Here is a 72,089-nt window from a genome sequence, read left to right as displayed (position 1 = left end):
TGTCCTTGACCTCTCTTCCTCGGTGCGCACTGTCACTGTGTCCGTTTCCATCTTGTCCAGCTGTGTATGTAACATTTCACGTAAACCCCGTTTCTTGTCTGCATCGAAGTAGCGGTCCTTGTATCTAGCATCGAGCATGGTGGCGACACAGTAAAGAGGCTCAGAGAGAAAACCACCTAATCGCTCGTTCACAGCTTCGAGTACTTTTGTAAGTTTTAACCCCACGTCTGTGTCGACAGTATTGTTGAGCAGGAGTTTCAATGCCATGACCGAGGGTATCACGTCTGCTTGATTAGCTTATTTCTCGAGTCAGTTGTTCCAATGGCGCTAAGAGTGTGTTTATGTTTCAAACATGTTCTCAAATGCCATTGAAATGGCAGCAGTGATATGAGAACCAGCATATTCTTGAGCATGCAATAAGGCTTTCCTCAGCATGCTCATGGGGCTGACATCGCTGGTTCAAATGTCAGGCTTGACACCTTAGCAAGTAGCATAACGAATCCCATTATCTTTGCCTTAATGGATTTCGCCTTTAGTTGTCTCACAGAATTTTTCTTACACTTTCAAATGACTGCTCAACTTGAACTTGTTTAGTTGTTGGAAGTGTGCGTCTGTTTTTCTGCGTTTGTTTTGTGTAGCGCTGTATTTTTCGTGGCGTCATTACGTCATCTACTTACGTATGCACGTCAGCTATGACATCGGTTTTGCACATCAGCTTTAAGCTAGACATCGAGCCAATATTGGCATTTTTAGCTAATATCTTCCAATTCCGATATATGCTCACCAATTATATTGTGCATCCCTACTTTATGAAAGACCATTTTCCACCCCCATGCTAGTGGCTAATGCTTAGAAATGATAATCCCAGATGTTGTGTATCGCTTTGAGCCAATCAGGTTGCAGTCTGTTGTTTACCCAAGACTGAACATAAGGTGCAACATCAGAAGGTAGCATTCCTAGACATTAGCCACTCTTGCACGGTGGTGAAAATGGTGTTTCATAAAGAAAGTATGCCAGTTTTTCTCTGCCTTCTCCCCGTTATAAAGCTAGTTAAGGAGGAATATGATGCCCCACTGGGGACACGAGTGTATTACTGGGAATGCACATTGAGCCTTGGCTTCCCAGGCTAACCCAGTTTGATTTTATTTGATTTGCTGATTGTGTATTCATTCATATATATCAGCTAAAAATAGAATGTTACCATGTTTTGGTCACAGTAAAAAAGCACATGGCTAGCTAGTTGTCTACAGTAGGTTCTACCATTTCACAATAGCCTATAATCACCTTTTTGGTGGATTCTTGTTGTTTGGTTTACTGTTTGAACAGTCGTTGAGATTATATTTGATTAGTAATGCAAAATAGGCTACTTTGATGACTAGCCTATAGATCAGATCAAGGAACCAAGCGACAACACTGCCCCCTCAGCTGCGGAAGGAATGTAGTAACATACTCAGGTAGTAAGAGTATGTTGAATGCCGAAGCATATGACCCTTTACTTGACCTCAGCCTAATTCTCCTAACCTGCTACGTAAATTATATTAACATGTTACGATAAAGTCACTTTCGGTCATAGCTGTATTGAAGTGGCATGTTTTAGGCTATTCCAGCTTGGGAACGGGACTTGGCGGTTAGTACTAATTACCACAGCCAAAAAAAAAAAATGGTCTATATTGTAAAAATGTATGAAAACAAACATGATTTTTGGTCTTAATTTAAAGTTAGGGTCAGGCATACAGTTAACAGTGTGGTTAAGGTCAGGCTTAAGATCAGATTTTATGAAGCAACATTTTTGAAATAGACAGGGTTTATGACTTTATGGCTGTGGTAACTAGTGACGACCAGATTTAGCCTAGATAGCGTACTAGCCTGGGCAGCTGGTAGTGTGCGCTATAGATAGTGGAGATCCATAGCGCCCATTAGCGGCTTTCCAGGCTATGAGCGGCTGGCCAGGCTATTATCTTGTTTTAAGATGGCGCCGAAGAACATGGCTGTTGTTTTACATTCTCCCAACCAGTTGTGCTATTTTGTTCGTTTTTTTTGCGTTTTGTGTAACTTATTTCTTAACTTATTGTGTACATAATGTTGCTGCTGGCAACATCCGCATGGAACTAAAGGCTGAACTAAAGAGCTGCCACTTTCAAGGAGCAGGAGCCTAATCCGGGCGCTAAGAAATCCCGCTATGCCCTCAGATGAACCATCAAACAAGCAAAGCGTCAATACAGGATTAAGATTGAATCCTACTACACCGGCTCTGACGCTCGTTGGATGTGGCAGAGAACGGCGCTCAGAACCCAAAACAGCCAGAGGAATATCCGCCATTTTGGAGTCAACAAAGTTAGAAACAACACCATAAATATTCACTTACCTTTGATGATTTTCATCAGAAGGCACTCTCAGGAATCCCAGTTCGACAATAAAGGACTGATTTGTTCCATAAAGTTCCATAATTTATGTCCAAATAGTCACTTGTTGTTAGCGTGTTCAGCCCAGTCATCAATCTTCATGAGGCGCAGGCACTTCGTCCAGACAAAAACTCAAAATGTTCCGTTTACAGTCCTTTAGAAACATGTCAAACGATGTACGGAATCAATCTTTAGGATGTGCTTAACATAAAACATCAATAATGTTCCAACCGGAGAATTCCTTCAGAAAAGCACTGGAACGAGAGGTAACTCTGTCGGGAGTGTGCGTCATGAGACCAAGGCACTCTGCCAGACCACTGACTCAGAGGTCTCATGAGCCCCTCCTTTATAGTAGAATCCTCCATTCAAGTTTCTAAAGACGATTGACATCTAGTGGAAGCCATAGGAAGTGCAACTTTATCCATATCGCAATGTGTATTCGGTAGGCCAAGCTTTGAAAAACTACAAACCTCAGATGTCCCACTTCCTGGTTGGATTTTTCTCAGGCTTTTGCCTGCCACATGAGTTCTGTTATACTCACATACATCATTCAAACAGTTTTAGAAACTTCAGAGTGTTTTCTATCCAATACTAATAATAATATGCATATGTTAGCATCTTGGACATAGTAGGAGGCAGTTCACTCTGGGCACACTATTCATCCAAAAGTGAAAATGCTGCCCCCTATCCCAAAAAGGTTAACATCAACGGGGCTGTAGTGGAGTGGGTTGAGCGTTTTCAAGTTCCTTGCTGTCCACATCACCAACGAACTATCATGGTCCAAACATACCAAGACAGTTGTGAAGAGGGCACGACAAAACCTTTTAAATCTCAGGAGACTAAAAAGATTTGGCATGGGTCCCCAGATCCTCAAAAAGTTTTACAGCTACACCATCGAGAGCATCCTGACCGGTTGCATCACCGCCTGGTATGGCAACTACTCGGCATCTGAACGTAAGGCGCTACAGATGGTAGTGCGAATGGCCCAGTACATTACTGGGGCCAAGCGTCCTGCCATCCAGGACCTATATAATAGGCGTGTCAGAGAAAAGCCCATAAAATTGTCAGGGACTCCTGTCACTCAAGTCATAGACCGTTTTCTTTGCTACCGCATGGCAAGCGGTACAGAAGCGCCAAGTCTAGGACCAAGAGGCTCCTCAACAGCATCTACCCCCAAGCCATAATAAGACTGCTGAACAATTAATAAAATCATCACTGGACAATTTACATTGACCCCCCCCCCTCCCACCCTCCCTCATTGTTCATTGTCTATGCATAGTCACTTCATCCCCACCTCCATGTACAAGTTACCTCAACTAACCTGATCCCCGCACACTGACTCAATACCGGTGCCCCCTGTATATAACGTCATTTAGTTATCCTTATTGTGTTACTTTTTTATTATTACTTTTTATTTTAGTCTACTTGGTAAATATTTTCTTAACTCTTCATGATCTGCACTGTTGGTTAACCTTTCTTGCACAGGCGTTCCACTAGCGACCCACCTCGACAACATCCTGTGAAATTGCAGAGCGCGAAATTCTAATTACAGAAATAGTTATATTTAACATTCATTAAAATATTCATGAATTTGTGAAAAAAGCTTAACTTCTTGTTAATCCAGCTGCCAGATTTCAAAAATGCTTTACAGCGAAAGCACACCATGTGATTATCTGAGAACAGCGCCCCGCACACAAAAGCATTTAAAAAACAATGTCAACCAGGCAGGTGCGCCACGAAAGTAAGAAATAGAGATTGAAATAAATGCCTTACCTTTGAAGGTCTTCTTCTGTTGGCACTCCAAAAGGTCCCAGTTACATCACAAATGGTCCTTTTCTTCGACAAAGTCCTTCTTTATATCCCCAAAACCCCAGTTTAGCTGGCAGACTTCATTCAATAATCCACCGGTTTCACTCCTTCAAAATGCATACAAAATTAATCCCAAATGTTACCAATCAACTCCTCCAAGCAAGTCAACAACGTTTATAATCAAACCTCAGGTACCCTAATATGTAAATAAATGATCAAATTTAAGACGTAGAATCGTTATTGTCTTTACCGGAGATAAACGACAAAGAACGCGCTCTCATCCACGAGCATGAAATCACTATAGCCAAAATGGGAGCCACTTTGAAAAACTAAATTCTAGCTCATATTTTCAAAAACAAATCTGAAACTCTTTCTAACTGTTGACATCTAGTGGAAGCCCTGGGAACTGCAATCTGGGACATTTACCCTTCATGTTAACCATGACAGCCATTGGAAACAGTGCTAGGCTGATTTTGTTTTTCTGGATGGTTTTGTCCTCGGGTTTTCACCTGCCACATCAGTTCTGTTATTTATTTTTTATTTTTTCACCTTTATTTAACCAGGTAGGCTAGTTGAGAACAAGTTCTCATTTGCAACTGCGACCTGGCCAAGATAAAGCATAGCAGTGAGAACAGACAACACAGAGTTACACATGGAGTAAACAATTAACAAGTCAATAACACAGTAGAAAAAAAGGGGAGTCTATATACAATGTGTGCAAAAGGCATGAGGAGGTAGGCGAATAATTACAATTTTGCAGATTAACACTGGAGTGATAAATGATCAGATGGTCATGTACAGGTAGAGATATTGGTGTGCAAAAGAGCAGAAAAGTAAATAAATAAAAACAGTGTGGGGATGAGGTAGGTGAAAATGGGTGGGCTATTTACCAATAGACTATGTACAGCTGCAGCGATCGGTTAGCTGCTCAGATAGCTGATGTTTGAAGTTGGTGAGGGAATATGTAGCGAGGGCCAGCCGACTAGAGCATACAAGTCGCAGTGGTGGGTGGTATAAGGTGCTTTAGTGACAAAACGGATGGCACTGTGATAAACTGCATCCAGTTTGCTGAGTAGAGTGTTGGAAGCAATTTTGTAGATGACATCGCCGAAGTCGAGGATCGGTAGGATAGTCAGTTTTACTAGGGTAAGCTTGGCGGCGTGAGTGAAGGAGGCTTTGTTGCGGAATAGAAAGCCGACTCTTGATTTGATTTTCGATTGGAGATGTTTGATATGAGTCTGGAAGGAGAGTTTGCAGTCTAGCCAGACACCTAGGTACTTATAGATGTCCACATATTCAAGGTTGGAACCATCCAGGGTGGTGATGCTAGTCGGGCATGCGGATGCAGGCAGCGATCGGTTGAAAAGCATGCATTTGGTTTTACTAGCGTTTAAGAGCAGTTGGAGGCCACGGAAGGAGTGTTGTATGGCATTGAAACTCGTTTGGAGGTTAGATAGCACAGTGTCCAATGACGGGCGAAAGTATATAGAATGGTGTCGTCTGCGTAGAGGTGGGTCAGGGAATCACCCGCAGCAAGAGCAACATCATTGATATATACAAAGAAAAGAGTCGGCCCGAGAATTGAGCCCTGTGGCACCCCCATAGAGACTGCCAGAGGACCGGACAGCATGCCCTCCGATTTGACACACTGAACTCTGTCTGCAAAGTAATTGGTGAACCAGGCAAGGCAGTCATCCGAAAAACCGACGCTACTGAGTCTGCCGATAAGAATATGGTGATTGACAGAGTCGAAAGCCTTGGCAAGGTCGATGAAGACTGCTGCACAGTACTGTCTTTTATCGATGGCGGTTATGATGTCGTTTAGTACCTTGAGTGTGGCTGAGGTGCACCCGTGACCGGCTCGGAAACCAGATTGCACAGCGGAGAAGGTACGGTGGGATTCGAGATGGTCAGTGACCTGTTTGTTGACTTGGCTTTCGAAGACCTTAGATAGGCAGGGCAGGATGGATATAGGTCTGTAACAGTTTGGGTCCAGGGTGTCTCCCCCTTTGAAGAGGGGGATGACTGCGGAAGCTTTCCAATCCTTGGGGATCTCAGACGATATGAAAGAGAGGTTGAACAGGCTGGTAATAGGGGTTGCGACAATGGCGGCGGATAGTTTCAGAAATAGAGGGTCCAGATTGTCAAGCCCAGCTGATTTATACGGGACCAGGTTTTGCAGCTCTTTCAGGACATCTGCTATCTGGATTTGGGTAAAGGAGAACCTGGAGAGGCTTGAGCGAGGAGCTGCGGGGGGGGCGGAGCTGTTGGCCGAGGTTGGAGTAGCCAGGCGGAAGGCATGGCCAGCCGTTGAGAAATGCTTGTTGAATTTTTCGCTAATCATGGATTTATCAGTGGTGACCATGTTACCTAGCCTCAGTGCAGTGGGCAGCTGGGAGGAGGTGCTCTTGTTCTCCATGGACTTCACAGTGTCCCAGAACTTTTTGGAGTTGGAGCTACAGGACGCAAACTTCTGCCTGAAGAAGCAGGCCTTAGCTTTCCTGACTGACTGCGTGTATTGGTTCCTGACTTCCCTGAACAGTTGCATATCGCGGGGACTATTCGATGCTATTGCAGTCCGCCACAGGATGTTTTTGTGCTGGTCGAGGGCAGTCAGGTCTGGAGTGAACCAAGGGCTGTATCTGTTCTTAGTTCTGCATTTTTTGAACGGAGCATGCTTATCTAAAATGGTGAGGAAGTTAGTTTTAAAGAATGACCAGGCATCCTCAACTGACGGGATGAGGTCAATGTCCTTCCAGGATACCCGGGCCAGGTCGATTAGAAAGGCCTGCTCACAGAAGTGTTTTAGGGAGCGTTTGACAGTGATGAGGGGTGGTCGTTTGACTGCGGCTCCGTAGCGGATACAGGCAATGAGGCAGTGATCGCTGAGATCCTGGTTGAAGACAGCGGAGGTGTATTTGGAGGGCCAGTTGGTCAGGATGACGTCTATGAGGGTGACCTTGTTTACAGATTTAGGGTTGTACCTGGTGGGTTCCTTGATGATTTGTGTGAGATTGAGGGCATCTAGCTTAGATTGTAGGACTGCCGGGGTGTTAAGCATATCCCAGTTTAGGTCACCTAACAGAATAAACTCTGAAGCTAGATGGGGGGCGATCAATTCACAAATGGTGTCCAGGGCACAGCTGGGAGCTGAGGGGGGTCGGTAGCAGGCGGCAACAGTGAGAGACTTATTTCTGGAGAGAGTAATTTTCAAAATTAGTAGTTCGAACTGTTTGGGTATGGACCTGGAAAGTATGACATTACTTTGCAGGCTATCTCTGCAGTAGACTGCAACTCCTCCCCCTTTAGCAGTTCTATCTTGACGGAAGATGTTATAGTTGGGTATGGAAATCTCTGGTGGCCTTCATGAGCCAGGATTCAGACACGGCAAGGACATCAGGGTTAGCAGAGTGTGCTAAAGCAGTGAGTAAAACAAACTTAGGGAGGAGGCTTCTGATGTTGACATAATAATAATAATAAATAAAATAATATGCCATTTAGCAGACGCTTTTATCCAAAGCGACTTACAGTCATGTGTGCATACATTCTACGTATGGGTGGTCCCGGGAATCGAACCCACTACCCTGGCGTTACAAGCGCCATGCTCTACCAACTGTGCTACATGCATGAAACCAAGGCTTTTTCGATCACAGAAGTCAACAAATGAGGGTGCCTGGGGACATGCAGGGCCTGGGTTTACCTCCACATCACCCGCGGAACAGAGAAGGAGTAGTATGAGGGTGCGGCTAAAGGCTATCAAAACTGGTCACCTAGAGCATTGGGGACAGAGAATAAGAGGAGCAGGTTTCTGGGCATAATGCGCAGACAGGGGTATGGTGGGGTTACGGGTACAGCGGAGGTAAGCCCAGGCACTGGGTGATGATGAGAGAGGTTGTATCTCTGGACATGCTGGTTGTAATGGGTGAGGTCACCGCATGTGTGGGAGGTGGGACAAAGGAGGTATCAGGGGTATGAAGAGTGGAACTTGGGGCTCCATTGTGAACTAAAACAATGATAACTAACCTGAGCAACAGTATACAAGGCATATTGACATTTGAGAGAGACATACAGCGAGGCATACAGTAATCACAGGTGTTGAATTGGGAAAGCTAGCTAAAACAGTAGGTGAGACAACAACAGCTAATCAGCTAGCACAACAACAGCAGGATGGTGTTGACTTGGCAACGGGGCCGACAGATAAAACAAACAAGCAGAATGGAGTACCGTGATTAAAGGACAGTCCAGCGTGCATCAGCGTCCAGGGGGCAGCGGTGGATGGGGCAGGGAAGCTGGACTGGCGAGTGTTATCCAGATTAAAAAACTAACAATGACTAAATAGCTTGTAGCTAGTTTGCTGGTTAGCTTCTGGAGGTTCTTGAGTGTGTTTTAAAAATAATAGCGATTCCGTATCACATTGGGTGCGGCAGGTTTCCGGAAGGTATAAACAAAGTAAAAATCGGAAAGAGATAGAAAGTACATATGGGTCCAGTGAGTGTTTGGGACGCGGCGATGCAGACGGTTAGCAGGCCTGTGCTAACAAGCTAACAGTTAGCAGGCCTGGGTAAACAAGGTAGCAGTTAGCGGACCGGGGCTAAACAAGCTAGCAGTTAGCAGGCCGAATTAGCAAGCAAGGAGATAGCAAGGGCTAGAGAGTTAGCCTTTGGGGGACGTCGCGATGGGGTGAGTCTGTTTATTCCTCTTCGTGCGGTGACATCGATAGACCGGTCGTGGGCCCGGGTATTGTAGCCCAGGAGTATGCTACGGTGGTAAGCACAGGTGCTCTGGCCGGGCTAGCTTCAAGCTAAGTGGGTGGAAACGCTAGCCAGGAGTAATCATCCGGGGTTGCGGTTTAGCTAGATAGCTAGTTGTGAAGATCCAGCTGAAAAATGTTCCGTTTGCGGTGTGCATCCGGGGATAAAAAATAAATAGGTCCGTTTTGCTCTGGTTAGCGTCGCGTTGTTCGGACTGGCGAGAGCTTTCCGAGCTAAAGGTTAGCTGAAGACCGCTAGCATAGGTGGTGAGGGTAGGCAACAACATCTCCTCCCCGCTGATCCTCAACACGGGGGCCCCACAAGGGTGCGTTCTGAGCCCTCTCCTGTACTCCCTGTTCACCCACGACTGCGTGGCCACGCACGCCTCCAACTCAATCATCAAGTTTGCGGACGACACAACAGTGGTAGGCTTGATTACCAACAACGACGAGACGGCCTACAGGGAGGAGGTGAGGGCCCTCGGAGTGTGGTGTCAGGAAAATAACCTCACACTCAACGTCAACAAAACTAAGGAGATGATTGTGGACTTCAGGAAACAGCAGAGGGAACACCCCCTATCCACATCGATGGAACAGTAGTGGAGAGGGTAGCTAGTTTTAAGTTCCTCGGCATACACATCACAGACAAACTGAATTGGTCCACTCACACTGACAGCGTCGTGAAGAAGCGCAGCAGCGCCTATTCAACCTCAGGAGGCTGAAGAAATTCGGCTTGTCACCAAAAGCACTCACAAACTTCTACAGATGCACAATCGAGAGCATCCTGGCGGGCTGTATCACCGCCTGGTACGGCAACTGCTCCGCCCTCAACCGTAAGGCTCTCCAGAGGGTAGTGAGGACTGCACAACGCATCACCGGGGGCAAACTACCTGCCCTCCAGGACACCTACACCACCCGTTGTTACAGGAAGGCCATAAAGATCATCAAGGACATCAACCACCCGAACCACTGCCTGTTCACCCCGCTATCATCCAGAAGGCGAGGTCAGTACACGTGCATCAAAGCTGGGACCGAGAGACTGAAAAACAGCTTCTATCTCAAGGCCATCAGACTGTTAAACAGCCACCACTAACATTGAGTGGCTGCTGCCAACACACTGTCATTGACACTGACCCTACTCCAGCCATTTTAATAATGGGAATTGATGGGAATTATGTAAATATATCACTAGCCACTTTAAACAATGCTACCTTATATAATGTTACTTACCCTACATTATTCATCTCATATGCATATGTATATACTGTACTCTACATCATCGACTGCATCCTTATGTAACACATGTATCTCTAGCCACTTTAACTATGCCACTTTGTTTACTTTGTCTACACACTCATCTCATATGTATATACTGTACTCGATACCATCTACTGTATGCTGCTCTGTACCATCACTCATTCATATATCCTTATGTACATGTTCCTTATCCCCTTACACTGTGTATAAGACAGTAGTTTTGGAATTGTTAGTTAGATTACTTGTTGGTTATCACTGCATTGTCGGAACTAGAAGCACAAGCATTTCGCTACACTCGCATTTAACATCTGCTAACCATGTGTATGTGACAAATAAATTTTGATTTGATTTGATTTGATAGCTGGTGGTTGTATATGTATATGTATGTATGTATATGCCATTTAGCAGACGCTTTTATCCAAAGCGACTTACAGTCATGTGTGCATACATTCTACGTATGGGTGGTCCCGGGGATCGAACCCACTACCCTGGCGTTACAAGCGCCATGCTCTACCAACTGAGCTACAGAAGGACCAGAAGGTTAGCTGGCTAGCTTCAGTTGAGGGGTTCCGGTTACGAAGTAAATATAAATACTTTAGGAAAAAGTAGCTACATTGGGTGAGGCGGGTTGCAGGAGAGTATTTGGAAGCTTAGGTTTAGCAAAATGTTTTTAATATGAAGAAAAATATGTAAAAACGAAAAAGAAACAATATATACAAGGGACACGATACGACAGGACGACTTACTGCTACGCCATCTTGGAATACTATGTTATACTCACAGACATTATTTTAACAGTTTTAGAAACTTTAGAGTGTATCCAAATCTACCAATTATATGCATATCCTAGCTTCTGGGCCTGAGTAACAGGAAGTTTACTTTGGGCATGCTTTTCATCGACATCAAAATACTGCCCCCTAGCCCAAAGAGGTTTTAAGGGCTTGTAAGTAAGCATTTCAGGGTAAAGTCTTCACTTGTTGTATTCGGCGCATGTGACAAAGTTTGATTTGTAGCCCATTAACTAACCCAAAGTTGCAGGCATAAAATAAACGCCTGAATCTAGATCTCCTTCATACTGGTCTTGACTAGTATGTTTTCTTCTGCACTGTTCAATCGAACCAGTTAATGTAGAGGAGGAATTAAGATGTGTCGCCTTGTTAATGTCCAAAAGCAGAAGTTGTGTCATAAGCTTGCTTTTCACTTCCCCTGAAAACCGGAGCATCCGATTGTTGGAGACGCGGCAGAGGCTTGTAGCCCATAAACCTAGCTAATTATTGTTGCTAATTGGGTTAAGGAAACAAAAATATAATTGCACCTTTTATACTTATATTCAATCTGGGGTTCATATTCAGTGATCTTTTAAATTCTTGATATGTAGTGCATTCAGAAAGTATTCGGTCCCCTTGATTTTTTTTCCACATTATCTCAAATGGATTAAATAGATGTTTTTCCTTCACCAATCATCAAACAATAACCCGTAATGACAAAGCAGAAACATGTTTTTAGAAACATTTATGCATTTATATAAAAAACATATCGCATTTGCATAAGTATTCAGGCCCTTTGCTCAGTACTTTGTTGAAACACCTTTGGCAGCGATTACAGCCTTGAATCTTCTTGGGTATGACTCTACAAGCTTGGCACACCTGTATATGGTGTGCCATTCTTCTCTGCAGATCCTCTCCAGCTCTGTCAGGTTGGATGGGATGCGTCGCTGCACAGCTATTCTCAGGTCTCTCCAAAGATGTTCGATCGGGTTCAAGTCCGGGCTCTGCCTGGGCCACTCAAGGACATTCAGAGACTTGTCCCAAAGCCACTCCTACGTGTTCTTGGCTTTGTGCTTAAGGTATTTATCCTGTCCTGAGGTCAAAACCTGCTCCAGAGCGCTCTTCATCAAGGATCTCTCTGTGCATTGCTCTGTTCATCTTTCCCTCGATCCTGACTAGTCTACCAATCCCTGCCGCTGAAATACATCCCCACAGCATGATGCTGCCACCACCATGCTTCACCGTAGGGATGGTGCCAGGTTTCCTCCAGATGTGTCTCTTGACATTCAGGCCAAAGAGTTCAATCTTGGTTTCATTTATCAGACCAGAGAATCTTGTTTCTCATGGTCTGAGATTCCTTTAGGTGCCTTTTGGCAAACTCCTAGCGGGCTCACTGCGGTGGCGATCTGCGTTCTCCTTTTGGCGCATCACAGCCTGCTGAAGGTGAACACGGACAGCTTCCCATGTCTCCTCTGCGCGCCTGAACCAGTCGTCCACTGCAGGAACCTCGGTCTGACTCTGATGTCAAGGCGTCAGAACCGGCTGGTACCCCAGTACGCACTGGAAGGGAGAGAAAGTGGCAAAGTGAGTTCTGTGCCATCTCAGCCCAGGGCACAAAGCCGCCCACTCCCGCGGCCGGTCCTGGCAATGGGACCGCAGATACCTGCCCACATCCTGGTTTACTCTCTCCACCTGCCCATTACGCTCGGGGTAAAACCCTCAAGTAAGGCTGATCGAGACCCCCAGACGTTCCATGAACGCCTTCCAGACCCTAGACGTGAACTGGGGACCTCGATCAGACACTATATCCTCAGGCACCCCGTAGTGCCGGAAGAGGTGCTTAAACAAGGCCTTCGCAGTCTGTAGGGCAGTAGGGAGACCGTGCAGAGGGATGAGACGACAGGACTTAGAGAAACAATCCACAATGACCAGGATCGCGGTGTTACCCTGTGAGAGTGGAAGATCGATCAGAAAATCCACCGACAGGTGCGACCAAGACCGTTGGGTAAGGGGTGTAGCTTACCTCTGGGCAGGTGCCTAGGAACCTTACACTGGGTGCACACTGAGCTGGAGGAAACATGAATCCTCACGTCCTTAGCCAAGGTAGACCACCAGTACCTCCCCCTCAAACAGCGCACTGTCCAACCGATCCCAGGATAATCAGAGGAGGGTGATGTGTGGGCCCAATAGATCAACCGGTCACAAACAGCAGACGATACATACAGACGCCCAGTGGGACACTGGCAGGGAGCGGGCTCTGCACGTAACACCTGCTCAATGTCCGTGTCCAACTCCCACACTACCGGCTCCACCAGGCAGGAGGCGTGGAGTATGAGAGTGGGATCCATGGGCCGCTCCTCTGTGTCATACAGCCGAGACAATACGTCTGCCTTCACGTTCTGGGAGCCTGGTCTGTAGTAAAGGGTCAACACAAAATGGGTGAAAAACATGGCCCACCTTGCCTGGCGAGGGATCAGTCTCCTCACCGCCCGGATGTACTCCAGATTACGGTGGTCAGTCCAGATGAGAAAAGGGTGTCTAGCCCCAACAAGCCAATGTCTCCACACCTTCAAGGCCTTGATGACATCCAACAGCTCCCGGTTCCCCGCGTCATAGTTTCGCTCTGCTGGGCTGAACTTCTTCGAGAAGAAGGCACAGGGGCGGCGCTTCGGTGGCTTACCTGAGCCCTGAGAGAGCACAACTCCTATCCCAGCCTCGGATGCGTCCATCTCCACTATGAACGCCAAAGAGGGATCTGGATGGGCCAGCACGGGAGCCGAGGTGAACAGAGCCCTCAGGTGACTAAAAGCCCTGTCCGCCTCAACTCACCTCTGCAAGCGTACCGAGCCCCCCTTCAGCAGTGAGGTAATGGGAGCCACTACCTGACCAAAACCCTGGATAAACCTCCGGTAGTAGTTGGCAAACGCTAAGAACCGCTGCACCTCCTTTACCGTGTTTGGAGTCGGCCAATTACACGCGGCTGAAATGCGGTTACTAGAGCGAGAGCCAAATCTGCATGTTCAGGGGGAATGCGCATGGTGTAGACCTGGTCTGGACTCTCCATCGTAGTAGCACCAACGGAAACCCCTAAACACCTCCCCGAGCACCACCCCGTGGGAGCCCTCTGTGGCCAAGAAACAGTGGGGTTATGACAAGCTAACCAGGGTAGGCCTAGCACCACGGGAAATGCAGGAGAGTCAATAAGGAAGAGACTAATTCTCTCCTTGTGACCCCCCTGCGTCACCATGCACAGAGGAGCGGTGACCTCCCTAATCAACCCTGACCCTAATGGTCGACTATCTAAGGAGTGAACGGGGAAGGGCACAGCCACGGGAACAATGGGGATCCCTAAACTATGGGCGAACGCTCTATCAAGAAAATTGCCAGCCGCGCCTGAATCGACGAGCGCCTCATGCTGGGAATGCGGGGAAAACTCAGGGAAAGTGACATACACAAACATATGTACAACAGAGGGCTCTGGGTCAGAATGGTGCCGGCTCACCTGGGGTAGCGCCAGAGCAAATATACTGGTCAACTATTATGTATATAGCAACAAAGGGAAAGGTGCCAATTCTACAGGACACTGAAGATTGTTTCAGAACTGCGGACAGTGACCATATCCAAAATAATATTTGATTTATTAGTGTAGCACTATTATTTTTACATAATACAACCATATACCACTTTGCCATCCCCGCAGCCTCCGCAATAGATTAGTCCATTGAGACAGGTGCGAATCAGACGGGTGTCTTGTGCACCATGAAAAAGTAATCAGAATTGCGACTGCTTGACTAAAGAAATCTGTTCGACCAACAGCCTATCAACCAATCAATTGACCAGTCAACTAAATGGGGTCAACCCTAAACACTGCACAGCTAGTCACATTACGTTGAACAGTCTAAGTGAGTCACCTAAAGGATTTAGCCTGTAGACATTGATCAGCTTTGTTGGGTGACTTTTGGATCGAGACAGTTCAAACAGCCACTCTAGGTCATAGAAACTTGGTCATCACAGATTTGCAGGAAGTGGCCTATAGTCAATAGTGTGTCCCAAATGGCATCCTATTGCCTGTATTGTACCCTATGGGCCCTGGTCAAAAGTAGTGCATGCAATATGGAAAAGGGTGCTATTTAAGACACGGTCCAGATCTATAAATCACAAAGTTGTCTTTACTTAGGCTGTAAATGAATGTGGAATGCTAATATCAGGCTTTATCAAACAGGTTGCTTCTCACTAGGGTGTCAAGAATAATGCTGACTGAAGATGGATGCTCCTGAGTACTTGGATTTGGATGAGATTGACTTCACTGATGATTCAGTGGTGAGTAAAAGTCCAAAACTCAGGTTGTTCTACAGTAAATAGTTACACACCATCTGGCTATGCCAGGGGATGTAATATAGTCTATGGGGCAGTTTCCTGGACACAGATTAAACCTAATCTCCATTGAGTTTGCTTTTTAGTCCAGGACTAGTCTTAATCTGTGTCGTCTGGGGAAACCACCTCTATATGGAGTACTTTCTAGGCTACAGTTGGCTAAATTAATATTTCAATGTAATAAGCACTTATAGACAAACATGTTGATGATCTCTTCCCTGTAAAAGTATTCTGTGACATCCTTGAAGAACATTCCAGAGCTGTCCAGAAGAAACGATGGTCAGGGAGAAGAAAGACAAGGTGTGGCCTGTAGGCTATTATTGCAAATGTATTTTTTTTTTTTTTATGAATGTCTTATTATTTTGTAGCACTACAGGTAGCCTAAATGACAGATAGAAACGTTTTTGTTTTATTTTACCATCTTTAGCCCCAGCCATCAACTGGAGCCGTGGTGTGTCGTCACATAGTGGCGGTGGAATCAAGCCGACCGGCATCGCCGACGTTCACAGCAAATTCCGTCCTGTGAAGAGGGTCTCGCCACTCAAACATCAACCGGAGACCTCTGACAACGAGAGTGACAACGAGGCTCAGGCTCACAATGGGGAAGGCGGTAGCAAAGAAGAAGCCTCAGACAAAACACCTGCAGCCTGTGAAGGCCAGGGATTTAAAGCCAAGAGCCTGGGAACCGGAGGAGCTCTTTTTGGGGAGCTGGAGCACTACGACCTGGACATGGATGAGATACTGGACGTGCCTTACATTAAATCCAGCCAACATGTCTCTACTCTTCCCAGAGTTCCCCATGACAAAAGGACGGTGGGTGGCGGTGGCAACGCCAGTGACAGGTGCCATGGCGTTAAGACCTCCACACTTACCCACCCTGAGAGCCTTGCAAGTGTCACCCAGTACTGTATGCTTTCGCCTGTCAAATGGTCTGATATGAGGAAGTTGAAATCTCTGGACCCGGACAATCACCGGCCACCCGCTGGGGGCTATGACCACTCCACACCAGGATCACTTAGCAGTTCCTCTGCCTCAGACATGGATAAACTTTTAGCCAACAGGGCCTACCCAGAGACACAGGCACACAAGACAGGGGCTGACACCCCTGGGAGCAGCCAGGCTATGATGTTCCCCCTCCAGGGCTGTTCTGGGTCTAGGCAGGACAGCAGTAAGACCTGGAACAGTACAAGACTGCACGGAGAGTGTGATGACGAGACCAAGAAATCCCAGAACATCATCAATATCATCCGAGAGGGGCAGATCTCTCTGTTGGTAAGTCAACAGTATGGGGAAAAGCCATAACAATATAGTTGTAGGCTATATGAACAATACCATTTTGTATCAGCAACTCACTGAGTGTTATTCCTGGTGTTCTCTGTCCATAGCCTCACCTGGCCGCTGATAACCTGGAGCTGATCCAGGACGAGGAGGGGAACAACCTGCTCCACATCTCTGCGTCCCAGGGCCACGCTGATTGCCTGCAGCACCTCACCTCCCTCATGGGAGAGGACTGCCTCAACGAGCGCAACAACCACCAGCTTACACCTGCTGGACTCGGGGTGAAGGTGAGTGAGGGGTTAGAGGACGGTGACAGATTGGGTCAGGGCCTCTAGAAAACTTAACTTGTGGACATTGCGAGTCAACCATGTCCAATGATGTCCATCTACCATGTCAACCAAGGCAGACGTCTAGGTTTCATTCTAAATGGCACCCTACGGGCCCTAGTCTAAAGTACTGCGCTATATAGGGAAAAGGGTGCTATTTGGAACAACTAGAGTTGGTTGTTAGTTAAGACCTTGATATTCCTGTGGGGGAAAATGACACCATGTCTCCGGCTGTGCAAGTCTGGGTTTTGGATACTTATCTGTATTTTTCTCATTTACCCTCTTTCATTCCTTGTCTTCAATAAAAGAGGACACTGTCTATATCAAACTGATCTACAGAATAACTTGTGCATGTTTGTGTGCGTGCAGAACGGCCATTTGGAGTGTGTGCGCTGGATGGTGAGTGAGACAGAGGCCATCGCCGAGCTAAGCTGTAGCCGAGAGCACCCCAGTCTCATCCACTACGCAGCCCGCTACGGACAGGTGAGGGAGACGCACACCATTTTATAACCCTATCATTGGGGAAATCTAACTATTAGAATTAGAACTATTAGAATTTTAGCAACCATGAAATGGCGGAGCGATTTCTGCGTAGTGCATCTTTTAAGTGTGGAAATTAGAGGTCGACCGATTATGACTTTTCAACGCCGATACCGATTATTGGAGGACCAAAGAAGTCGATGTCGATTTAAATAAAATATGTAAAAGTACAACGTTTGAGTTCCTTGCTCAGAACATGAGAACATATGAAAGTTGGTGGTTCCTTTTAACACGAGACTTCAATATTCCAAGGTAAGAGGTTTTAGGTTGTAGTTAATATCGTATTTATAGGACCATTTCTCTCTATACCATTTTGTATTTCATTAACCTTTGACTATGGGATGTTCTTATAGGCACTATAGTATTGCCAGTGTAACAGTATAGCTTCCGTCCCTCTCCTCACCCCTACCTGGGCTCGAACCAGGAACACATCGACACCAGCCACACTCGAAGCAGCGTTACCCATCGCTCCACAAAAGCCGCGAGGGAAATAACTACTCAGTCTGAGCGAGTGACGTTTGAAACGCTATTAGCGCACACCCAGCTAACTAGCTAGCCATTTCACATCGGTTACACCAGCCATTAGGCTGATATGCTTGAAGTCATAAACAGCGCTGTGCTTGCGAAGAGCTGCTGGCAAAACACACGACAGTGCTGTTTGAATGAATCTTATGAGCCTGCTGCTGCCTACCATCGCTCAGTCAGACTGCTTTATCAAATCATAGACTTAATTATAACATAATAACACACAGAAATACAAGCCTTTGGTCATTATTATGGTCAAATCCAGAAACAAAACGTTTATTATTTCAGTGAAATACTTAACCGTTCTGTATTTTATCTAATGGGTGGCATCCCTAAGTCTAAATATTCTGGTTACATTGCACAACCTTCAATGTTATGTCATAATTACGTAAAATTCTGGCAAATTAGTTCGCAATGAGCCAGGCTGCCCAAACTGTTGCATATACACTGACTCTGCGTGCAATGAACACAAGAGAAATGACACAATTTCAGCTGGTTAATATTGCCTGCTAACCTGGATTTCTTTTAGCTAAATATGCAGGTTTAAAAATATTTACTTCTTTGTATTGATTTTAAGAAAGGCATTGGTGTTTATGGTTAGATACAGTCGTCCAACGATTGTGCTTTTTTCACAAATGCGCTTTTGTTAAATCATCCCCCAGCGTTGCATCGATTATATGCAATGCAGGACACGCTAGATAAACTAGTAATATCATCAACCATGTGTAGTTATAACTAATGATTATGTTTGATTGATTTGTTTTTTATAAGATAAGTTTAATGCTAGCTAGCAACTTACCTTGGCTTCTACTGCATTCGCTTAACAGGCAGGCTCCCCGTGGAGTGCAATGAGAGGCAGGTGGTTAGAGCGTTGGACTAGTTAACTGTAAGGTTGCAAGATTGGATCCCCTGAGCTGACAATGTGAAAATCTGTCATTCTGCCCCTGAACAAGGCAGTTAACCCACCGTTCCTAGGCCATCATTGAAAATAAGAATGTGTTCTTAACTGACTTGCCTAGTTAAATAAAGGTATAAAATTAAATAATTAAAAACTGCAAAATCGGCGCCCAAAAATACAGATTTCCGATTGTTATGAAAACTTTAAATCAGCCCTAATTAATCGGCCATTCCGATTAATCGGTCGACCTCTAGTGTAAATATATACAGTATATTGCAGTGTAGTCACCACTGCAGCATTTCTGTTACCGCAATATCTATCCACACTTAGTATTATATAGTATGACTTTTGAATCACATTTTCTTTAATATTTTTTAGTGTATATTTGGTCCTTTTGGATGTTCATGATCTCTCTTTTAGGAAAAGGTTCTGCTGTGGCTGCTCCAATTCATGCAAGAGCAAGCCATTTCTCTGGACGAAGTGGACCAGTACGGAAACAGTGCAGTGCATGTAGCTGCTCAGTACGGCCATCTCACTTGCATTCAGGTATGTATCCTTCTGTGGCTGTTGGAAAAGCATGGCGCCTTCGAACAAGGTATGGTAGTAGGTGCACCGGTTTATGTCAAGAACTGAAATGCTGCTGGGTTTTTCACACAACTATTTGCTGTGTGCTTCAAGAATGTTATTTTTGAAGATATTGATTCTTTGGCTCCCCAAAGAATATATACATACAGTGGGGCAAAAAAGTATTTAGTCAGCCACCAATTGTGCAAGTTCTCCCACTTAAAAATATGTGAGAGGCCTGTAATTTTCATCATAGGCACACTTCAACTATGACAGGCAAAATGAGGAAAATAAATCCAGAAAATCACATTGTAGGATTTTTTATGAATTTATTTGCAAATTATGGTGGAATATAAGTATTTGGTCACCTACAAACAAGCAAGATTTCTGGCTCTCACAGACCTGAAACTTCTTCTTTAAGAGGATCCTCTGTCCTCCACTTGTTACCTGTATTAATGGCACCTGTTTGAACTTGTTATCAGTATAAAATACACCTGTCCACAACCTCAAACTGTCACACTCCAAACTCCACTATGGCCAAGACCAAAGAGCTGTCAAAGGACACCAGAAACAAAATTGTAGACCTGCACCAGGCTGGGAAGACTGAATCTGCAATAGGTAAGCAGCTTGGTTTGAAGAAATCAACTGTGGGAGCAATTATTAGGAAATGGAAGACATACAAGACCACTGATAATCTCCCTCGATGTGGGGCTCCACGCAAGATCTCACCCCGTGGGGTCAAAATGATCACAAGAACGGTGAGCAAAAATCCCAGAACCACACGAGGGGACCTAGTGAATGACCTGCAGAGAACTGAGACCAAAGTAACAAAGCCTACCATCAGTAACACACTACGCCGCTAGGGACTCAAATCCTGCAGTGCCAGACGTGTCCCCCTGCTTAAGCCAGTACATGTCCAGGCCCGTCTGAAGTTTGCTAGAGAGCATTTGGATGATCCAGAAGAAGATTGGGAGAATGTCATATGTTCAGATGAAACCAAAATAGAACTTTTTGAAAAAACTCGTTGTGTTTGGAGGACAAAGAATGCTGAGTTGCATCCAAAGAACACCATACCTACTGTGAAGCATGGGGGTGGAAACATCATGCTTTGGGGCTGTTTTTCTGCAAAGGGACCAGGACGACTGATCCGTGTAAAGGAAAGAATGAATGGGGCCATGTATCGTGAGATTTTGAGTGAAAACCTCCTTCCATCAGCAAGGGCATTGAAGATGAAACGTGGCTGGGTCTTTCAGCAATGATCCCAAACACACCGCCCGGGCAACGAAGGAGTGGCTTCGCAAGAAGCATTTCAAGGTCCTGGAGTGGCCTAGCCAGTCTCCAGATCTCAACCCCATAGAAAATCTTTGGAGGGAGTTGAAAATCCATGTTGCCCAGCAACAGCCCCAAAACATCACTGCTCTAGAGGAGATCTGCATGGAGGAATGGGCCAAAATACCAGCAACGGTGTGTGAACCTTGTGAAGACTTACAGAAAACATTTGACCTCTGTCATTGCCAACAAAGGGTATATAACAAAGTATTGAGATAAACTTTTGTTATTGACCAAATACTTATTTTCCACCATAATTTGCAAATAAATTCATTAAAAATCCTACAATGTGATTTTCTGGATTTTTTTTTCTCATTTTGTCTGTCATAGATGAAGTGTACCTATGATGAAAATTACAGGCCTCTTCTCATCTTTTTAAGTGGGAGAATTTGCACAATTGGTGACTGACTAAATACTTTTTTTGCCCCACTGTATACATACTGAACAGAAATATAAATGCAACATGCAACAATTTCAAAGATTTTACTGAGCAAGAAATGTATCCACTAGGCCATAGTCTATGGAGTTCACATGATTGGGCAGGGTAGCGCAGCCATTGGTGGGCCTGGGAGGGCATAGGCCAGGAGATGCTAAATATATTGATGTTAATTCATGTTCAATTACCGTGAGACCGGAAGTTATTTGCTTGACAATCACCGGCTGATAACATATTGTGACTGCCGTTATGTCGTTATTAAAGATTGAAAAAATTGTTTGAGAGGCTTCCATCAAATAACAACCTCTGTGTTTTGTTAGTCAAGTAACTCTTTATCCACATTATAGCAGGGGGTGTAAAGCAATAACACATACGTTTTTCCAGCAGCAGAATGATCGGTAATGTTAACAACATGTCAACACCTCTAACAAGACAGCACCCACAATAATTTTATCAATTTCTCTCAGACAATCATCAGTCATTTGTGTAAGTGCTGTGCTTGTTGCGTTGTCCTTCCCTATAAGTGTGCTGAAAGTCTGTTGTCAATTTGTGTACTGTGAAATAGCATTGTATCTGGTCAAACACAATTATTTTCAGAAGTTTACTAAGGGTTGGTAACAGGCTGATTGGTCAGCTATTTGAGCCAGTAAAGGGGGCTTTACTATTCTTGGGAAGCAGAATGACTTTAGCTTCCCTCCAGGCCTGAGGGAACACATTTTCTAGTAGTAAAGATTTGGCAATATCGTCAGCTATGATCCTCAGTAATTTACCATCCAGATTGTCAGACACCGGTGGCTTGTCATTGTTGATGGACAACAATACTTTTTTCACCTCTTCCACAATGACTTTATGGAGATCAAAAATACAATTCTTGTCTTTCATAATTTGGTCCGATATACTCGGATGTGTAGTGGTCAGCATTTGTTGCTGGTATGTCATCCCCAAGTTTGCTTATCTTGCCAATGGAAAAAGTAATTAAAGTAGTTGGTAATATCAGTGGTCTTTGTGATGAATGAGCCATCTGATTCAATGATGGTTCCGAATTGGCTTTTTAATATTTTTTTTTCATTTAAGGTGCCCCAAAACTTTTTACTATAATTTTTTTAATATAATTTTTCTTTGTTTCATAAGTTTATTTTTATTTACTTTAGTCACATGATTTCTTAATTTGTAGTACATTTGCCAACCAGAATTATTTGCCATACTTTTGCCTCATCCCTCTCACCCATACATTTTTTAAATTCCTCTTTGGTCCAAGAGGATTGAACAGTTTTTACAGTCATTTTATTACTGGATGCATGCTTATTAGTAACTGGAATAAGCAATGTTGTAAATGTGTCAAGTGCAGCGTCTGGTTGTTCCTGGCTTGCTGAATCAACAGCAGGAAACAAATCAGGAGTAATATATCCGCTCATTCTATTGTGCCCTTGTCTATAAAAGAGAGGATCTGGACTTTAGACTGTGCTTTTACAAAATAGAATGAGGATGCGGGTGGCTGTTGATTCAGCAAGCCAGACGTATCAAAGTACGGTCGGTGACCACATTAACTATGTTTCAGAGAGACAAGCTGGGCCTAGGAAACATTGAGAACACTGTTTTACTTTGTTTCTGCACTTCTATGTACGTTAGATAATACAGATTTCATTTGCATGTTTTGTTGTTAAACTAAGTTGTTTTAGAGGAAGAATACTGGACAAGAAGGACATTTGTAAATGTACTTTTTGGATGTTTGCCCATCCGTTTGCACTAAATGCTTTCTGTACCATTTTCATTCATTATTTTGGTAAGGCTTCAATGCCATTTCAGACACTTACTAACAGCCGATAGGTCTTTGTTTGGAGCTCCTACTACATGAACTGACAAAGCAGCATGTCTTTCTTTCCTCAGACCCTGGTGGAGTACGGCTCCAACGTCACCGTGCAGAACCAGGGCGGCGAGAGGCCTTCCCAGAGCGCCGAACGGCAGGGCCACACCACCTGCGCCCGCTACCTGGTGGTGGTGGAGACGTGCATGTCGCTGGCCTCCCAGGTGGTCAAGCTCACCAAGCAGCTCAACGAGTGAGTGGGAGGTTCCTGTCTGACTCTTTTGATCTGTCCCAAAAAGCATCCTATTGCATACATAGTGCACTACTTTTGACCAGAAGCCTATGGGTCCTGGTCACAAGGAGTTTCCTATATAGGGAGCAGGGTGTTATTCAGGTTGCGGCCTTTAACTCACCTCAGATTACTTGTGTTGTCTGAACTTACTCCCTATTCCCTATGTAGTACTATTAGCAGAGTTCTGGATTTGAGTCACATGACTTGGACTCGAGTCTCAAATTTGATGACTTGAGACTCAACTTAATAGAAAAGAAAATAACTTAATACTTGATTTGGACTCTCAAGACTTGAGACTGATGACTTGAAATTATCCGGCCAGGTTTTGTAAGATTTTGTCACTCATTGTGGCACAGAGTCTCCGTGGATCACTCTCCATGCAGTCAGAGACGGTAGCCACAGCATCGCCTTAGCAAAAAAGGCAACAGATTGGCTAGTGAAATGCACACTCGACCCTCACACCCTCAACACAGGTCGGGTGAGCTAGCGAACAGATTGCTGATTTGCTGTACAGGTGCAGCGCAAACATGAAATGGTAGTGAGAGAGGATTGCCATAATAAATAAATACGGATCTCCCCAAATAATTGGTGATCAAGAATATTAACTGCAGACAGCCTAGTGGTTAAGAACGTTGGGCCAGTAACAGAAAGGTTGTTGGTTTGAGTCCTCGAGCTGACTAGGTGAAAAATCTGTCTGCCCTTGAGCAAGGCACTTAACCCAAATTGCTCCTGTAAGTCGCTCTGGATAAGTGCATCTGTTAAGTAATTAAAATGTAAATGAAACTTCACCAGCAATGGGGCATCAAGGAACAATTAATAGCATAGGTTTACTGGTATTTTGGTATGTCAAAATTGCTTAAAATTTAAAGTTTACTTATGAATCTTGCATTTGGAATTTGATGTTAAAATTCATTATTACTGTGGCGCAATTCTCGCCAGTGTAGAGAGCTTTGTTTTCTTGTTGAAATGGTTTCTGTTACTTTCACATGTTTTAAATGCATACATGGTAAATCTATATTTAATCTAATCCGACAATAATTGCTAGTGTTTCATCATTCCATGCCTGTACTGTTTATTGCAACAGTTGGACTTTTCTGTTTGATACGATACATTTTAATTTAACATTTCTTACACTCTGAGGTTTATTGTTCACATGAGCGTTTGTGAGACTCATGTGGTGGAAGTTCTGTTTATTTAATTCAATGTATCGTTTCTCATATTTCCCTGTTTATGTCGGAGTTCCGTGTGTCTGTGTCCTATGTCTCTGTCATTCTGGTTGCGCCCACCTCAGTGCCTATTCTAGGCTACGTGGACTGTGTGCCACACTTTGGAGTCAGTACGTTGCACAAGAGAGAATTATTGTTCCATGTATGAATGTTGATGAAATATTATTAATAATCAATAAGTCTGATGAAGACGTATGTACCATTGTTACAACACTTGTTACTCGAATAATAGGGACTTGGTCTCACCTCTGGCTATCAGTGCACTTTGTCTCTGGTCGGAAGTAATGCACTACATGGGGAATAGGGTGCCATTTGGGATGCACATAAACCTAGTCTTTACACCAATGTGGATAAAAATAAATAATAATTTCTTTAAAAGGGTGTAATAACCACAGTATTTCAGAAAATGTAAATTTTTAGCATGCAAACTTCTTCTATACAGCGTTTTGGAAATGGAGATGCACTGAGGATTTTCTGGAGGTTAATTTTTATGAATCAATGTTTTAAAAATGAAGATTTCCTTAGCTGGTTAATTTACCTTGAATGCATGTCAGTGTTATCATATATTGTTCCAAAAAATTTCAGACAAGCAACAAAGACGAATGCTCTACAGAATCAAGTTCAGCTACACCTGGATCCCTTAAAAGCAGAGGGAACTTTGCCACGATCGCCCAGGTCTGATCTTCCACCACATACTGTACTGTACACCATTCACCGTCTACACATTGTTTACAAGCACGTACATGTAAATTAAATATATCCAAATCAGTCATTTCTGTCTTTTTGATGATCAGCTCCCATGTCCCGTCTGTGGAGGCGTGGCCTGAAATGACCCTGACCGCAGAGGGGACCCCCGGGGATGGCCACTGGATCCTGAGGCAGAGGAGCGTCGACTCAGACACTGTCCTGCGCCAACTACTGGGTAAAGACATCTCAGACAAGGTGTGCACCAAGGAGAAGCTGTCCCTGGAGTTCCAGGAGGGCTCCAAAGCGGGGCCTCCTAGTCTGAACGGGGCCAACCCTGGGCCCCTGCGCAGGATGGGGGTGGTGGAAAGACGGGAGCTGAAGCTGGCCAGACTCAAGCAGATCATGCAGCGCTCTCTCAGCGAGTCCGACTCGGACACCTACCCCCCTGAAGAGGCCAAACATGGGCCCCCCCCAGGGGTGCGCCTAGAGAGACCCAGCCACCTGCCCATTGCAGAGAGTGAGGAACCTGTCGGCAGCCTGCATCTGGGCATGAAGAAGCACACCTCGACCACCGAGCACAAGTCAGCTTTCGCCCTCAGCACCTCCAAGTCCATGGATGGATACCCCTCGCCCACATCGGAAAAAAGCGAGCTTGACGCTGACGGGAAACCGGAGGCCGGTGGAGATTTCCCCGACTACAACAATGGACAAAAGATCACGACGAGCCCCAAAAGTGCACTCAAATCGCCTACCTCTCGAAGGAAGACCTCCCAGAACCTGAAACTGAGGGTGACCTTTGATGAGCAGGTGGTTCACAAGACGGGGCCACCAGAGAGTGAGCCGCCCAAGGGTGCCCACAGTAAAGAAGGAGCCGGAGGTAGGACTCCCACAGGGTCTGAGACGGTGAAGCGCCCGTTCGGGACATTCCGCTCCCTAATGGAATCGCTGAGTGGAAATCAGAACAGCAACAATAATAATGTCCAAACGTCTCCCTCTGTCAAACAGTCAAGCTGTGGTGTGTCCCAGGGCTCGCCTGGCAGGAAAACTGAGGTTAAAACCAGTCCTTGTGGGCACTCCAAGGGCAAGAGCAAAGCTAGTGCTGTTTAGGGGCCTTTTTTTTTTATTTTTAAATTTAAGGACACAATAAAAAGCATTGTACTTTCTCTCACAGTATTTGATCAACTTGACAATTTATCTGTAACTGAAGTGTCCTCTGAAGTATCCAATACAATTGTATTACAGTATGTATACTTATGCACACACAGTTATACCATTGGTAAAACAATCTGTGGTTTTTCTCATGCACTTAATGTGCACTAGCACAAAGCGTATACACTGAATTAAAAATATAAACGCAACATGCAACAATTTCAAAGATTTTACTGAGTTACTGTTCTTATAAGGAAATCACTCAATTGAAATGAATTAATTTGGCACTAATCTATGAATTTCACATGACTGGGAATAGAGATATGCATCTGTTGGTCACGGATACCTTAAAAAAAAGGGCAGGGGCGTGCATCTGGTTTAACCACAATTTGCCTCATGCAGTGTGACATCTCCTAGTTAGACTGTACTGATGATCACTGTTTCATTTCTGAACAGGCATTGATTGCATAATCAGGCAGTTGATTGTAGCCTGTGGACTGTTGTCCAACTCCTCTTCAATGGCTGTGCGAAGTTGCTGGAAATTGGCGGGACATGGAACATGCTGTCGATCCAGTGCATCCGAAACATGCTAAATGGGTGACATGTCTGGTGAGTATGCAGACCATGGAAGAACTGGTACAGCTTCCGGGAATTGTGTACAGATTCTTGTGACATGGGGCTGTTCATTATCATGCTGAAACATGAGGTGATGGCAGTGGATGAATGGCACGACAATGGGCCTCAGAATCTCGTCACGGTATCTGCATTCAAATTGCCATCGATAAAATGCAGTTGAGTTTATTGTCCTTATCTTATGCCTGCCCATATAATAACCCCACCACAACCATGGTGCACTGTTCACAACGTTGACATCAGCAAAACGCTAGCACACACCATGCACGCTGTCTGCCATCTGCCCGGTACAGCTGAAACCGGGATTCATCTGTGAAGAGCACACATCTCCAGCTTTCCAGTGGCCATCGAAGTTGAGCATTTGCTCACTGAAGTCGGTTACGACACCAAACTGCAGTACGGTCAAGTCCCTAGTGAGGATGAGCATGCAGATGAGCTTCCCTGAGACGGTTTCTGACAGTTAGTGCTGAAACTCTTTAGTTGTGGGCTCCTGAGTGGCGCAGTGGTCTAAGGCACTGCATCTCAGTGCTAGAGGTGTCACTACAGACCCTGTTTCAATTCCACGCTGTATCAAAACTGGCCGTTTTTGGGAGTCCCATAGGGCGGAGCACAATTGTCCCAGCTCCGTTCTGGTTAGGGTTTGGCCAGGGTAGGTCGTCATTGTAAATAAGAATTTGTTCTTAACTGACTTGCCTAGTTAAGTAATGGTTAAATGAAAAACACTGTTTCATCTGCTGCCGGGGTGGCTGGTCTCAGATGATCCCACAGGTGAAGAAGCTGAACATGAAGGTCCTTGGCTGGCATGGTTACACATGGTCTGTGTTTGTGAGGCTGGTTGGGCGTACTGACAAATTCTCTAAAAGGACGTCAGAGGCGCCTTATGGAAAAGAAATTGACAGTAAATTGTCAGGGAACAGCTCTAGTGGACATTCCTGCAGTTAGCATGCCAATTGTACGCTCCCTCAGAACTTGAAACATCTGTGGCATTGTGTTGCGTGACAACTGTACATTTTAGTGAACTTTTGTCCCCAGCACAAGGTGCACTTGTGTAATGATCATGCTGTTTAATCAGCTTCTTGATATGCCTCCCCTGTAAGGTAGATGGATTATCTTGGCAAAGGGGAAATGCTCACTAACAAGGATGTTATGTTTTTTTTTTATTTAAATAAGCTTTTTGTGCATGTGGAACATTTCTGGGATCTTTTATTTCAGCTGATGAAACATGAGACCAACACTACATTTTGCGTTTATGTTTTAGTTCAGTGTATTTGCAACCACTGTATATATTTAAAGCTTCTTTCACATCACTTCTAGTCATTCGTAGTTTCATTATCTATGCAGTGGTTGGTTATTGCCAATATTTGAGTTCCTGTCTGTATCAGTGACATGTATTGATGAGAGGTTTGAATGCAGTGATTTAATATAACCACACTTTGAGAATGAGGACACGTGTCCTTTTCTAATTATGATAGCATTGTTAGGGCTCTGGTGGAATATAAATGGTTGATCATGTTTTTTGTTCTTTGGTGTAACACATTTGACAAAATGTCAAATGATGAATTTGACACTTCCTTCAGTACAAATGCAATAGTTGCTCTAGTCTATGTGTGGTGTTAAACCTAAAGTGTATTTTACATTTTGTAAAAGAGTTGTTAGGTTTTGTATGCACAAAGACGGAATTAACCAAATGTTGATGATGCTTTGCGCCCTCCCACTAGTTACGACAAACTCTGAGCTGAAATAAACCATTACTTGTCTTCTGTCTCCTGTTTGTCTGTATGATTCTGTGGATTCAAAACAAGTCTGAAATTGTTACGGTTTGAAACATTACCTGGGTTGTTCTCAGATGTTAGTCCAAATGCAGTCATGAGTCAGTATTGGCTCACCACAATCCATAATCAAGATAAAATGCCATCATGATGAGGTAATACAGAGTTATTACACATGTAATATACGTTGTGTCCCACCAAGTATTCAATTCAAGTAACTTTATTTTCCTGTGCAGGGAATGTCTTGTGGGGTGTGGTTCAATAAACAAAAATACAGTACATACAAATAATCAGAACAGGAAATAAAGGAGTCCATTCAATTGAGCCCATTCAATAATTTCTTAGCAAGCATAGTTAACGATGACTACTCTACGTTAAGGAGCCTGACAGGTTGGCAAAAACACATTGAGTTTATGCTGTCTTTTTAAACCCAATTCAACCAATAGATAGGCTGTATCAAAGTGTAATATGTCATTGGTTCGGTCTATTGAGATAGATCATTGAGACTGATGGGTTTAAATAAGATGATATATTTTTCATGGGGTGACACTTAAGACAATCTTTCAATATGGTTTGTTCAGACATCAAAATGTATGTTAAAAACAAGAATGTCAGCTTGTTGTTATAGCCATTATACATGTTGTGGCTTCATGCTATCAGAAACACATTACTGTGACGTTATACATAACAATATTTTGGTATTTTGCAGGAAATCAACCTATATTTATTACATGTAAGTATCCCAAAGGAATCTAATGGATCTTCACTAATTGTAGTTTTTAATCTTAGTCCACAATATGAAACATTTTCCATAGGTACACAATTAGCCTAACAATAATTCACAGATGTGAGTAGTGTCAATTGAATACATTCATAAAATGCATCAGTTTGGGAATCGGTTGAGAGACATTTTCATTTTATACCACAGGAGCAGATCGCAGTTCATGTTCCAAAAAACGAGCAATTTTTTGGTGAAGTTAAACTGACAAATTAGACCTCATTTATTGGACAACAGTTTGAGTCAATATCCCAGGGAGCCATTCCACACCTTTGAAGACCCAGGGAGTTTAATTGGGTGATGGTGTGAGAGGAAACGTTTAAGCATGGGGCGCCAGGCCTGGTGTGCAACATGAAAATGGAGGAGACAAGCACTTGATTTGACAAGGGGAGTCATATATAGATTTTTGTGTCCATTGTTTTGGCTTATTTGTGTGTGCTTTACTCAGTCAATCAAATATAATTGACACCACTGGGCTCTGTTGTTTCTGGGATGACAGCAGTAAATGCCAGTGGAAAAAAACGCTAGGAGGAAACTTCTCCCTGTGAAGGATGGGAAAAGGTTTCTGCCTGGCCTGTGACAATCTTTCACCCGTCAACAGCATTAATTGATGTAATGGCAGAGATGATGGATACTAATAAATGCAACCTTTGAAAAAAGGTAATTGTATTGCTCACATGCATGCTGGTTGAACCTGGGAGCCGGTAAACAATGATACATCACAAAAGCCTCACGTATTATTTTGTTCATGGCATAGGAACAACTTGAAAAGCACATTTTTTGTAAGACACAGTTATGTACATACACAAGCAAACAAATTTGCATGCAAAAAGATTGTAAAAAAAAAATAATGAAAGTATCCAGCATTCACTCGTTGTATTGCATGGAGTTTGTTATTTTATAGATTTGCTCACAATAAGACATTTGCAACTTAATATCGTATATGGTTAGTCATTGTTGAATTATAGCAAATGGCCATCTACTCATTCAGAAAAATGCTTGGTATCCAGTAGGGTAGATTGTTCCTTCCACAGTGTACCAGAAGAGGGAAGCATTGCTGTTCAAGTTGCACAACATGCAAAAAGACAAAATAACAGCAGCATTCATTCTCTTAGTACTGTTTTACATCTTGTAACTCACAAACCAAAGCCATTTGGTTTATCTCAACATTTATTTGCTGATATTATTTACCTGTGCTGTCAAAAGCTGCCATTTACCCAGCAATGAACAGGTAGTCTTTAAAAGCAATTTTATTTTTACTTAAAGACATTTTTAGAATGAAAAATTAGGTGGAACCTGAAAGTCCGGTGATTTTCAATCAGGCTCCAAAAGTCTTAGGTCACATGGACTAATTGTCTGTTGGTATATTGAAGTCATTAAGTAAGGGCTATCCACAAAGAAAAGGAGTTAGGTCTTGTCTCTGTGCCATATTAAACATATACCCGGTATATTGCTATAGTATGTTTAAAGTAATACTACACTCAAAACATTAATGCAATCCTCCCAAAAATGTGCATGCCAGCAGTCAAGTTTTCAATATAGAGCATGTTCATAACAGAGCAAAAACTCTTATGATGATGCAAACTCATTAAAACCTCCAAATGTATCATTTATGTATGCTAAAAACATTAAGTGATTGGTAATAATGTAATAATCATAACTATTTTAATATACATAACCAGAGAGTAGAAAACATTTGCAAATAAAAATATATTTTTTCCATATTCATGGAAGAAAGAATAATGGCTATTTTGTTTTTAAGCGAGTGCTATTTTGGAATTAGAAAGCAGCACCATTCACACTCCGTATTTGGACTGGAATGCTTGGGTTTTTAAGTTATTCCTGATGGACCCCTTATAAATATACCACACATTACATAGTGTATATTTGACTTATGTGGGCATGAGACTGGTATGCATCAAATGTGTTTTAGAAATATACTGCAAAACAGGGGTCATCTGGCAGTTGTATATTACAACTACTATTTAACTGTCTGAAAATACCTCATGAGCACATCATGAATTTGTAATGTCAACTTTTTGATTTGCATTAGTGAGGAGGAAATAGATAATAGAGAATGATATCTTTCCCTTTTTTACAGCATTAATAATGATGCTTGTTTGTAGAGCACCTTGTAAATCATAACAACATGAAGTCTGTCAACACAGCCACTAGAGTCAGGCAGCTCATTGTTAATCCCTAGTCCCCGGAGATGGCTCCAGACCAAACATGGGCCCTGTCCCAAATGGCACCCTAGGCTATTCCCTATATAGTGCAGTACTTTAGACTAGAGCTCTATGGGTCCTGGTCAAAATTAGTGCACTACACAGGGAATAGGGTGCCATTTAGGATACATAACATAATAGTAAAACACTCTATTTAACATCTCAAAGGGGCAATCCAGAATTTGAAAAACAACAAAGCGGTGACCTCACCCCTTGATTTGGTAAACAGCTGTGGGATGAGGCTGAAGAAATGTAACCACTCTCAAATGTTTAAACAGAGCTATTGAAGCAAGGACTAACCATCCATGAGAATTAGAGTTTTAGCCATGCTTTAAGTTTGTTTACAATCACATTGCTTACAAATGATGCAGTAAGACAATCTTATATTTTAGGTTCTGATGGCGAACGACAGTTGAACTGAGCTCATGAGGCGTTTATAAATGATATTCTTCAAGAATAAATGGCTATATATCATTAATTTATGCGTCCAAAAATGTATCTACCAATCCCAGATTGCTCCTTTAATAACAGTCACACATAAGAGGAGAAGAGGGCAAATAATGGTCACCCAACAAATTAAAGATTGAAATGTGAAAATAGCATCAGTGGAAGATCATGCTAAACAAATGGGTTTTTATTGCAGTTTACATATTTTGAAAGTTGCAACATATGGTACCCATTTCCCTTTGGAAGAGAGAGAGAGAGAGGAAAACATTTTATGTACGTACAAGTACAGTGTTGCAGCACAGTATGAAGTCAAGTATGTGTAGAAATATGTGTGTAGTGGGCATCTCTTGAATTATGTAATGATAATCTCTCATGGACATATCTACGTAAACGTAACTGGTACCGGTAGAATATGTGGGGAAGGAATGGGATGCGTGGGATAACGAGCAGCAGCAGTTCCGGTGTTTGAATTTTTCAGCACTGGTTATTTGGACAAATTACGGTTTTGCAGGTGTTAGCATCTTTCGAATTTCGGAAGCGGATGGGACATTCGGCCCATAAACAAAGAGATAGGGTGGAGCTCTTTGTTCTGGTTCCACTCCTTGTTCTAGCATCTCGTCTCTTAACATATGGACCCGTAACTTAATCGAGTAGCTGACCAATTACGGAGACTTTAGTTAATTAAGGGTTAACCGTGATTACTGTAATGATAACAATAGATTGGATTTATTTTGTGTATTTCCGTGTTTAACACTACTTTGTAATGGGGAATTTACCTCATCCACCACCAATGGTGCGCATACCTGGTTGATACAACTGTGCACAGCTGCCATTGGAGAGAATAGAGAAAACAATAGCTGCTGTCATATTCAGAGAGATTGTCAAATTATTCCTTATAGATGGTACCTATGCCTGTCAGTCCACTGAGTGTCCGTACAGAGTGGTGTTCTTGTACTGCTAGAAATTACCCTTGACCTGCTGTCAGGCTGCTTGCCTGCCTGAGAACTCCTTCTCAAACAAGTAGCTGACAGGTATTCTGGAAACAATACAACTCAATCATAAAAAATATATTTCCCAAAAACTTCTGTGGCTGTTTTTATCTCAACGTCCTTTCTTACTCTAATACTTTTCCATTCCAATTGTAAAAAATAAAAAGTTTTTCAGCAAAAGTCTATTTCTCAAGCAAGAATTTTGCTAGGACTGTCTGGGAGTGGTCTGAGTGAGGAGCCTAATTGGAGGGGCCAAATGGGAGGGATATGTAACTTGAAAACGATGGTGTTATTGGCAGAGGTTTCGAATTCTCTTTGTTATTGGTCTATGAACTTATACTGCCTGTGGATGTCACCCATCAAGCCAAAACTCCACACATGCCAAACCTACAGGATTAGAAGGTCCTGTGTAAATTATATTTTCAACCAGCAACTATCAGGAAATAACACTGATCACATTTTTCACACATTTAGTGTTAGTAACATGTATATGATGCAAATCACAGGAAAACCCAATTTGATTGCACTGGGCCTTTAAAGAGTACTTCTGTCATCTATCCTATGCTGTCTGTCTGTCTCACTTTGTGTTGCAAGCCACTTTATTCACCCAAATGCTTTTCTATGTTGTCATTTCATGAAAGCAGTTCCAGTTGGACAACTCTTCCCGCTGACTCAATCTGCAGTGTGTACAGATTCCTCACATTACCATTTCCTGAAAGACACACATTTCTTGAAATTTCTAATGTAAAAGTTATGAAAGAACAAATCATGACTAATTGTATACTTCCTGGGCTGTTTTCCCAGACACAGATTAAGACTAGTCCTGGAATGCACTTTCAATGAAGATTCTGAAAGAAACTGATTTTTATTTTTTTACCTTTATTTAACCAGGCAAGTCAGTTAAGAACACATTCTTATTTTCAATGATGGCCTGGGAACAGTGGGTTAACTGCCTGTTCAGGGGCAGAATACCTTGTCAGCTCGGGGGTTTGAACTCGCAACCTTCCGGTTACTAGTCCAACGCTCTAACCACTAGGCTACCCTGCCGTCAAGGACTATAGGCTTAACCTGGGTCTGGGACATCAGCTCCAGTAGTTTTACAAATGATATCCTTTGTAGTGGACTTCAAGTACAGTGCAGCCTTGAGGTCCTGCAATACTGAGTTTTATAAAACATTATCATGCTTACGAACAGGAAGAAAAAGCTTACTCCATTACTGGGAGTTATATTGACGGAGGAAAGGTGACGTTTCCACCACCTTCTATTTCTGAAAACTATTATGAAAGAGAGTTATTTGCTGCCTAAAGCCTACCAGTGTTTCCCAAATGGATCAGTCAGGAGCCAGCCAGCCAATTCCTCTTGGGTCCTCCTGGTTTGGGTGTGGCAAGAAATATGGTTAGAGAACCACTGACCTAGTCCCACTTTGACCTTCTATATACCGTTACCAAAGTTGATTGTGAAAATTGTGCCTTGGTTTATGATTAGAAATTATTCAATTTCTAGGACATAGGGTAATCTATAGCCTGGTCCCAGATATGTTTGTGCTCCATGACAACGAGTTGACATTATTGCACGAACAGATCTGGGATCAGATTAGGTAATCTAGTGTTAAAAAATAGTGATGAGTTCTTATTAAACAGAAGGGGAAATGTCTGCAAGTGCAACCAATGATCCAAGGAGAACCCTCTTTATTCTAACATCCAGTCATTATTCAACTTCTTTATCATGCCCTGGATTTATTATTTTCCTATTAGATTGTAGCCTAATATTTCCAGGGCTGCACTTTTCATTGCGTATGTCACACTGTGCTTCAACCCACTCCAATGCCATAGTCGGATGGGCCCAGCATACATTTATTGGAATGCAATGGCTCCTTTAACCTATTCCATTGATTGGTGAGTCTCCCATTAAAGCTCAGAAGTGTGTCCACGGAGAAAGGAATAAGAAGTCCCTCAATGCCGGCCTGCCTCCCTACCAGGCCCTTGGCCCTGCCCTCAGGGGAGTGGTGGCTTCACCAGCGCTTCATTTAGGCCTGTGTTCTCTTAGCCACCTTATTTGCTGTAAATAGCAGCTCATTATCGCGGGGCAGACAAGTGCACTGTTGTTACAGCTCGATGCCTGCGTTCAGCCCGTCTGCGATTCTGGACTGGGGGGGGGTCTAGGGGGTTGAGGGTGCAGGGAGTGGGGGATGGTGTCCCATGGGGCCCTATCTTGGGCTCTCAAACTGTCAGGGTTCAATGCGAGAGTTTAGTTTGAGGATTTAAAACATTTTGTCACCCTATCCTGTTGCATCCCGGCAAATGAGCTTTGCAGTTGTCATTTAGTTAGAGACAGATGTGGTCGCAGTTTCCTTAAGTCACCCATAGTCCTGTGTGATGCAATTCATCCAATACAGTTTTATACTTCTTTAACTAATAGCCTAGTCACCCTATTTTGTGACATCAATAAAATAATCTCCCCATCTCCCTTTCTCTCTTTGTATCCTGTTGGAACATGTCTCCCATACTGCTGATGTGATATGTGACACAATGGATTAGACAAGGTAATGGAAACCTCCCATGTTTCTAAGCATTCTCTGTAAAGTTATGTCAAGATGTCTTCACCAATACATTGTCTGATGATATATTCCAACTTCTTACACAGAGTAGCCTAGCTAGTATCTTCTACAAGTAATCCTATGCCTATCTTTATCATGAGTGGCAAAACCTTTAAAATATATAGCACAAACTAGCATAGAGGTAGGTGTACAGTAATGTGTATAAACTGTGATCAAACATCTACAGCAAGTCTTTGTGTCTGGGTATAACATCCCTTATTCATCAATGAGCCATTTCTGTGTAAAAAGTGGTAAATGTAAAATGTATTTACATTGCAATTATATTACAGCATAGGTACACAATTACAGTGCAGGTATACTGTAGGCCTATTTACATTGTTACTGTACACAGAGTAGATCTGCAGGCCTTTTAGAAGCCCCTTTTCCATAGGCAAGGTTCCAAAGAGTGTGCAAAATTACTGTGGAAATTAAATAGGTCCATTTTTTTAAATTGCTCTCCAGCTAGTGATACTGGAAATACATAAATATCATGTGAGCAGTGTTAGGGAAGGTACTCTGAAAATATACACTGAACAAAAATATAAACGCAACATGTAAAGTGTTGGTCCCATGTTTCAAAAGCTCCTTGAAATGTGCCATATGCACAAAAAGCGTATTTCTGAGGCCCATTGTGAGGCTTTTTTTTTAAAGGTATATGTGACCAACAGAAGCATTCATTGTTCTTCACCTTTATATAACTCTGTAAGCAAGTCAGTTATGAACAAATTCCTATTTACAATGACGACCTACACCAGCCAAACCCTCCCCTTACCCGGACGACGCTGCGCCTCCCGTTCAAGGCTGGTTGTGAAACAGCCTGGGATGAAACCAGGGTCTGTAGTGACACCTCTAGCACTGAGATGCAGTGCCTTAAACCACTGCGCCACTCGGGAGACCCTAGAATGTATTACCAGTTTTTTTCACCTTTATTTAACCAGGTAGGCTAGTTGAGAACAAGTTCTCATTTGCAACTGCGACCTGGCCAAGATAAAGCATAGCAGTGTGAACAGACAACACAGAGTTACACATGGAGAAACAATTAACAAGTCAATAACACAGTAGAAGAAAAAAAAGAGTCTATATACATTGTGTGCAAAAGGCATGAGGTAGGCAAATAATTACAATTTTGCAGATTAACACTGGAGTGATAAATTATCAGATAGTCATGTGCAGGTAGAGATACTGGTGTGCAAAAGAGCAGAAAAGTAAATAAATATAAACAGTATGGGGATGAGGTAGTTAAATTGGGTGGGCTATTTACCGATAGACTATGTACAGCTGCAGCGATCGGTTAGCTGCTCAGATAGCAGATGTTTGAAGTTGGTGAGGGAGATAAAAGTCTCCAACTTCAGCGATTTTTGCAATTCGTTCCAGTCACAGGCAGCAGAGAACTGGAACGAAAGGCGGCCAAATGAGGTGTTGGCGTTAGGGATGATCAGTGAAATACACCTGCTGGAGCGCGTGCTATGGGTTGGTGTTGCCATCGTGACCAGTGAACAGAAATAAGGCGGAGCTTTACGTAGCATGGACTTGTAGATGACCTGGAGCCAGTGGGTCTGGCGACGAATATGTAGCGAGTGCCAGCCGACTAGAGCATACAGGTCGCAGTGGTGGGGGGTATAAGGTGCTTTAGTAACAAAACAGATGGCACTGTGATAAACTGCATCCAGTTTGCTGAGTAGAGTATTGGAAGCTATTTTGTAGATGACATCGCTGAAGTCGAGGATCGGTAGGATAGTAAGTTTTACTAGGGCAAGTTTGGCAACGTGAGTGAAGGAGGCTTTGTTGCGGAATAGAAAGCCGATTCTAGATTTGATTTTAGAGATGTTTGATATGAGTCTGGAAGGAGAGTTTATAGTCTAGCCAGACACCTAGGTACTTATAGATGTCCATATATTCTAGGTCGGAACCATCCAGGGTGGTGATGCTAGTCGGGCGTGCGGGTGCAGGCAGTGAACGGTTGAAAAGCATGCACTTGGTTTTACTAGCGTTTAAGAGCAGTTGGAGGTCACGGAAGGAGTGTTGTATGGCATTGAAGCTCGTTTGGAGGTAAGATAGCACAGTGTCCAAGAACGGGCCGGAAGTATACAGAATGGTGTCGTCTGCATAGAGGTGGATCAGGGAATCACCCGCAGCAAGAGCAACATCATTGATATATACAGAGTAAAGAGTTGGCCCGAGAATTGAACCCTGTGGCACCCCCATAGAGACTGCCAGAGGACCGGACAGCATGCCCTCCAATTTGACACACTGAACTCTGTCTGCAAAGTAGTTGGTGAACTAGGCAAGGCAGTCATCAGAAAAACCGAGGCTACTGAGTCTGCCGATAAGAATATAGTGATTGACAGAGTCGAAAGCCTTGGCAAGGTCGATGAAGACGGCTGCACAGTACTGTCTTTTATTCGATGGTGGTTATGATATTGTTTAGTACCTTGAGCGTGGCTGAGGTGCACCCGTGACCGGCTCCGAAAACAGATTGCACAGCGGAGAAGGTACGGTGGGATTCGAGATGGTCAGTGACCTGTTTGTTGACTTGGCTTTCGAAGACCTTAGATAGGCAGGATGGATATAGGTCTGTAACAGTTTGTGTCCAGGGTGTCTCCCCCTTTGAAGAGGGGGATGACTGCGGCAGCTTTCCAATCCTTGGGGATCTCAAGACGATATGAAGGAGAGGTTGAACAGGCTGGTAATAGGGGTTGCGACAATGGCAGCGGATAGTTTCAGAAATAGAGGGTCCCAGATTGTCAAGCCCAGCTGATTTGTACGGGTCCAGGTTTTGCAGCTCTTTCAGAAATCTGCTATCTGTGAAATCCAGAGATTAGGGCCTAATCCTAATTTATTTATGTATTTCAATTGACTGATTTCTTCACATGAACTCAGTAATATCAATTAAATTGTTGCATGTTGCGTTTATATTTTTGTTCAGTATAGTTTACCAAGCTATCTATCAAATGTATTTATAAAGCCCTTTTTATATCAGCCGATGTCACAAAGTGCTATATAGAAACCCATCTTAAAACACCAAACAACAAGCAATGCAGATGTAGAAGCACAGTGACTAGGGAAAACTGCCTAGAAAGGCAGGAACCTAGGAAGAAACCTAGAGAGGAACCAGGCTCTGAGGTGTGGCCAGCCATCTTCTGGCTGTGCTGGGTGGAGATTATAACAGTACACGGCCAAGATGTTCAAACATTCATAGATGACCAGCAGGGTCAAATAATAATAATCACAGTGGTTGTAGAGGGTGCAGCAGGTCAGCACCTCAGGAGTAAATGTCAGTTGGCTTTTCATAGCCGATCATTCAGAGTTAGAGACAGCAGGTGTGGTAGAGTCGAAAACAGCATGTTCGGGACAAGGTAGCACATCTGGTGAACAGGTCGTGGTTCCATAGCCGCAGGCAGAACAGTTGAAACTGGAGCAGCAGCACGACCAGGTGGACTGGAGTCATCAAGCCAGGTAGTCCTGAGGCATGGTCCTAGGGTTCAGGTCCTCAGAGAAGAGAATTACCATCCACCAATTACTTTACACTGAAAGAAGTCTAGCTACACTAAATCTACCCTTAAGTGACAGTTCCAGATTTATCTACTTCCCCAGAGTTAGATGAACTCACAGATACCATGTTTATGTCTCTACATCCAGTAATAAGGAAGTTAGAAAGTTGTGTGAGCCAATGCTAACGAGAGTAAGCACAATGACTGGAATTCTGTTCTACTAGCATGCTAGCAATTACTATTAGAACCCTCAGTAATTGCGCGAACGCTAGTTAACAACTTCCTACAAACTGCAGGCAGTGACATAAACATGGTATCCAAGCATTCATCAGACTGAAGTACATACACAAAGGGCTTCATTGCCAAAATCCAAACGTATCAGTTTAAGAAAAAATATTATTTACTTCACCAAAGTTACTTTGAAAAAGGAAGTTCACTAGATTCAAACTACTTCGTGAAAAACTCATATGTAAATCTTAAATGTCATAGACTACAAATTGCAAGAACATGTCACTTTGGAGTCATATGTTAACAATGTATTAAACACTAAAACAATGTGTCAAGTGGGAATTAGGCAGGTCTGATGCCGAAAAAGAAAGGAAATGACTGCCTACTTAATCCATATTATCTTGCCTTTTAGCAAAATAACTAGTGTGTAGTTCCAGTAGTTATAGCTACACTGCAAAACAATTTGTATTAACTACTGAAACCAGATTTTAATTTAGTTCAACTACTGCAAAATGTAGTTGAATTACATGTAAATGTTACTTCACTTCACCCAAACACTGCACTTGGTCATCGTCCTTTTCGTCATCAGCATAAACTAAATGAGTTACTGCGACCAGAGCGAAATATGATCTCCATGAAAGCGCCAGCTGTCACAAGACTAAATCGAAGATTATATATTATATGGACAAGATAGCCAAGTGACCGCTCTAACAATGAACATACACACCCTCAATAATTGAAGAAGGGCGAGATCAGGGGTGACTAATTCTAGCCAATGAGAGGGCAGATACGCTTGTGAACAACAAGGTACAACTGTCGTGGTCGTTTTTCTCAAAGTTACCGTAATGCCACGTACAGTTCCTTATATCAGTACAAAGTATTATGTTACAAACGTATATTCGGTCAAATAAGCCTCACGTAATTCAACACTCACTCGTGTACCTCGATACAAACAGGGCATAGTTTACGCGGACAGATTTTTGGGCGGAGTAAATGCTCTCGCTTCGCCTCTTCCTCTCTGACTAAACTGTTCCTGTGAGTCACATGACAGCTTGCGAACCTCCTGACTCCTTTCTGTCGATTGTTTTCTTACTCGGATATTATTGCTAAAGGAAGATGGCTGCGGAGATGGAACCGCCACCACTGGGAGATGCAGGACAGACTGACTTCAGGGAAATAGAAGATGGAGAAGGCTTTTTTGTCAGTACTGTCACTACACTAGAGGTAAGAGTGATCCGAGACCGAGGATTGAAAGCAACTAGGGGCTTGATGCTCATTGATACAGTACTAGACGACAAGTAAAGTCAGGCGACCTTCCGTTGTTGTGAGCTAGATGCTGCTCGGCTTATGACACGGTTGTGCTTCGGGTGTTAGTTTCTTTAAATGAAAATCATGCAACAAAGTAGCCACTACAGTTTATTATCATGAATGATAATCTTTAGCCAGCTCACTATCCTGATGATGGCCAATAACGCATACTGGGAGGGGGTTTGTTCTTGAGATTCAGCCGTGCGTCAGAAAAACGCAGAACGTCTGCGCTGTTTACTGGTTTCCGGGTTTTCAATAGATCAGGGGATAATCACATGTGTGGTACAATTTTAATTTTATATTATTTGTTTAAAATGGGATAAACCAACAATGGGACACTAATTGGAGTTCTACAAACATTAGCTTGGTCTTTATCCGAATTTGTTGCTGTGCAATTTATATTTGATATTTTATTTATTTAACAGACGGTCTTATGCTCTTAGTTGTAAAATGCTAAAAGCCTAATATTCTACAAACGTTTAGAAATATCTCTTTGGAATATCACCAATTATGGGAGAGTGCACGAGCCCAATCCTAGAAGTTGACTCCCTCTCTGAAATGTAGACCATAATCTCCCCGTCAGTCATACATTTCCCTTGTGAGCTGTAAATTTACAGGTGTAAGTCAGGTGCGTGTTTATTGCATAGATGGTCCTTGGAAATTTCCAATAAACAAATGAAAAATTGATGAGCATACATGTTAACTAAGTGGACCTCTTTCTGCACTTTTAAGTGGAGTGGGACTAAGTTTAAGAGTAGTCTCCATTGACTGCTGCCTCACCCCCCACACAATTCTTCTTCTTATTATTATTATATATTTATTTTTTTATTATTAGTGTTCTGTCATATCTTTTCTACTATCAAGGAAGTGGTAGGGTTTTGCCCCAACTTAGTTTGGTAACTTATACTTTTCAAAAGCTAAAAATGTTGATTGAATGTGAAGCCTGAAGGCCCATCAGATAAGACACAGCTTCATTGTGCAACATGATCTGGATGTGTGCAGCAAAAGTTCAACATTCACCTTTTGCTACCCTTTCCATCAAGCCATCTATGCGTGCCATTTGATGCATACGTTTGATTAATCCAACCTATGCACTACACAGAATGCACCGCAACTGCCTCTGCAACACAATGCTGCAAGGCAAACGCAGCATTCCTTTGGAAATGAATGTACTTCTGGTGTACCAAAACGCAATGACACTGTAGGTGTGATCGAGGCCTTATTAACATGTTAAACCTACAGCGTCATTCCGTGAATGTCGAACTTTTGCTGCACACATCCAGATCATGCTGCATACCATTTTGCGCAAACACTGCTGTAAGTGTGATCGAGGCATACGGCTTTGCTGCTGCTGTTTTTTTTGCCTGTGGTGGACTTTAATTTTGAACTCAGCAGCAAACAAACATTGATGCCAAGGAGAGTTTCCTGGTTTCTCTTATCCTGTGCTGAGTAGTAGGTGGAGGAAACCTCCCATTATCAGTCCCACTTCCGCTTCTTTCTCCTTAGCTCAGCTTTTATTTACGTACACTCTAAAGTGTTCTTGAATTGTGACGGTGTCTTTTACTTTTAGTTTTGTACACCAACTGAAAATAACATTTTTGGTTATTGAAAATCAATTTCACAGCGGTTTCGATGGCACAATGATACTCTACATTATACATGGCTTTTTAATTTTTTTTTATCACAAACTGAAATTAGGCAAGCTATTAGAATTTTAGCAACCAGGAAATTGAGTGTTCTGCATATTGCACCTTTAAATTAATTTAAAACAATAGTTTCCTGCCCATTATGATTCCTCCTTTTTAAAGTAAGGCTGCTCATATCCTATTTCATTGGAACCTGACATGTGTTTTTTTTTGTGTTACTTTCCAATAAAATAATGTTGTCATCTGAGGACGTGATGATGCAACAGTTTCAGTTTTTGTACTTGGTTCCTGTAGGCCCATATGCTAGTTTGTTTCCAACATGTCACATAATAGGCCTACACTGAAATTAATTGGTTTTTAAGTTAACATTGGTTTAACCTTTTATCTAGGCCTATGTTCCCCTAATAAGATTAGTCTTAACATTTACATTTAAGTCATTTAGCAGACGCTCTTATCCAGAGCGACTTACAAATTGGTGCATTCACCTTATGACATCCAGTGGAACAGCCACTTTACAATAGTGCATCTAAATCTTTTAAGGGGGGTGAGAAGGATTACTTTATCCTATCCTAGGTATTCTTAACTGATCAGATTTCTTTCGGTCTTTGGGCTTCTGTTATTTTTATTACGTTTGTGCTTTTCTGCAGTCTCCAGAACCCTCATCTCCAGATCCACCCAGCATGCCTGCAGAAGGCATCAGCACAAATGGACCTAAGCAAGAAGACATTTCATTGGATGATGACCCAGAGGATCTGTTTGCAGGTATTCCCATCACCTCTGATTAAATGCCTCTCCTCGGTTAACTCTATTATTTAAGGGATAGTTAACCTAAATTACAAAATGTCCTATTGGTTTCCTTACCCTTTAAGCCGGGGGGGGTAGGCAACCCTGTTCCTGGAGTGCTGCAGGATTTTGTTCCAGCTTGGCACCACACCTGACCAACTGAGCTAATTGAGCAGTTCAGTGATTGCCTAAATTCAACACACCTGGTCTTCAAAAACTGTAGCACTCCAGGACCAGGGTTGCCTACCCCTGCTGAAAGCAGTCTATGGAAGATAAGACACCAATCTATTCTTTTTGGTTTTGTTTACCTGGCCACTGTCTTAAAATGCCAACTTCTTTTGCACTTATGGCGCAAAACCAATCCAAGTGGATATCCCCTAGAGGTCATTCCATTTGATTTTAATCACTTTTTGACCGTAGCCCTTTTGATTTGAATGAAACTTTTTATACATATTTGTCCATGGTATAAATGCAAATGCAAAATAGCTATGCACAAGGACTACTTTTAACAATTTACACAGAACATTTACAAAAACAGATTTACTTGAACAGTGCAGCTGCAAAGCATGGTAACAGAATGATGGCACCAACAGCACAAACTGTCATTCTGTTACCAAGCTTTGCATCTGCACTGTTCCTCAAGTGTTTTTTGTTAAATTTCCTGTGCGAGTTGTTAAAAGTAGTCTTTGTAAATTGCAGTGGTCTGAAGTAGAGGTCGACCGATTAATTGGTATGGACGATTGATTAGGGCCGATTTCAGGTTTTCATAACATTCGGAAATCGGTATTTTTGGGCACCGATTTGCCGATTTTTAAATAATATATATATATATTTTTTTTTAAGGTATGTTATATATATATATTTATTTATACCTATTATTTAACTAGGCAAGTCAGTTAAGAACACATTCTTATTTTCAAAGACTGCCTAGGAACTGTGGGTTAACTGCCTCGTTCAGGGGCAGAACGACAGATTTTCACCTTGTCAGCTCGGGGGATCTAATCTTGCTACCTTACCGTTAACTCGTCCAACGCAATAACGACCTGCCTCTCTCGTTGCTCTCCACAAGGAGACTGCCTGTTACGCGAATGCAGTAAGCTAAGGTAAGTTGCTTGTTAGCATTAAACTTATCTTATAAAAAACAATCAATCATAATCACTAGTTAACTACACATGGTTGATGATATTACTAGATATTATCTAGCGTGTCCTGCGTTGCATATAATCTGACTGAGCATACAAGTATCTAAGTATCTGGCTGAGCGGTGGTAGACAGAAGCAGGTGGATAAACATTCATTCAAACAGCACTTTCGTGCGTTTTGCCAGCAGCTCTTCGTTGTGCGTCAAGCATTGCGCTGTTTATGACTTCAAGTCCTGAGATGAGGCTGGTGTAACCGAAGTGAAATGGCTGGCTAGTTTTTATTTATTTATTTCACCTTTATTTAACCAGGTAGGCAAGTTGAGAACAAGTTCTCATTTACAATTGCGACCTGGCCAAGATCAAGCAAAGCAGTTCCACAGATACAACGACACAGAGTCACACATGGAGTAAAACAAACATACAGTCAATAATACAGTATAAACAAGTCTATATAAAATGTGAGCAAATTAAGTGAGAAGGCAAAAAAGGCCATGGTGGCAAAGTAAATACAATATAGCAAGTAAAACACTGGAATGGTAGTTTTGCAATGGAAGAATGTGCAAAGTATAAATAAAAATAATGGGGTGCAAAGGAGCAAAATAAATAAATAAATTAAATACAGTTGGGAAAGAGGTAGTTGTTTGGGCTAAATTATAGGTGGGCTATGTACAGGTGCAGTAATCTGTAAGATGCTCTGACAGTTGGTGCTTAAAGCTAGTGAGGGAGATAAGTGTTTCCAGTTTCAGAGATTTTTGTAGTTCGTTCCAGTCATTGGCAGCAGAGAACTGGAAGGAGAGGCGGCCAAAGAAAGAATTGGTTTTGGGGGTGACTAGAGAGATATACCTGCTGGAGCGTGTGCTACAGGTGGGAGATGCTATGGTGACCAGCGAGCTGAGATAAGGGGGGACTTTACCTAGCAGGGTCTTGTAGATGACAAGGAGCCAGTGGGTTTGGCGACGAGTATGAAGTGAGGGCCAGCCAACGAGAGCGTACAGGTCGCAATGGTGGGTAGTATATGGGGCTTTGGTGACAAAACGGATTGCACTGTGATAGACTGCATCCAATTTGTTGAGTAGGGTATTGGAGACTATTTTGTAAATGACATCGCCAAAGTCGAGGATTGGTAGGATGGTCAGTTTTACAAGGGTATGTTTGGCAGCATGAGTGAAGGATGCTTTGTTGCGAAATAGGAAGCAAATTCTAGATAGCGCGCTAATAGCGTTTCAATTGTCACTTGCTCTGAGTCTTCTAGTAGTTGTTCCCCTTGCTCTGCATGGTTAACGCTGCTTCGATGGTGGATGTTGTTGTTGTGTTGCTGGTTCGAGCCCAGGGAGGAGCGAGGAGAGGGACGTAAGCTATACTGTTACACTGGCAATACTAAAGTGCCTATAAGAACATCCAATAGTCAAAGGTTAATGAAATACAAATGGTATAGAGAGAAATAGTCCTATAATAACTACAACCTAAAACTTCTTACCTGGGAATATTGAAGACTCATGTTAAAAGGAACCACCAGCTTCCATATGTTGTCATGTTCTGAGCAAGGAACTGAAATGTTAGCTTTTTTACATAGCACATATTGCACTTTTACTTTCTTCTCCAACACTTTGTTTTTGCATTATTTAAACCAAATTGAACATGTTTCACTATTTACTTGAGGCTAAATTGATTTTATTGATGTATTATATTAAGTTGAAATAAGTGGTCATTCAGTATTGTCATTATTACAAATAAATAAATAAAAATTGTCCGATTAATCGGTATCGTTTTTTTGGGCCTCCAATAATCTATCGGTATCGGCGTTGAAAAAAAATCATAATCGGTCGACCTCTAGTTTGAAGTAGGGCTGTGGCATTCGTGACATTTTCTCAGCCGGTGATTGTCATGCAAATAACTGCCAGTCTCACGGTGATTGGCTGTTCATTAACATAAACACATTTAGCGTCTCCTGGCTTCCACACATAGCCTTACAAGCCTCTGATGCAGGCCTTTGGAACATCTACTTTTGAAAATGTCCAATTAATCCTTGTAATATAACCTACACCATCTCAATAAAGCCATTATTTATTTAAGACAGGTCCAAAGAATTAATATATGAAGAAAATGTATTCTATTTCAGATTAACAGAATAGCATACTCTGAATTGTCCTTATGTTAGGCCCTGATCTGGCTATGCTAGTTCATTTAGCAGACAAGATTTGCTTAGAATTCCATGGTGTTATTTTATAGTATGAAGAATACAATTAAACATTGCTGAATAACAGATGAGTAGGCTCTCTATTAGCAAAAGCACTAGGCTATGTCAATCTACTGTCCCCCATAGTACAAAAGTTGACCTATTCTGTGCTAGAAATAAATATTTCCAGCATAGTCTGGAACAGTTGTGGTATGCGATAGATCCCAAATTAATACAACCACTAGCATCAAAAAACATGTTTTAAGCAATGAGGCTGATGCAACAGATGAGAATGTTAAGCATAAAATGTTGATAAACTGTTAGGCTATTTGTTTACATAAGCACAGCAATGCGCACACAGCACATATGTTCCGTTAGCAGGAAAACACCATTCTCAAAAGTGACCACAAATGAGATTATGCATTTAATGCTTTTATTATAAAGGTGCATTTTTATGTGGAAAATTATCTTTCCCAAACTTGAAACTCACGCGCTGTGCATGAATGGCAGTTAGGCTCTACACCCATTGTAAAGCAAATTAATGTGCTTCATTTTAAGAAATTTGGCCACTTTAGTTGTGATACAAACCTTAGCAAGTTTGGTAGGTTACTAATGACAATCAGCAGCATCAGAGTTTGGAGAAGCATAATTACCGTGACTAAACGGTAATGTTGTATTTGACTGCCATCATGACTCGTGACCACCGGTGTGGCGGTAATACGGTCACCGTAACAGCCCTAGACTGAAGTAGGGCTGGGTGATATATCGAATAAATTTTATTCATTCAAATTTGTTTTTGCGCAATACTCCAAATGTCTGTATTGCAGAATCTAATTTTCTTTTGTATTTAATGTTTTTATGAGTTTCTGTCCTTGTTCTCATGTTGTCTTTTTGGTCTCGTTCGCTCCTTCTGTGCTGTACATCTTCCCATTTACACCAGAGATCAGAGATCTCTATATAATGACGAGATGCTCATGTCTCCGCCCTAACAATGGGAGTCGTTGTGAGAGAGAGCTTTCCACTTTGTGCAGATAAGGGGTATACAATTTAAAATAAAGTTGAAATATAGTTTATTTATTTATTCTCCTATCATGATGGAACGGTCTCCAACCCTATACCCTAGACACACAACTGAGCAACCCATACACTAAGGAGTAGTCCTTCTCTTTTATGTGCCTGAAATGTATTTTAGATTTTTTTATTTCACCTTTATTTTTGGTCCCATTTGAGACCAAGGCCTCTTTTTCAATGGATCCCTGAATTAACACAATTTATCAAATGTACATCATTCAAACATAGTGTAATAAAAGCATGCAGTGCTACAAGCAATTTAAGGTATTTTTCACACAGTTTTGAGGTACTGTTCAAATCCGAGTTTGACTATTTGTTGTTACATTTGTATTTTTCTTCAGGGGCGGCAGGGTAGCCTAGTGGTTAGAGTGTTGGACTAGTAACCGGAAGGTTGTTAGCTCGGGGGTTTGAACTTGCAAGGTACAAATCTGTCATTATGTCCCTGAACAGGCAGTTAACCCACTGTTCCTAGGCCGTCATTGAAAATAAGAATTTGTTCATAACTGACTTGGCTGGTTAAATTTAAAAAAATTGGTCTGGTTGGTTTCTCATTGCCAAATGTCAAATGAACAAAATCATGTGTCTATGCAGGTCATTTGTTTAATGGACAAAAATACTCAAGTTAAATCCATTTATGATTGATTGTCATGAAGCATCACTTGTCTTCCAACAACATGCAGGAGTAAATAGTTCAATAGCTGCTCTAACTGCGACGTGAATAGGACTTAAGCCTATATCAGTAGCCTGTATCCCCGGTATAGCCCCCGTCTCCTCTAATCTGCATCGGATGAGTTCATAAATGTGCTAGTACCTACAGAATATTTCAGAGATCTAAGGTTATAAAAAAGTTATAATGCTGCACAACCAATAATATTGTGCAACTCTGGTTCTTTTTCTGTGTTTGGTCCGGTCTGCGTTCGGGCCGAGACCACCCTTTTTGAACAAACCACAGTGCGTTGTTTAGTGTGCTCCCAAGTGCAAATGGTGTTCACACCAGTCCAAACGAAACAAACTAAGGGTGTGTAAAAGCCCCCTAAGAAAGAAACGCATTCCTCAACAATGACAACAATGAGGTCCTCCATTAACAACCTTAACTTTACTAGAGGCACCAGAGCATCAAGGTGCAGAGAGCTCTGCAGATCATTCCATACACGGGTTGCAAAAAACGAAATGCAGATTTACCTAATTCTGTAATAATCAATTATCTATATCCACAGTAAAACGAGTCCTATATTGACGACCTCAAGAGTTCGTCATCCCTGTGATCAGGTCTGGTGACTGTACATTATGTCTGTAATTCTCCCCAACGATGAATAGATCTGTCTCCGTTCGTTCGTATGTACATTAATCACACGAGATATCTCAGACACCGCTGGCCTGATTTTGACTCAACTTGGGTGAATGATGCATCTTGCCATAGAGGACCGGCATTTACACTGATTGGCCCAAGGGGGGTGCTATAGTAATCAAATTAATTTTGAACAAGCATATCTCCTGTCCTGTTAGACCTACAGTCATGAAATGTTGTACGAATATGCAGCCCCTCATGAGCAACGTGTCCTATAAGGACCTATAAGCTCCGCCCATTAGAATTTCAACAAATTAGACTTTGTCTCCCACCAAACTATGAACAAACATTTCTCCTGCCCATGTTTTAGCTACAGTCATATAATTTTGTACATGCACTATATATACAAAAGTATGTAGACACCCCTTCAAATGAGTGGATTTGGCTATTTCAGCACACCCATTGCTGTTTGGTGTATAAAATCACACAGAAGTCTGTCCATAATAAAGCGCTACTCTGCATTCTTAACACTCAGGCCCTAGTTTTTTCGCACCTGGACTACTGTTCAGTCGTTTGGTCTTAGGAAGGACTTAGGAAAATTACAATTGGCTCAGAACAGGGTGGCACGGCTGGCCATATATATAATATATATATATTTATTTATTTATTTATTTTTTACATCTCAACCGTCATGGATGGTCATGGTAAGTTATGCAAAATGGGTCAAACTTGATCTTCTCTATCTCCTAAATGTTTTGGCATTCAGGTCCAAATAGTTTCTTTCTACCATAGGACATCTACTTTGTGCATGACAAGTCATTTTTCAAACAATTGTTTACAGACAGATTATTTCACTTATAATTCACTGCATCACAATTCCAGTGGGACAGAAGTTTACATACACTAAGTTGACTGCGCCTTTAAACAGCTTGGAACATTCAAGAAAATGATGTCATGTCAATTAGCCTATCAGAAGCTTCTAATGCCATCATTTGAGTCAATTGGAGGTGTACCTGCGGATGTATTTCAAGGCCTACCTTCAAACTCAGTGCCTCTTTGCTTGACATCATGGGAAATCAACAGAAATCAGCCAAGACCTCAGAAACAAAATGGTAGACCTCAACAAGGCTGGTTCATCCTTGGGAGGAATTTCCAAATGCCTGAAGGTACCACGCTCATCTGTACAAACAATAGTACATTATTATAAACACCATGGAACCACGCAGCCATTATACCTTTCAGGAAGGAGACGCGTTCTGTTTCCTAGAGATTAACGTACTTTGGTGCGAAAAGTGCAAATCAATCCCAGAACAACAGCAAAGAACCTTGTGAAGATGCTGGAGGAAATGGGTACAAAATGATCTATATCCACAGTAAAACGAGTCCTATATTGACAACCTGAAAGGCCACTCAGAAAGGAAGAAACCACTGCTCCAAAACCGCCATAAAAAAGCCAGACCACGGTTTGCAAATGCACATGAGGACAAAAATCATACTTTTTGGAGAAATGTTCTCTTGTTACGTTTGGAGGAAAAAGGGGGAGGCTTGCAAGCCGAAGAACACCATCCCAACCATGAAGCACAGAGGTGGCAGCATCCTGTTGTGTGGGTGTTTTGCTGCAGGAGGGACTGGTGCACTTCACAAAATAGATGGCCTCATGAGGGAGGACAATTATGTGGATATATTGAAGCAACATCTCAAGACATAAGTTAAAGCTTGGTCACAAATGGGTCTTTGAATTGGACACTGTCGCCAAGCATACTTCCAAATTTGAGGCGAAATGGCTTAAGGACAACAAAGTCAAGGTATTAGAGTGGCTATCACAAAGCCCTGACCTCAATCCCATAGAAAATGTGTGGGAAGAACTGAAAAAGCATGTGCGAGCAAGGAGGCCTACAAAACTGACTCAGTTACACCAGCTCTGTCAGGAGGAATGGGCCAAAATTAACCCAACTTATTGTGGGAAGCTTGTGGAAGGCTTCTGAAACGTTTGACCCAAGTTAAACAATTTCAAGGCAATGCTACCAAATACTAATTGAGTGTATGTAAACTTCTGACCCACTGGGAATGTGATGAAAGAAATAAAAGCTGAAATCATTCTCTCTACTATTATTTTGACATTTCACATTCTTAAAATAAAGTGGTGACCCTAACTGACCTAAGACAGGGACTTTTATATGAGGATTAAATGTCAGGAATTGTGAAGAACTGAGTTTACATTTATTTGGCTAAGGTGTATGTAAACTTCTGACTTCAACTGTCCTTTTAAGTTTTGTTCAAATAAGGTGTGTGGTCAGAAAGTGATTGGTGTCAAATGGAATATAGCAATTTTTCACATTTCACGTCCAAATCATCCCAAAGTGTAAAATTCATTGTTTAGCTCAATAAAGTTATTGTAAGATGTTTTGGACTTGAAACGAGAAATGCTCATTATAATTTTGATGAACTATCCCTTTTTAAAAATAAGTCGTTTAACTCGGAAGCGTTTGTATTACGCTCTTCAAAGGTTAAACCGTAGCACTACGTGAATACCATAATTCTCAGAGTGTTTCTCTTTCCATTTGGAGTCATCACTTGTATTTTGTTTCTCAAGTGTAATGTTTTGTTTGTATGTTTCTCTATTCTTTGTCTGTATTTCAGAAGCAACAGAGGAGGTTTCTCTGGATAGTCCAGAGAGGGAGCCCATCCTGTCAGACGGTCCATCTCCGGCCATCACCCCAGTCACCCCCACAGCTATGCTCACCCCCAGGATGGGCCTGGGCACTGCCGAGATGTTTGAGAGATCCCTGGATGAGGTAAGTAGTTGGGTTAAGTTGGCCCTAGATTCTGATCTTGGGCCAGTTTTGGATTTTCCCAAATAATGGTTAAGGTTCGTATTGGGGGAGGAGATGCTGATCCTAGATCTGTACCTTGGGGAAACTTCACCATGGAGCATTCTCATAACACAAAGGTCAAGGTGGACTTTTAATACCACCAATGTTAGCCTCCAAAGCATTGGTAGTATAAAAGGTTCACTGCAAGGAGAGGTTGAGAGTGCAACTTTCATTTTATTTTTGTTTCCTTTTAGATTGAAGAGGACGATAGTGGTGACACCTTTGACATGCATATAGCAGTGTCCGATCCAGAAAAAGTTGGTACGTTTAATACCGTGTTAATGTATTCATATATTAAATGGATACTTTGGGATTTTGGCAATGAAGCCCTTTGTCTATTTCCCCAGAGTCAGATGAACTTATGGATACCATTGTTATGTCTCTGTGTTCAGTCTGAAGGAATAAGAGGTGGTTTTGTGAGCCAATCCTAACTAGCGTTAGCTCAATGACTGGAAGAAAAAAAATTGTTTTTGTTATTAATGAAAAATTAAACACCAACAAGTATTCACTCCCCTGGGTCAATACAATCTTTTTTGGTAAGTCTGAGAGGGTTTGCATACCTGGATTGTGCAATATTTGCCCATTTTATTATTTTCTTAACTCTTCAAGCTCTGTCAAGTTGGTTGTTCATAAACATTAATTTTTAAGTCTTGACAAATATTTCCAAGTACATTTAAGTCAAACTGTAACAAGGCTACTCAGGAACATGAACTCTCTTCTTGGTAAGCATCTGCTGTATAGATTTTAGGTTATTGTCCTGCTGAAAGGAATGAATGAATTTGTCTCCCAGTGTCTGGTGGAAAGCAGACTGAACCAGATTTCCTCCAGTCCTTGCCGATGAAAAACATTTCCACATCATGATGCAGCAACCACTATGCTTGGAAATATAGAGAGTGGTACTCAATGATGTGTTGTTGGATTTTCCCAAAATACAACATTTAGGACATTTAGTGCCTTTTTGCAAACAGAGTGCATGTTTTGGAGTATTTTTTTTTCTCTCTACGCGGTTTCCTTTTCACTCTGTCATTTAGGTTAGTATTGTGAAGTAACTACAATGTTGTTGATCCATCCTCAGTTTTCTCCCATCACAGCCATTAAACACCTTAACTGTTTTAAAATCACCATTGGCCTCCCTGAGCGGTTTCCTTCCTCTGTGGCAACTCTGTTAGGAGGGACGCCTGTGTCTTTATAGTGACTGGGTGTATTGATACACCATGTAAAGCCAAATGAATACATTTACCATGCTCAAAGGGATATTCCTTGTCTGCTCTTTCTATTTTTACCCTGCCAATCGGTGCACTTCTTTGCGGGGGCATTGGAAAAGCTCCCTCGTCTTTGTAATAATATAATAATAATATATGCCATTTAGCAGACGCTTTTATCCAAAGCGACTTACAGTCATGTGTGCATACATTCTACGTATGGGTGGTCCCGGGGATCGAACCCACTACCCTGGCGTTACAAGCGCCATGCTCTACCAACTGAGCTACAGAAGGACCAGAAGGAAGGAATCTGTTCTTGAAATACACTACTCAATTGAGTGACCTTACAGATAATTGTTAGTGTGGGGTACAGAGAGGGGGCAGTCATAAATAAATCATGTTAACCCCTATTATTGCACACAGAGTGAGTCAATGCAACATTATGTGACTTGTTAAGTAAACGTTGACTCCTGTGTTTATTTAGGCTTGCCATTAACAAAGGGGGTGAAGACATTATTATTATCATTATTAATTTATATAATTTTCTTTTCATGTTGACATTAATGCCGCATTTTGTGTAGGTCCGTGCGGGGGAAAACAATTAAATCCACTTCAATCCCATTTTGTAACGCAACAAAATTTGATAAAATCCAAGGGGATGAATACTTATGATATACATTGTATTATTCTCTCAAGTAGAAAATGAGCGACAATGCTGTTGTATCGAGGAGAGAATAGTTAAACCAATCCTGTTACTTTGGTTTACGCTAATATTTATGTTTCTTCTTTAAGGGGATGGAATGAATGCTTACATGGGATACAAAGTAACTACAAAGGTAAGGAAAATATCTTCATATTCTACTTTTTCTTTTTTTTAATCACTTGGGACGAGTTCAGAGTAGGGTTGCAAAATTATGGTAACGTTCCCCAAAAAGTTATCAGGGAAGGTTACCGTTGAAGTTGATATTAAGATTATACACATGTACTGCACATTCGTATCCACACTTTGAGTGGGGTATACTGTATGTTAGGTCAGAAGGCAACAAATAGATTGACAGTGTTAATAGGCATGGTTTTAGTGCCCATATTTGATATTGCTGTAGTTATTATTTGTAAACTGTATCATGAGGTGACTCAAGACAACAAAGTGATTCCCTTTTTTTTTTTTTAGTACCTGGTACAAAAGTATATTTGTGTTAAGTTTTTATTATTAAGATGAATGGGTCGATTCTTTTAAATATGTCTTTGGACAGATTTGGCTCATTAATCTAAATGGTCTGAATAATGATGATCCACACTTCTTTGAAAATACATATAATAATTTATCAGACCTACAAGCAATACAAGACTATTGTTATGGTGGGAGATTATAATAGGGTTTTAAATACCTCAGTGGGCCGTAAAGGAAATCACACTACAAACTATCACCCTTGTGCTCTTATGGAAATCACGAATATCGTGGATATATTGGAACTAGTGGATATATGGAGGCTGAAATATCCTGACCTGGTGAGATATACATGGAGGAGGATTAATCTAGCTATAGTCGTCTTTCTTATGTCATTCTCGCTGGCACCAAAACATTTTTTAAAGGTTTTGATAGGAGACAGAATGAGATCGGACAATCAAATAATTGGCATATATATATATATATATATATATATATATATATATATATATATATATATATATATATATATATATATATATATATTACCCTTACAGAATTTCCATATGGGCACAGATATTACAAGTGTAACCAAAACCTTTTGCATGAAAATGTTTTTTTAACCAGCACAGAAGAATTGATAACTGACTTTTTCCGACATAAAAATATGCAGTGCCTTCGGAAAGTATTCAGACCCTTGACTTTTTCCATATTTTGTTAAATTACAGCCTTACTCTAAAACATTTTTTTTTATATATATATTCCACAATCTACACACAATACCCCATAATGACAAAGTGAAAACAGGTTTTTAGAAATTTGTGCAAATCTTTTTTTTTTTTTACAGAAATACCTTATCTAAATAAATATTCAGACCTATGCTATGAGACTCGAAATACATCCTGTTTCCATTGTTCGTCCTTGGGATGTTTCTGCAACTTGATTGGAGTCCACTTGTGGTAAATTCAATTGATTGGATTTGGAAAGGCACACACCTGTCTATATAAGGTCCCACAGTTGACAGTGCATGTCAGCAAAAACCAAGCCATGAGGTCGAGGGAATTGTCCGTAGAGTTCTGAGACAGGATTGTGTCGCGTCACAGATCTGGGGAAGGGTACCAAAACATTTCTGCAGCATTGAAGGTCCCCAAGAACACAGTGGCCTCCATCATTCTTAAATGGAAGAAGTTTGGAACCACTAAGACTCTTGATTGAGCTGGCCGCCCAGTAAACTGAGCAATCTGGGAAGAAGGGACTTGGTCAGGGAGGTGACCATGGTCACTCTGTCAGAGCTCTGGAGATCTTCCAGAAGGACAACCATCTCTGCAGCATGCCACCAATCAGGCCTTTATGGTAGTGGCCAGACGGAAGCCACTCCTCAGTAAAAGACACATGACAGCCCACTAGGAGTTTGCCAAAAGGCACCTAAAGACTCTGACCATGAGAAACAAGATTATCTGGTCTGATGAAGCCAAGATTGAACTCTTTGGCCTGAATGCCAAGCGTCACGTCTGGAGGAAACGTGGCACCATCCCTACGGTGAAGCATCGTGGTGGCAGCATCATGCTGTGGGGATGTTTTTCAGCGGCAGGGACTGGGAAACTAGTCAGGATTGAGGCAAAGATGAACAGAGTAAACTAGAGAGAGATCTTTGATGAAAACCTGCTCCAGAGTGCTCAGGACCTCAGACTGAGGCAAAGGTTCACCTTCCAACAGGACAACGACCCTAAGCACACAGCCAAGACAACTCTGTAGTGGCTTCAGGACAAGTCTCTGAATGTCCTTGAGTGACTCAGCCAGAGCCTGGACTTGAACCCGATCAAACATCACTGGAGTGACCTGAAAATAGTTGTGCAGCAATGCTCCCCATCTAACCCGACAGCTTTAGAGGATCTGCAGAGAACAATGGGACAAACTCCCCAAATACAGGTGTGCCAAGCTTGTAGAGTCATTCCCAAAAATACTTGATGCTGTAATCGCTGCCAAAGGTGCTTCAACGAAGTACTAAGATAAGAGTCTGAATACTTATGTAACTGTAATATTTCCGCTTTTTATTTATTTTATAAATGTGCAAAAATGTCTAAACCTGTTTTTGCTTTGTCATTATAGGGTATTGTGTGTGTGTGTGTGTGGGGGGAAACTATTTTATCCATTTTAGAATAAGGCTGTAACGTTACATGTGAATGGGTCTGAATACTTTCCGAATGCACTGTACATAATAAGTTGTATTATTTGTGATAAGTTTAAAAAGAAAAATGACATTTTCCACTATTGCCTTGTCAATGTCTTCTTCCTCCTTCTAGACCTCTATGACCATTTTCAGCAAGAATGAAACCACTGTAAGGAGGAGGTTTAGTGACTTTCTAGGCTTGCACAGCAAACTAGCCTCCAGGTACCTGCATATAGGATACATAGTCCCTCCTGCTCCAGAGAAAAGCATTGTGGGTGAGTGAAATCTGCATGGAGTTGAATAAGGTTTTATTGTTGTTGCATCAGCTAGTTTAGTCATGTATGTCATGAATTGTGGTAGCAAAACAGCAGCGCTGATATTTCCTATAGTAGTGTGTAAAGAGGGCAGTCGTTTTGCCTGGGCAACGTTGTTCATCTACAGGAATGACTGTGTGTAAACATTTGTATATGTCTTCATCTACAGGAATGACTAAGGTCAAAGTTGGGAAAGAGGATTTGTCTTCTGCAGAATTTGTCGAGAAGAGAAGATCAGCCTTAGAAAGGTATCTATGAACATACAAGAAACCCTTCTCAAAATCAGTAGTTTTTCAGACCTACTGCAAACATGTAACCATTCCATCAAATCATTATTCTGCTGTTTCATTTGTTTTGGCGATCTTTACGACATACATCCACGCCTGTCCTCCAACAGTGAATGATCCTCGCCACGCAGCTCATTTAATGCCCTACTTGTCAGATGAGACAGCTCTCATGTCTTACACAAAACGTTTACGTGAAAAGCCCCTTCAGTCTAAAGAGCATTCTTGTTCTGGTCTTTTGTGGCTTGAAAGGTTAACCTAGAAATATTAGGTAAATAATTATCACAGCGCTCCAGGGATTCGAGGCTGTCAACACGTGAATGGGGGGGGGGGGGTTTCCTCCCGAGCTTCATACCGTATCCTCTGTACAGAGCTGTCTAACATTTTCGGTGTTCAGCCCGAAGATGACTACTGCTGCCCCATCCCTGGTTTTAGCCCATTCTGATGAATCGAATAACAATTTACGTTAAGTGAGGCCCTGACATTTCTCTGCCCTTTTTATCATCTGCCCATTGACTGACATGAAGGTCAGTGTTTACAAGTGGACAGGGTGTCCGATTTATACACCTCACTGTTAAAGAACTGAATCCTGATGGCCAAAACAATTCATTTTAATTGTAACATAAGGTATTTTAATATATATGCATTCAAATAACTTATTTCAAATTAATTGTTTTGGCCATCAGGATTAGGTTCTTTAACAGTGAGGTGTACAAAGCTGACACCCTGCCCACTTGTAAACGCTGACCTTCATGTCAGTCAATGGGCGGATGATATTATATACAGTTGAGGTCGGAAGTCGGAACACTTAGGTTGGAGTCATTAACTCGTTTTTCAACCACTCCACAAATTTCTTGTTAACAAACTAGTTTTGGCAAGTTGGTTAGGACATCTACTTTGTGCATGACACAAGTAATTTTTCAAACAATTGTTTACAGACAGATTATTTCACTTATAATTCACTGCATCACAATTCCAGTGGGTCAGAAGTTTACATACACTAAGTTGACTGTGCCTTTAAACAGACTGGAACATTCAAGACAATGATGTCATGGCTTTAGATGCTTTTGATAGGCTAATTGACATCATTTGAGTCAATTGGAGGTGTACCTGTGGATGTATTTCAAGGCCTACCTTGAAATACATGTACCTGTGGATGCCTCTTTGCTTGACATCATGGGAAAATCCAAATAAATCAGCCAAGATCTCAGAAAAAAATGGTAGACCTCCACAAGTCTGGTTCATCCTTGTGAGCAATTTCCAAATGCCTGAAGGTACCACGTTCATCTGTACAAACAATAGTACGCAAGTATTAACATCATGGGACCACACAGCTGTCATCCTACTCAGGAAGGAGACATGTTCTGTCTCCTTGAGATGAACGTACTGTGGTGCGAAAAGGGCAAATCAATCCCAGAACAACAGCAAAGGACCTTGTGAAGATGCTGGAGGAATCAGGTACAAAAGTATCTATATCCACAGTAAAACAAGTCCTATATCAACATAATCTAAAAAGGCTGCTCAGCAAGGAAGAAGCCACTGCTCCAAAACCGCCATAAAAAAAGCCAAACTACCGTTTGAAACTGCACATGGGGACAAAGATTTTGCTTTTTTTGGAGAAATGTTCTCTGGTCTGATGAAACAAAAATAGAACTGTTTGTCCAAAATGACTGTCATTATGTTAGGAGGGAAAAGGGGGAGAACACCATCCCAACCGTGAAGAACTGGGGTGGCAGCATCAAGTTGTGGGGGTGCTTTGCTGCTGGAGGGACTGCTGCACTTAATAAAATAGATGGCATCATGAGGGAGGAAAATTATGTGGATATATTGAAGCAACATCTCAAGACATCAGTCAGGAAGTTAAAGCTTGGTTGTAAATGGGTCTTCCAAATGGACAATGACCCCAAGCATACTTCAAAAGTTGTGGCAAAATGGACAGCAAAAGTCAAGGTATTGGAGTGGCCATCACAAAGCCCTGACGTTAATCCCATAGAAAATTTGTGAAAAAAAACGTGTGTGAGCAAGGAGGCCTACAAACCTGACTCTGTTACACCAGCTCTGTCAGGAGGAATGGGCCAAAATTAACCCAACTTATTGTGGAAAGCTTGTGGAAGGCTCCCCAAATTGTTTGACCCAAGTTAACACTAGTCTGCTATACCTGCGCCAAAACTCTGGTGTTTTTTATCCTATAGATAGCTTGTTCTCCATCTTCATTTTTTAAAATGGTGAGCCATGTTTTAAGCACAAGGATCAAAACTAATTTTCTCATGTGCTTTCGTCTCTCTGTAGCAGAAATATAGAGAGCAATCTGTTTGGAACATCAAATTGCAATACATATAGAATTGTGAAAACCAAAATACATATTGTATTGGCACCTAAGTACATTTACATTCATGTAGTTTAGCAGTCCCTCTTATCCAGAGTGATGTAATGTAGTGAGTGCATACATCTTTGTATTTTTTTCATACTGGTCTCCCTTGGGAAATGAACCCACAACCCTGGTGTTGCAAGCAACATGCTCTACCAACTGAGCCACACAGGACCAAGTATCGTGATATGGTATTGTGAGGTCCCTGGCAAATCCTAGCCCTACTGTATTTAATATTTTTTTCATTCATTGTTACCTCTGCACTGAGCATGGTAATGATTTATCTACACAATGTAACCTTTTCTTTTATGCTCAATAGGTATCTGATGAGAACAGTGAAACATCCCATCCTGCTGAAGGATCCGGATGTCATGATGTTCCTGGAGAGTTCAGAGGTAGCTTTTAGTCTCAATCTGTGTACAACATCCAATTGAGAATAAAAAAATTTAAAGCAGATTTTTTTGTTATTTTGTGGTGATATTTTTCCCCTATTTCACTATCCTTTAATAAAGCCAACTTCTGGAAATAGTTTGGGATAAGCTCAAGAACATATGTGACCTTTGTTTTGAAAATGGTCAGTGTCACAGCAACATGTTCCAATGAAATTACTGTATTAATCCAGATGTAATGAAATGCCACTGTAGAAAAGAAGGATAAATGGCTGAAAGCAATTGAAAGCTATTTTTGCCCATTGTTCCTCTGAGAGTTTTCCCAGTAAATGGATTAAATTAGATTCTAACAACATTGAAATGTATGGGAGTGGAGAAAACCCCACACAGCTCCTGGCGCGGGGCTCCCTCTGGGATTGGGTCGGAGCCCTAGCCTGTTAACCGGTTTGTTTGCACTTATTTGTCATTTTATCCCAGCTGCCGAGAGCGGTTAGCACCCAGGCGCTGAGTGGGGCCGGAATATTGAGGATGGTAAACAAAGCTGCCGACGCTGTCAACAAAATGACAATCAAGATGAATGAATCGGATGCGGTAAGGGCTGATTTTTGGACTTGAATAATGAGACGAATTAATGAGGCTTTCCACTTGAATTCTAAGATTGTGTGAGTGAAAAGAAGTAGAGGCACAAGCCAGGTGCTGCTCGGGGGGTGGTCCTTTCCTTCCTTACTGGGAAAAGCTATATTATTTTTATTTTCTACTTCATTGCAATTTATTAACTGCCTTTATTTTTGATACGCTTGTCATTCAAATGTAAACTGTAAAAGCGTTGTTGGCATTGGATAGCTTGTGGATATGGGGCCTGTCTTACACCGTCAATGTGTTGAATGTAAACCTAGCATCTCGCACAGGGTGACTCAGTATGTAAAAAATATTTTCAAATTTAATGTGTTCATTTATTTATTAATCAATAATTGCAAATGTTTTGAAAACATACATATTTACTAGTTACTATCATTACTTATTCATACTATTAGAATTTAATTCTGTGGAGAAACTGTATTATGTTTCAGCTTGATTTTATTTCTGTGAGTGTCAACAGTGGTTTGAGGAGAAGCACCAGCAGTTTGAGAACCTCGACTTGCAACTCAGAAAACTGCATGCTAGTGTGGAGTGTCTGGTCTGCCACCGGAAAGGTAATCCTCCCATGAGTCCTGACCCTGAGCCCCAGTTTAGAGACATACTCTAGACATGTAAGGCCACATTCTGCTCTTTTAAATGCACAAGCAGTGTGTAAAATATCTGCAAATCTGCAATTACTCCAAAACTTGATTGCACCGCCTGTAAACTGCCAGTAAAATTCTTCCTATAATGTATATTTAATATACTACAGTTGAAGTCAGAAGTTTACATACACCTTAGCCAACTTAATCTTAACTCTGTTTTTCACAATTCCTGACATTTAATCCTAGTAAAAATTCCATGTCTTAGGTCAGTTAGGATCACCATTTTATTTAAAGAATGTGACATGTCAGAATAATAGCAGAGAGAATTATTTATTTCAGCTTTTATTTCTTTCATCACATTCCCAGTGGGTCAGAAGTTTACATACACTCAATTAGTATTTGGTAGTACAGCCTTCAAATTGTTTAACTTGGGTCAAACGTTTCATGTATCCTTCCACAAGCTTCCCACAATAAGTTGGGTGAATTTTGGCCCATTCCTCCTGACAGAGCTGGTGTAACAGAGTCAGGTTTGTAGGCCTCCTTGCTCGAACACGCTTTTTCAGTTCTGTCCACAAATGTTCTATAGGATTTAGGTCAGGGCTTTGTGATGGCCACTCCAATACCTTGACTTTTGTTGTCCTTAAGCCATTTTGCCACAACTTTGGAAGTATGCTTGGGGTCATTGTCCATTTGGAAGACCCATTTGTGACCAAGCTTTAACTTCCTGACTCATGTCTTGAGATGTTGCTTCAATATATCCACGTAATTTTCCTCCCTCATGATGCCATCTATTTTGTGAAGTGCACCAGTCCCTCCTGCAGCAAGCACCCCCACAACATGATGCTGTCACCCCCGTGCTTCACGGTTGAGATGGTGTTCTTCGGATTTCAAGCCTCCCCCTTTCTCCTCCAAATGTAACGATGGTCATTATGGCCAAACAGTTCTATTTTTGTTTCATCTGACCAGTGGACATTTCCCCAAAAAGTATTATCTTTGTCCCCATGTGCAGTTGCAAACCGTAGTTTGGCTTTTTTATGGCGGTTTTGGAGCAGTGTCTTCTTCCTTGCTGAGCGGTCTTTCAGGTTATGTCAATATAGGACTCATTTTACTGTGGATATAGATACTATTGTTTGTACAGATTAATGTGGTACCTTCAGGCGTTTGGAAATTGCTCCCAAGGATGAACCAGACTTGTGGAGGTCTACAATTCTTTTGGGGGGGCTAATTTATGTTGATTTTCCTATGATGTCAAGCAAAGAGGCACTGAGTTTGAAGGTAGGCCTTGAAATACATCCACAGGTACACCTCCAATTGATGATGTCAATTAGCCTATCAGAAGCTTCTAAAGCCATGACATCATTTTCTGGAATTTTCCAAGCTGTTTAAAGGCACAGTCAACTTAGTGTATGTAAACTTTTGACCCACTGGAATTTCTGACTTCAACTGTATATATCGTGTGCTGTCTAATTCTGGACAATATCTGGTGTTACAATTATCAAACAATTGCCATGTATAATACAATTCTCAATTGAACAATTTTGTTATGGGCCCAGTGCAGGTAAACACGTGATTTCCTGTGTTTTATATACTGTATATTTCCACACTGAGGTTAGAATGATACTGTAAATTTTTTGAAAGTTTGATAATACCCGTTTTAGTATAAGAACTGTTTGAAAAGACTGCCTGAAATTTCAGTCTGTTTTGGCGGGATGGAGTTTTGGCCTGCCTGGTGGAGTTACCAGTTAATAGACTAACAAGAAAGGGCATTCCAAACCTCTCTGCCAATAACGGCTAGTTTTCAGTTTTCCTCTCCCCACTCAGACCACTGCCAGACTGTCCCTTGCTTGAGAAATTGCTCTTTGCTAAGAAGCTGTTTTTCTTTATATTTGATTGTTTTAAATTAAAACAATCACCGTAAGGTACTTAATTGTTAGCCAGAAATGATTTGATATTGAGATATAAATGGCTGCATTGGACCATTTTAATTGTCTTGCACATTATTTGTGAACCATTTTAAATTGGACCACTTTGCAATTCTTCACCTATGAACCTACTCTCTTTCTGAACAATGTCATGATCACTTTCTCTTCCTTTCTCTTCTCTCCTCATCTTCAGAGCTGTCGGTAAACACGGCATCCTTCGCCAAGTCGGCAGCCATGCTTGGGAACTCCGAGGACCACACAGCTCTGTCGCGGGCCCTGTCGCAGTTGGCCGAGGTGGAGGAGAAGATCGACCAGCTGCACCAGGACCAGGCTTACGCTGATTTCTACCTGTTCTCCGAGCTGCTGGGGGACTATGTACGTCTCATCACTGCAGTCAAGGTATTCACTGGAGACCTGTACCACTGTGCTGGAATAAAGCACTGGGGAACAGATATATTCTGTGTGGGCCTCACATTTCTTTATCTGTATTATTTTTTTAGCCCTTACCGATATTCTCAGGTTTAGGATGTGCGTATCACCTTCTTTTTTTGATCATTGGACACCTAGCACAGTCCTATGAATGTATACCCTTACCAAGGCTTCATTATCTGCAATACATTTCCAATGTTCTTTAGTTGTTGAATTTCACCTAGAGTAAAATAACTTACACACCAGCCTTCTACTATAAACCTTGTTGCAGGCCCTAATTCTGCTTTTCAACATTTTGTCTTGGCTGTTGTAATAAAGGCACATTCCCATTTCGATTCCTTTTAATGTGAGGTTAGCAGTGAACCTAAACGTATGCTTTGTCTCTTTCCGTAGGGTGTATTTGACCACCGGATGAAGACTTGGTCCAAGTGGCAGGACACCCAGCTCTTGCTGCAGAAGAAGCGTGAGGCTGAGTCCAAACTCCAGTTCGCGAACAAGCCAGACAAGCTACAGCAGGCTCAGGACGAAATCAAAGAGGTAAGTGAAAAGTGCACCTCACTAACAAGCAAACAGACATTTGAATGATACGTGTGCTCAAATAGGCTGGATAGAATTGCAAGAGAGGGCAGCTATATAGTGGCAGGACACCCAGAACAAAAACATAAACGCAACATGTTTCATGAGCTGAAATTAAAGATCCCAGAAATGTTCCATATGCACAAAAAGCTTATTTCTCTCAAAATGTTAGCAGAAATGTCCCTCACATCCCTCTTGCCAATAATGGCATAGTTATTTAACTAGGCAAGTCAGTTAAGAACAAATCTTGTTTTCAATGACGGCCTAGGAACAGTGGGTTAACTGCCTGTTCAGGGGCAGAACGACAGATTTGTACCTTGTCAGCTCATGGATTTGAACTTGCAACCTTCCGGTTACTAGTCCAATGCTCTAACCACTAAGCTACCCTGCCGCCCCAATTAAACATCATGATCATTGCACAGGTGCACCGTGTGCAGGGGACAATAAAAGGCCACTCTAAAATGTGCTGTTTTGTCACACAACACAATGCCACAGATTTGTTTTGAATGAGCGTGCAATTGGCATGTTGACTACAGGAATGTCCATTGAGCTGTTGCCGGAGAATTGAATTTCTCTACCATGTTAATTTCTCTACCATAAGCTGCCTCCAACATCATTTTCGAGAATATGGCAGTACATCCAACCGGCATCACAACCGCAGACCATGTGTAACCACGCCAGTCCAGGACCTCCACATCTGGCTTCTTCACCTGCGGGATCATTTGAGACCAGTCACCCAGACAGCTGTTGACACTGTGGGATTGCAAAACCGAAGAATTTCTGCACAAACTATCTCAGGGAAACTCATCTGCATGCTCGTTGTCCACACCAGGGTCTTGACCTGACTACAGTTCGGCATCGTTTCTGACTTCATTCGGCAAATGCTCACCTTTGACAAGTGTGCTCTTCACGGATGAATCCCAGTTTCAACTGTACCGGCGTCTTGTGGGCGAGCGATTGTGGTTTGCTAATGTCAACTTTATGAACAGAGTGTTACATGGTGGGGTTATGGTATGGGCAGGCATAAGCTATGGACAATGAACACAATTGCATTTTATTAATGGCAGTTTGAATGCACAGAGATACCGTGACGAGATTCTGAGGCCCATTGTCGTGCATTCATCCGCCGTCATCACTTCATGTTTCAGCATGATAATGCTTGGCCCCATGTCGCAAGGATCTGTACACAATTCCTGGAAGCTGAAAATGTCCCAGTGGCCTGCATAATCACCAGACATGTCACCATTGAGCATGTTTGGGATGCTCTGGATCGACGTGTACGACAGCGTGTTCCAGTTCTCGCCATTATCCAGCAACTTCGCACAGCCATTGACGAGGAGTGGGACAACATGCCACAGGCCACAGTCAACAGCCTGATCAAGTCTATGCAAAGGCGATGTATCGCCCTCATGAGGCAAATGGTGGTCACACAAGATACTGACTGGTTTTCTGAGCCATGCCCCTACTTTAAAAATAAAAAAGGTTATCTGTGACCAACCGATGCATATTTGTATTCCAGTCATGTGAAATCCAAAGATTAGGGCCTAATGAATTTATTTGAACTGCAACTCAGTAAAATCTTTTACGTTGTTGCATGTTGCGTTTTATATTTTTGTTCAGTGTAGTTAGTTACAAAATGTATTCAAGAAGTTAGTTTTCATGTTGACAACATTAAAATGGTATTGAGAATAGTATCTGGATGCTACTCAATCAAGCGGAGTCTAACCCAAAACATAAGCTTAATTCAATTCACCTCCTAAAGCTTTATTTCACATTCCATTACTGACTGGAAATTCAGGTACTCCTGAAGGGGTGTTTAAACTTGAATGTAGCATGTTAACCCCAGTTGCTCTCCTTGATTTGGAATAGCAAGCCAACCTTAGTGTGTCGGTTGTTTTGGTAAAACAATTACTTGAGTTTATTATGGCATTCATCTCTAGATCTGTTATTTGGGCATCAGCTTGGAAAAACTGGTTAAAGAGTCACAAATGATTAGCATTAGCTTATATTGCTATATGATCAGTTTTGACATGCTTACAATTACGCCATCATTACATGTTCCGCTACTCAACTTAAATGTCATTAGCTTTATGAGTACACTATTTATTTCTCTCCTTTTCCTCTCCTGCTACATCTCCTCCCTATGTGTATTGCCATCGATTCAATTGTTAAAACGCTTCTGAATTGTAGGCACATACTTTACACTTTATTTTAAACATAAGTAAATATTTGCATTAAATATGAGAAACCTAAGAAATACTTTGCTTAGGATGTTTGTAACAGACAAGGTGAAAAATCTATCTATGCCCTTGAGCAAGGCACTTAACTATAATTTGCTCCAGGGGGGGCCTGCTATTATGGCTGATCCTGTAAAACAACACATTTCACTGCACCTATGTGACAATAAAACATATTTTTGTATTATCCATGTACTTTCTAATTTACCAAATCTTGAACCATACTGCCCCCTTTGGTCAATAATAAGTATTCCACAAAGGACAATAAGATTCAGGGGGTGGTAGATTAATCGAGACATTTTGTCATAACGCATGCTACTGGAGATATTCACAGAGGGGTTGTTTTTTAAGTTGAATATCCCCCCTTTCTGTCTTGGGCATTGCATGCTAACCAGGGTGACTCCTGTAACGGCTACTACCCTCTTAACTGTTTGCTTTGATCAGTGGAGTGCCATTCCTCTATAGTTCACCTGTGTTTGGCAACAGTGGGTTCATGTTTGAATTATTTTAAGAAGAAAACATTTTCAGCCTCTTTAATTTCTGCATTTTCCCTGCCATGCCTCTACCAAGGAGATTGAGGAGGTAGGACCCTGGGCTTGGCTTTTTTTATTTACTTTTCTTCATCACTTACAGTTCCCTCCATTTCACCACTAAACTGCACCCATTGGAGTGCCTATCTAGTGTCACATGGATCATCTTTGTCAAAAGACTATGTTTGGCTGGTTCATTTGAAACTTACAATGATATCAATACACAAGTGATCACTTTGGGACTAGGGCAGGGTTTCCCAAACTCGGTCCCCGGGACCCCAAGGGGAACACGTTTTGCCCCCTGCACTACACAGCAGATTCAAATAATCAACTAATCATCAAGTTTTTATTTATTTTAATCGTCTGTAATATTAGGGCAAGAAACAAAACGTGCTCCCCTTGTGGTCCCAAGGACAGTTTTGGAAATGCTGGACTAGGGGATGAGGATTTGACAAAGTGAGGGTTGAAAACCTAATGAACTGAATATATAAATGGACTGTGCAAATTGGCACAGCATTGTGCAAACTGCTTCATGTGACTGTCTTACACTATCTATACGAACAGGACTGTTTCGTATTTGCAAGCGTAAAAATGGGCTTGTCTTAAATTCAAACTTTTTTTTACTCCTACTTAATATGCATTGCTTCACCATTTAACTTGGTATTGTCAATCATCTCCAGTGAATAGTGAGTTTACTTTACCCCACAACTCCTGAGAATTTGTCTATCCTCATTACTAGTAATTACTTAATACCTTTTTTACATTTTTTTTTCAAATGCAATTGACTAATGGATAATGTATACAGTAGTAACTGACCAGTAACAGTTAATTATGCAACAGGTTAGTGTATAAATCCAGTACACCAGTGTAGAATACATTTGTACACTTGTGTACTTGTTTTGGACCGTGGACTTTCTTAGTGGAGAAAACTTGTCATTTTGTCTTTGCAGTTGGAGGGGAAGGTCCAGCAAGGTGAAAAAGACTTTGAGCTGATTTCCAAAACCATTCGAAAAGAAGTGAGCCGATTCGAGGTATGGTGAACACGATAAAACACCTTTTATGTATTTGCTTTCGCCCCAGAATATGGGCATCATGTGGATGGGAGGGGCCTGTTAAACTAAAGTTTAGAAATAAGACAAGTGCAAATGTATTTGTAATATCAGGACAGCCCTAACTAAAATATATATATATATTTTTTTTTTAAATACTGCAGTATTATGATAGTTTTGATAGTGATTTATTACACCGACCGTATGTGTTCTCATCATAATGTTATTTTGTCTGACCTGTGACTATGTCTCTCTTGTTACAGAAAGAAAGAGTGAAGGACTTCAAAGTTGTCATTATTAAATACCTGGAGTCGCTTGTGCAAACACAACAGCAGGTACAGCATATCTGGGTTTGGATTCCTATTGGTAGTGTAGTGGGAGAGTAAAATGACATAACTACACACACACACCACTTGCACCAACTTGTAACAAATGTCATAATTTATGTTTCATTACGAAATGTATTAAAATATGTTGACAATTCAGTGATTATCTTGCATGTTTTCCCAGAATTCTACATACTATCTAATTAGCATAATACTATACTTAGAATAAAATATGCCTGAAAACATACTTTGAAATAATATACTTCCTTAATATACTATTTGAAAGGGAAATAAACATATGGGCCCAATACCACCTAATGTTTTGCTGTTAGATTTTTTTTTTTTATACTGACAATAGACATTCATGAACTTCATTTTCCTAAGGATTACCTTAAAAGTCTAACGCATGGTCATGTAGCTAATTGGATTCTCGCTGTATTTTCCCTTCTGCTCCACAGCTGATAAAGTATTGGGAGGCGTTCTTACCCGAAGCCAAAGCTATCGCATAATAACTGGATGGCCCGCCTTGCCTGCGTTTTTGCCAACCATAGCACCCCTGTCTGATGATCACACATTTTCTTATGTTTACGTCCAGATCACGCCTTCAAGAGAATGCATGGAGAAACAAAATACACGTTTTGACATGCATAATAAAACCACTTAATTTTGGTGGAGAATTGCTTTGTTACCCTATGATTTCACCTGAAAGAAGCACCTGTCCCATTTCTGTTGAGAGATTAACCGCACGAGGACTGTGATAAGCCAGGGACTTCGCACTCCCTGATTGATCAAACACTACTACTCTGTCTTATTTACTACCAGTATGATTTGTGCATTTAATAATTGCCACCTAATGTGCAATGGTTGACGATTTCTTTTCCTAGATTTTTTTGTTGTATTGTTTAATTTGAAAGCCTTTTCTTTTGACTTTACATTCCCGTGCCGCAAATGTTTGAGTACTTTAATTCTAATAAAGGAATGTATCTCGGTGTTGGTTGTGATGTTTTGAAATGGTGTTGTCGTCGTGCATATCACTTTGCTGACAGGCCTTGTCTTTGTACTGTACACAGGAGTTTTCGGTTACTACGGTGCTTCATACGCATTTCATGCGGACCACATGATAGTTTTTGAGGAGAGCTTGTTTATTTTCTTTAACAGTTGCATTCATTCTCATTAAAATATACTTTAATACACTAACACTGTACATGTTATTGAGACATACACTGAGTGTACAAACATTAGGAACACATCTAATGTCTTCTCATGACCGACTATCCAGGTGACTATCCAGGTGAAAGCTGTGATCCCTTACTGACGTCACCTGTTAAATCCACTTTAACCCGTGTCTATAAATTGGAGGAGATTTAAGGATTTTTTTTAAGCCTGGAGACAATTGAGACATGGATTGTTTGTGTGTGCCATTCAGAGGGTGAATGGGCAACACAAAACATTTTAATTGCCTTTTCAATGGGACATGGTAATAGGTGCCAGGCACACAGGAGTGTGCTCACGCTGAACAGTTTCCCGTGTGTATCAAGAATGGTCCTCCACCCAAAGGACATCCAGGCAACTTGACACAACTGTGGGAAGGATTGGAAGTCAACATAGGCCTGTGGAATACTTTTGACACCTTGTGGACTCCATGAATTGAGGCTGTTCTGGGGACGAAAGGGGGTGCAACTCCGTATTAGGAAGTTGTTTCTATTGTTTTGTACACTTATTGCTAGAACTACCAGTTTGTTATAAGCAGTGGCCAATTTACATCTTGATTTTCTTTTATTGGCCAGTATTACGTCTCTTTGTAAGCCCAACAACTTTATACAGAACACAACCATCCCGACATGTCCTGTCCAGTGTTTAGAACTGCATAATACGTCTTCAAAGAGGCTGTCAGAAAGTCCAGTGCACATGACTTTGCATTGTCGCTGTCATATTGACAAGCTGTCTTATTAATGCATTGCTTTAGGTATCTGTAAAATAGGAAATTCATATGTGAGGCAGCCCATTATGAGAGACACGAAGTGAGTCCACTCCTTAAGGGCCTTTGTGTATGTCACTATTGACACCACTCAATTTTGCGCTCTTGCAGGGAACCACAAAGCCCAGTTTCACGAGAAACTCGCAGGTGTTTTCAATAGCAGACACATTCCTACCCTTTATCAGGATTTGATACAATGCAGGAGACTAAGCTGTTGAAATGCCACCTCATCAAACGTTTGGTTGATTCAACCAATTGTTAGTTAAACCGGTTAGTTAGGATATTGTTTGTTGATGAGATAAAAGTCAGGGCCAGGGTTGGGAGTAAATTCCATTTCAATTCAGGAAGTAAACTGAAATTCCAAATTTGTACTCATAGAGAAGCATTGAAAATGGAATTGTAATTTCAGATTCCCTTCTGACTCTTGTAAAGAGGAACGATACCTGCTGTGTGCACACGCACACACATATAACATGTACATACATACATGCACACTGATGCCGCACACACAAACTTACACACTTTCACACTCACCACATATGCTACGGCTACATTCTATTATCTATCCTGTTGCCTAGTCATTTTACCCCTGTATGTACATAGCTACCTCAATTACCTTTTACCCCTGCATATTTACTCGGTACTGGTACTCCCTGTTTATAGCGATTTTTACATGTTATTGTTATTCACTATGTATTTATTCCTCGTGTCACTATTTGAATGTTTTATTCAAATGTGTATCTTCATCTTTAACTCGCCATTTTTGGAAAAGGACCTGCATTTCACTGTTTGTCTACACCTGTTGTTTACGAAGCATGTGACAAATAGAATTTGATTTGATTTTGTATGAACCTTATCTCACTATAGGATTTTGTCGTACTGTTTTGTAGTATTGTCTCTCTCTTACTGACACACCATGTGTTCCATGTAGGAACTGCATGGAACATGCATCAATAGCCTCTTCTTATTATCAAAAAGAAGGAAAAATAAATTGTGACAGGATTGAGCTACTCAAAACATATTTTTATATGTGATTGTTTATGGGGAAAAAACTTTCTAGCCCACTGTAATTCAGTACTCTGGATATGATATCCTGTACATTTGTATTTAAAGTTGTAATTTGCTTTTAGTTAAATGCAATTACATTTTATGTAAATAACGTATTGTTAATAAATCAGCTGTTTGTAAGAGTGCTGTTTGAGTTGCACTGTAAAGGAGACACAAAGTGATCGCATGGATTATTCTAGAAAAGCCTATTCTGCATCCTATAGACCAAAACTTATCCTGACATCGGAGGCATTCAGTGCAGGTTTAGAATAATGTAGGTACATTTATTTTACCTCATCAATTACACAAAAACACTCTGAATGTCTCTCTATTTTCCCTTTGTAGTTTTAACATTCCTCAGTATATGTACACTATGAGGTAAAAAAAAAAGAGCCGAATGAACAAAAAGCTACAGAACAGATAAAAATGTTGTCTAGCATTGGCTTTATTTATCATATCTCCAAATAGCAATGTAATGGTGTGTTGTGGTCAAAATACAGTGACCTTACTTGATCAAGTACACCCTCAGCCCACAGATAAGAAGAGCAATATAATAGAGTACACTGAAAAGAGTGTACTGTAATTATTTGTGCCCTGTCAAGAGAAGGCCCCTGGACCCCTAGCGATTCAAATCTGAGAGCACTACGTACAGCAGGAAACTAACCCTTGCCAACATGAGACAAATATCGCCCTGCTCCTGCGACATGGCTGAAATTGCACCAGTTTGTCATGCACACTGCTGCCAGCTCTCCCAAAATATAATTTGCTTGCAAATGTGAGCCCCCTTTCTCCCAGATCTCTAGCAGTCGTCCCAGTGGTTAGACATTTGTCTTTCCACTGTCACTATCAGTGAGCAATGATTACTCTCTGGGCTTTGTATTTTTCTATACGGTTGTGCTGATAAAGAGATAATAAAGATAAAAATATTTGAACGCATCTGATTGTACTATTTTGTAATTATGCAGGATTGTGGACATGATGTAAAATAAACTGTTTCCCATAGTGGTTATTTTTGGTGGTCT

The 72,089-nt window shown here is 41.7% G+C and overlaps 2 protein-coding genes across 3 annotated transcripts in view; both read left to right on the top strand.

The window, feature by feature from the left end:
• The window catches only part of sncaip (synuclein, alpha interacting protein), a 31,197-nt gene extending 2,394 nt beyond the window's left edge, over positions 1 to 28,803 (top strand). The window contains exons 2-10 of one of the 2 annotated variants that reach the window (XM_035786462.2): positions 15,208 to 15,305; positions 15,608 to 15,659; positions 15,787 to 16,631; positions 16,745 to 16,924; positions 17,333 to 17,446; positions 19,347 to 19,472; positions 23,143 to 23,312; positions 25,163 to 25,252; positions 25,372 to 28,803. In XM_035786462.2, coding sequence (XP_035642355.1) covers positions 15,249 to 15,305; positions 15,608 to 15,659; positions 15,787 to 16,631; positions 16,745 to 16,924; positions 17,333 to 17,446; positions 19,347 to 19,472; positions 23,143 to 23,312; positions 25,163 to 25,252; positions 25,372 to 26,371 — 2,634 coding nt within the window. In that variant the 5' untranslated portion in view covers positions 15,208 to 15,248 and the 3' untranslated portion in view covers positions 26,372 to 28,803. Of the gene's footprint in view, positions 1 to 15,207; positions 15,306 to 15,586; positions 15,660 to 15,786; positions 16,632 to 16,744; positions 16,925 to 17,332; positions 17,447 to 19,346; positions 19,473 to 23,142; positions 23,313 to 25,162; positions 25,253 to 25,371 lie in introns of both variants that reach the window. The other variant, XM_035786461.2, reaches the window with a different exon arrangement.
• Positions 28,804 to 40,556: 11,753 nt separating this feature from the next.
• Positions 40,557 to 69,032, top strand: snx2 (sorting nexin 2). The gene is made up of 15 exons (XM_035786459.2): positions 40,557 to 40,793; positions 43,171 to 43,285; positions 51,623 to 51,777; positions 52,050 to 52,116; positions 53,850 to 53,893; positions 56,529 to 56,670; positions 56,879 to 56,957; positions 59,681 to 59,756; positions 60,228 to 60,341; positions 60,850 to 60,943; positions 63,089 to 63,294; positions 63,718 to 63,861; positions 67,618 to 67,698; positions 67,980 to 68,051; positions 68,501 to 69,032. Exons 1-15 carry the CDS (start codon positions 40,686 to 40,688, stop codon positions 68,549 to 68,551), a joined length of 1,548 nt encoding a protein of 515 aa, XP_035642352.1. The 5' UTR covers positions 40,557 to 40,685; the 3' UTR covers positions 68,552 to 69,032.
• The last annotated feature ends 3,057 nt before the right edge of the window (positions 69,033 to 72,089 follow it).

The sequence above is a fragment of the Oncorhynchus keta genome, chromosome 14, assembly GCF_023373465.1.
Source record: "Oncorhynchus keta strain PuntledgeMale-10-30-2019 chromosome 14, Oket_V2, whole genome shotgun sequence".
In the NCBI taxonomy this organism is placed as follows: Eukaryota; Metazoa; Chordata; class Actinopteri; order Salmoniformes; family Salmonidae; genus Oncorhynchus; species Oncorhynchus keta.
This window is presented reverse-complemented; position numbering and strand designations above follow the sequence as displayed.

Excerpts from the sequence above, each read along its gene's own strand:
- snx2 (XM_035786459.2), top strand. The coding sequence starts at position 40,686 with ATGGCTGCGGAGATGGAACCGCCACCACTGGGAGATGCAGGACAGACT. Across the intron at positions 59,757-60,227 it reads TGTTCCTGGAGAGTTCAGAG|CTGCCGAGAGCGGTTAGCAC; the intron begins GTAGCTTTTAGT and ends ATTTTATCCCAG. Across the intron at positions 60,944-63,088 it reads TCTGGTCTGCCACCGGAAAG|AGCTGTCGGTAAACACGGCA; the intron begins GTAATCCTCCCA and ends CCTCATCTTCAG.